Raw genomic sequence first — 56,690 nt, 5'->3', positions numbered from 1 at the left:
ATATCTTGTTTAAAACGGGAACGTTTTTCATCCAAAAATGAAATTGCGCCCCTAGAGTTTCAACAGGTTAATGGCTGTGATAGGAGAAAACTGAGGATGGATCAACAGCATTGTAGTTATTACACCATAACAATAACCTAAATGATAGAGTGAAAAGAAGGGAGCATGTACAGAATAAAAAATATTCCAAAAACGGAATCTTGTTTGCAACAAGGCACTAAAGTAAAACTTGCAAAATATGTGGAAAAGAAATTAACTTTATGTCCTGAATTCAAAGTGTTATGTTTGGGGCAAATACAACAACACATCACTCATTACCACTCTTCATATTTTCAAGCATGGTGGTGGCTGCATCATGTTATGTGTATGTTTGTCATCAGCAAAGACCAGGGAGTTTTTTTAGGATAAAAAGAAACTGAATAGAACTAAGCACAGGACAAATCCTAGAGGAAATCCTGGCTGTGTAATAGAGGCAACGTCACCATTGCATCTCCAACAGCTATCCTCTGGTATTAACTTCAGCTTATGTAACCTTTGTGGTGTCCAGTGCCATCTAGAGTGCCTTCAGAAAGTATTAATATCCCTTGACTTATTCCCCATTTTGCTGTGTTACAGCTGGCACATCAACAATACTGACTTCAGACGAGTCCCCTGACACTTGTTGGAGTGGTAGAGAAAAACACACCATTGTGTTTATGAAAGTCTCCCCTTTCCATAGAGTGGTCATAAAAGTTTGTAGGTCAAACCATTCGGACTCTACACTATTTTTTTGGGATGTCTCATTGTCTGACAAACACTGCTCTCGCTCTGCTAGTTGAGGTAATAAACTCAGCAAAAAAATAAAGGCCCCTTTTTCAGGACCCTGTCTTTCAAAGATAATTCGTAAAAATCCAAACAACTTCACAAATCTTCATTCTAAAAGGGTTTAAACACTGTTTCCCATGCTTGTTCAATGAACCATACACAAATAATGAACATGCACCTGTGGAATGGTCGTTAAGACGCTAATAGCTTACAGACAGCAGTTTATTAAGGTCACAGTTATGAAAACTTTGGACACTAAAGAGGCCTTCTACTGAATCTGAAAAACACCCAAAGACAGATGCCCAGGGTTCCTGCTCATCTGCGTAGGCATGCTGCAAGGAGGCATGAGGACTGCAGATGTGGCCAGGGCAATACATTGCAATGTCTGTACTGTGAGACGCCTAAGACAGAGCTACAGGGAGACAGGACGGACAGCTGACCGTCCTTGCAGTGGCACACCACGTGTAACAACACCTGCATACCCGTGGGAAAGGTACAGGATGGCAACAACAGCTGCCCGAGTTACACCAGGAACTCACAATCCCTCCATCAGTGCTCATACTGTCCATAGTAGGCTGAGAAAGGCTGGACTGAGGGCTTGTAGGCCTGTTGTAAGGCAGGTCCTCACCAAACATCACCAGCAACAACGTCGCCTATGGGCACAAACACACCGTCACTGGACCAGACAGAACTGGCAAAAAGTGCTTCACTGACGAGTCACGGTTCTGTCTCACCAGGGGTGATGGTTGGATTTGCGTTTATCTTCAAAGGAATAAGCGTTACACTGAGGCCTGTACTCTGGAGCGGGATCGATTTGGAGGTGGAGGGTCCGTCATGGTCTGGGGCGGTGAGTCACAGCCTCATCGGACTGAGCTCGTTGTCATTGCAGGCAATCTCAACGCTATGCGTTACAAGGAAGACATCCTCCTCCCTCATGTGGTACCCTTCCTGCGGGCTCATCCTGACATGACCCTCCAGCATGACAATGCCACCAGCCATACTGCTCGTTCTGTGTGTGATTTCCTGCAAGACAGAAATGTCAGTGTTCTGCAATGGCCAGCGAAGAGCCCGGATCTCAATCCCATTGAGCACATCTGGGACCTGTTGGATCGGAGAGTGAGGGCTAGGGCCATTCCCCCAGAAATGTCCGGGAACTTGCAGGTGCCTTGGTGGAAGAGTGGGGTAGCATCTCACAGCAAGAACTGGCACATCTGGTGCAGTCCATGAGGAGGAGATGTACTGCAGTACTTAATGCAGCTGGTGGCCACACCAGATAGTGACTGTTACTTTTGATATTGACCCCCCCCCCTTTGTTCAGGGACACATTATTCCATTTCTGTTAGTTACATGTTGTCATGCCCTGGCCATAGAGAGGCTTTTATTCTCTATTTTGGTTAGGCCAGTTATTTGATTATGCAGACAATCTGAAACTTTCATCACAGTAATATTTCTCATGAAAACTAGAAGAGAAGTCTCTAGTCAATCCTCAACCAGGAAAAACTGGCATACATCCTGGCGTCCACACAAAACATGAAACATCATGTAATACAGAATATTAATAGACAAGATCAGCTCAAAGACAGAACTACATGCCTTTTAAAAAAGGCAAACGTAGCCTACATATCAATGCATACACACAAACTATCTAGATCAAATAGGGGAGCGGCGTTGTGCGATGAGGTGTTGCTTTATCTGTTTTTTTATCTGTTTATTAGAGCAAACAGGTTTGCTGTTTATTTCTCGTCGAAATGAGTGGACCAAGGCGCAGCGTGGTAGGCGTACATCGTAATTTTATTGATGACACCAAAAATAAACAAAGACAAAAAACAAAAGCGCACAGTTCTGTCAGGCAGAAACAGTAAACAGAAAACAAGATCCCACTAAACCCAAAAGGAAAATGACAACTTATATGTGATCCCCAGTCAGAGACAACGATAGACAGATGCCTTCCCTGATTGGGACCCCCCCCACACACACACACACGGCCAAACACAAAGAAATAGAAAATAATAGACTTTCCCACCAGAGTCACACCCTGACCTAACCAAACATAGAGAATAAAAAGGATCTCTAAGGTCAGGGCGTGACAGGAACCGAGTTGCAATAATGCAATAATGGCTCTATATAATAATGGCTCTATATAAAATGCTTTCTTGAATTTGTTTTGGATTTGGGGACTGTAAAAAGACCCCTGGTGGCATGTCTGGTGCTTTAAGTGTGTGTGTCAGAGCTGTGTGTAAATTGATTATGCATACAATTTGGGATTTTCAACACATTAATGTTTCTTATAAAAAGAAGTGATGCAGTCAGTCTCTCCTCAACTCTTAGCCAAGAGAGACTGGCATGCATAGTATTTATATCAACCTTCTGACTACAACGAATAGCAAGACGTGCCTCTCTGTTCTGTGCCAGCTGCAGCTTAACTAGGTATTTCCTTGCAGCACTGAACCACATGACTGGAGAATAATCGAATTAGACAAAACTTGAACCTGCTGAACTTTTGGAGTGTGGTGTCAAAAAAGCAGAGCATTTATTTATTACGGACAGACCTCTCCCCATCTTTACAACCACTGAATCGATATGTTTTGACCATGACAGTTTACAATCTAAAGTAACGCCAAGTAATTTAGTCTCCTCAACTTACTCAGCAACCACACCATTCATTACCATATTCAGCTGAGGTCTAATACCAAATACAATCCTCAGAGATGTTCAGGACCAGTTTATTACTGGCCACCCATTCCAAAAGGCTACATATATTAATATGAGCTATTTTTAGCCCTTTCCTGGGTAGCTTATCAGAGATATACATAATACTGAAAGGAGCAAACAAAGCAAGAGAAAAAAAATACATTCAGCAGTCCATTAATCGATTGTTGTGTGTGTATGTGCTGCGGGGTGAAAGCTATGAACCCATAGGATTGGCTCTCTCATCCCCTCCAGGCTTCTGGGAGGGAGGATGGACAATGAGCCTGTCATAGCGGATGTAAGCAATGTCCTCACGTGCTCTGGCAGCTTCCATGGAAGGAATCAGTTCTTTCCTCCTCTGGTGCACAGCTCTTTCTTCCTCTGGCACACAGCTTCAGGATTGTCCTCATCAAGGATGATTACATTCCTCTCAAGTTCTCAGCTACCTTGTCCTTGAAAATCAGGAACTTGACCACTATCGGCCTGGGCCTGTCACCTGGGCTGGTGGTGGGTTTTCCAGTCCTGTGGGTGTGCTCCACCTCAAATCTTTTTATGGTCCATCTTCAGTTTATCAGAGATCATTTACTTCACTTTGTCCTCGGACTCCGTCCAGGTCTAATGTGGAAATTCTGCAATTTAGTCCACAGCCATGTTGCTCCAACCTTGATTGTCCCTCAATATTTATCCGTCATTGTCATCATGGATTCACACACAGAACTGATGTCTCTCAATGACTTACAGATTGCTGTCATCTTGCCATTCTCCTGTTTCAACTCATTGAGCTGACTCTGGGAGAACTTCTTCGTTCTTCAGGTCCTGTACCTCTCTGGTCAGGTCGTCCATTATTTTATTAGTTGAATCGACTAGTATTTGGACAAAACACTTGAAGCTATTTTCTTGTTGTTGTAACAACTGCTTGTAGAACAATTTTTGTTTCTTTTAAAAGATCTTTCATGTGTGATAGAGAGACACCACTGTCCTCAATGATACTCCGCCGGCTTTGGTCTTTGTCAAGGTAGCTAGCAACGTAGGTTACAGTGTTACTCCTTGCGGCTACAGACAGGGCAGGTCACATGGAAGATTGAAAACAACAAACTGCAGGGATCTAGTAGACAGCCACAATCCGCTGTCCCAGCCACAATGTCTAAGTGCGTTGCAGGCTGCTTTCAAGCCCTCAAGAAAACCCAGCTAGCTTGATAAGCAGCTAGCTAGCAGCTAGGCTAGCTGAAACAGCAAATACCTCCTCAGACCCATCTTTAGTCAGCAGGATCACTGGACAGACACTAGCAGTCCCAGCAACTGATGCCAACTGCATTGCGGGATCCAAACTAAAAAGTTAGCTAGCAACTAAGAAATTTCCAATACACTTTCAAAACAACAAACAACAAAGAAATTAAAAACAACAAAACCAAGCTCTTCCTCGTGCCACGTTCAACCGGAAGTGGTGATGTTAGTTCTGCATGTGCATTTAAGAGCAATGTGTGCTGCTCTGTTTTGAGCCACCTGCAGCTTTGCTAGGTCTTTCTTTGCTCCACTTGACCATATTACCAGACAGTAATAAGATGGGACAAGACCAGAGCCAACCTCTTAAGGATCTGCCCATTTTGTTCAATTTTCACCTAAAATGACAAACCCAAATCTAACTGCCTGTTGCTCAGGACCTGAAGCAAGGAAATGCATATTCTTGTTACCATTTGAAAGGAAACTTTGAAGTTTGTGGAAATTTGAAATTAATTTAGGAGAATATAACACATTAGATAAAAGAAAGAGCTGGCAGCAAGAGAAAGGCCATAATATATTACTCCAGACCAGTTGCAATTTAGATTTTGGCCACTAAATGGCAGCAGTGTATGTGCAAAGATGTAGACTGATCCAATGAACCATTGCATTTGTGTTAAAAAATGTTGTATCAAGACTGCCCAAATGTTCCTAATTTGTTTAATAACGTTTCATGTTCAAAACTGTGCACTCTCCTCAAACAATAGCATGGTATTCTTTAACTGTAATAACTACTGTAAATTGAACAGTGCAGTTAGAACAGGTATTTAAGCTTTCTGCCAATATCAGATATGTCTATGTCCTGAGGAATTTTCTTGTTACTTACAACCTCATGCTAATTGCATTAGCCTACGTTAGCTCAACCGTCCCTAACCCAGGGGACCCACCAATCCTAAAGAAGACCCCTTGAATTATGAAAAATGTGCAAATTGTTTACTGCTATTAGCCCACACAAATGTCCTAAATAAAATCTAAAGAAAGTTTGTTCTGAAGTGTCTGTCCTATATCTGAGAGATACTGTATAAGAAAGATCAGAAAACATTTGTCATTTTTTTGTACATGTATTTAACCCCTTATCTTTGGCACTAAACAATCTCTATATACAGTATGCTTCCATAAATGTTTTCAACTGGTTCCGGGGGACCTTCAGACGAGTCTTATGAGGCCTGCGGGCATCCAGAGCAAAACAATGTGTTTGTTGTGTTTGTGAGAGTCTCACGAACACTATTGGTGTGTAGCTCAAACCGTTCGGACACTACTTACAGAAGTTGTCAGATCGGCTGTATAGACATCAGATGAGTCCCAAGACACTTGTGGGGGTAGTAGAGCACCATCGTGTTCGGGTGAGTCTCATGTTTTTAATTAATATCTGAATTACATTTCTGCAGGGGTACGGACATCAACCTTATGGGTTAATTAAACAACAATCTTTGAAAGTTCTTTTTTGTTTTTTCTTGTGGCTTTTATGGAAAGTTTTCTTAATGTTCTGAGAACATGACTTTAAAATAGAACCATGAGGAAACCTGCAGAAAACATTATTCTAAAGTACTGAAATTCCCACAGAAGAATGTTGCTTCTTAAAGTTCTCTGAACTATTTGAGAATATTACCAATGTCAAACCAATTGGAGAACATTCCTAGACCATTGCCAAAATTTAAATTCAATGTAATCATGTTCGAACATTTAGGAAACATTCTGTTAAAGTGATAAAATACCAAGAAAATTGAGGTTTTTTTTGTCAAGTTACTTAAATGTGCTGAGAACGTTCCAAAGCCAAGCAACTATCCTGCACCATTTCCAGAAATGTGTGGGAAGGTTTGTATGCAAAATAACCATAGGACAACCACACTCTCATCAAGCTCTAAGAAACATATGGTTCTCGGAACGTTATGTGCTAGCTGGAAGATATTTCATCCCTAATAATCTTGATGAATATACTATCTTTCAACAGAGACATGCTTAAACTCCTTCTGCGGCTCTTATGAGTCTGCGAGAATTGGGAGAGGCAAATAGACACAGGTGCGTGGTCTGAAATCACTATGGTAGAACTAACAGTGATATCCACTGGTGACCGAGATAAGGAAGTAATCAATCCTAGTGTAAACAATATGAGGAGGGAAAAAAATAATAGTCCCTCCAATCTGTGTGCATTGAACTCCAGATGTCGTTTAAACCTAGGTCTTCAGCTAGTATTTTTATTGCAGCTGCAGACTTACCCTCCACACTATTTCTCAGCTGAGACTTGTCCATATCTTGGTCTGGGATCTGATTGAAATCGCTCCCCCCGATATTATTGAGATGTCTCCCAATTCTAAAACAGTTTGCGATAACCCATAACAAAAATCGAGCATGTTTGCAATAGGTGCATATATATTGCATAGAACAACTGATGTTCCCATCAAGAGCCCACACACTATTATATAGAGACCCTCTCAGAACATTAATTTCTGTAAAGTTGACAGACTTGTGTATGAGAGCAGATACCCCTTGTTTTATTTATGCTGCAGTAGTTTATGTGTCGGGGGGCTGGGGTCAGTTTGTTATATCTGGAGTACTTCTCCTGTCCAATTCGGTGTCCTGTGTGAATCTAAGTGTGCGTTCTCTAATTCTCACCTTCTCTCTCTCGGAGGACCATGCCCCAGGACTACCTGACATGATGACTCCTTGCTGTCCCCAGTCCACCTGGCCGTGCTGCTGCTTCAGTTTCAACTGTTCTGCCTTATTATTATTCGACCATGCTGGGCATTTATGAACATTTGAACATCTTGGCCATGTTCTGTTATAATCTCTACCCGGCACAGCCAGAAGAGGACTGGCCACCCCACATAGCCTGGTTCCTCTCTAGGTTTCTTCCTAGGTTTTGGCCTTTCTAGGGAGTTGTTCCTAACCACCGTGCTGCTACACCTGCATTGCTTGCTGTTTGGGGTTTTAGGCTGGGTTTCTGTACAGCTGATGTATGAAGGGCTATATAAATACATTTGATTTGATTTTACCTGTACCTGGGCTAGAGAAAGCCTTTTATTCAAATGTGTTTCCTGGACAAAAGCTATATCAACTTTAGATTAATTGAGATATGCTAACGTTTTCTATTTCTTGATTATATGATTATCCCATTTGAAAATTCCAGCTGGCTACTTTTAATTCAGCTGTCTGTAAATAACTAGGTTTCTATCAAATTGGCAACAGATTTTCATGCAGATATTTTAAAATCGTCATAAAAACAATGTGCACATTTTCCCACCAGATAAGAAGTTATGCGTGATGACGTAGTGCACATAAAAATACCTTTTGCGGTTAAATTCCCATTTACCAAATAAAAAATACTAGTTAAATGGGTTTCCTTCGCATTTTCAACTCTACTGATGGTTTTCTCACAAAAAATGTTGCGTTATATAGCGAGTGTGCCAACAGCCCGCAGTATGCTGTTGGTTACAGCGCACTTCTAGCCTACATGTTGACATTATTACGGAAAAAAGAGCAAAATCATTTTTATTTGCCAAACGCAAATGTGTCACCAGAATAAGACTCTCGATAATGACTAGAAAGCAGCATCAAGCTCATCACCATGCAGTTTCACCACCGTGTGAAGTTAATCATAATTGATTTAATCTGTAGTTTAACAAACTGCATGCTTTCCAGATGATTCGTAGTGGGAGGACCACACGACATGTCATCGCGTGACTCCAAATTTACTTCGATATTATGGTTATTATATCAATACCTGCGCATAAAAGCATTTCCACCGACATTTCGCAATTCATTTTACCGACACAAAATATCCCAGCATGTCTAGAGTATTGTATTCTGTTGACATTATGAAAAATTGACCTAAAAATGTTCTGTTTCCATCAACCCTGTCATGACATTTTTTACCCAACATGCCCTTTTGTCGCATGGATGGAAACCTGATTATTGAGATATAAAGAGGTCATATTAATCATATGTTATATCTGTACAGTATATGAGTACATCAGAAAATATAACAAAATACATATAAAAACGGTACACATATCCAACAGTAAAACTAAGTAAAATCCCAGCCAAACCTAAGGAGCTGGGGAGAAACAACACAAACCAAGACCTACAGTGCATTCTGAAAGTATTCAGACCCCTTGACTTTTCCCACATTTTGTTAAATTACAGCCTTATTCTAAAATGGAGTACATAAATTGTTTTCCTCATCAATCTATACACAATAGCCCATAATGACAAAGTGAAAACAGTTTTTTAGAATTGTTTTCTAATGTATTAAAAACAAAAACAGAATACCTTTATCTACATAAATATTCAGACACTTTTCTATGATACTCGAAATGGACCTATGTCTATTGATCATCCTTGAGATGTTTCTGCAACTATGATAAATTCAACTGATTGGACATGTCATGCCCTGGCCTTAGTTATCTTTGTTTTCTTTATTATTTTGGTTAGGTCAGGGTGTGACATGGGGGATTTATGTGTTTTCCTTGGTCTAGGGGTTTTGCATGTTTTTGGGGTGTTATCTATTCTAGGTGTTTTTGTAAGTCTATGGTTGCCTAGATTGGTTCTCAATTAGAGGCAGGTGTTTATCGTTGTCTCTGATTGGGCACCATATTTAGGCAGCCATGTTCTTTGGGTATTTTGTGGGTGATTGTTACCTGTGTCAGTGTTTGTGCCACACGGGATTGTTTCGTTGCCAGTTCACTTTGTTGTTTTGTATTTGTGTTCATGTTGAGTTTTCTTATTAAATACCATGGACACTGCATATTGGTTCGATCTTTGCTACACTCTTCAGAGGAAGAGGAGGAAATCTGTCATGACAGGACATGACTTGGAAAGGTACACACCTGTCTGTATAAGGTCCCACAGTTGACAGTGTATGTCAGAGCAAAAACCAAGCCAAGAGGTTAAAGGAATTGTCCGTAGAGCTCTGAGACAGGCTTGTGTCGATGCACAGATCTGGGGAAGGCTCACAAAAAATGTCTGCAACATTGAAGGTCCACCAGGATAACAGTGGCCTCTATCATTCTTAAATGGAAGAAGTTTGGAACCCCCAAGACACTTCCTAATGCTGGCCGCCCGGGCCAAACTGTACAATCGGTGGAGAAGGATCTTGGTCAGGGAGGTGACCAAGAACCCGATGGTCACTCTGACAGAGCTCCAGAGTTCATCTGTGGAGATGGGAGAACCTTCCAGAAGGACAACCATCTCAATCAGGCGTTTATGGTAGAGTGGGCAGACGGAAGCCATTGAAGATTGAACTCTTTGGCCTGAATGCCAAGCGTCACGTCTGGAGGAAACCTGGCACCATCCCTATGGTGAAGCATGGTGGTGTCAGAATCATGCTGTGTGGACGTTTTTGAGCGGCAGGGACTAGGAGACTAGTCAGGATCGGGCAAAAGATGAACGCGGCAAAGAACAGAGAGATCCTTGGTGAAAACCTGCTCCAGACCTCAAACTGGGGTGAAGGTTCATCTTCCAACAGGACAACGACCCTAAGCACACAGCCAAGACAATGCAGCAGTGGCTTCAGGACTTATCTCTGAATGTCCTTGAGTGGCCCAACCAGAGGCCGGACTTGAACCTTATCTAATATGTCTGGCGAGACCTGACAATAGCTGTGCAGCGATGCTCCCCATCCAACCTGACCGAGCTTGAGAGGATCTGCAGAGAAGAATGGGAGAAGCTCCCCAAATACACATGTGCCAGGCTTGTAGAGCCATACCTAAGAAGACTCGAGGCTGTAATCGCTGCCAAAAGTGCTTCAAAAAAGTACTGAAGAAAGTGTTTGAATACTTATGTAAATGTTATATTTCAGGTTGTTTTTTTAATACGTTTGTATAAAATTCTAGAAACCTGTTTTTACTTTGTCATTATGGGGTATTGTTTGATGAGGAGAAAAAAACTATAGAATCCATTTTAGAATAAGGCTGTAATGTAACAAAATGTGGAAAAAGTCAAGGGGTCTGAATACTTTCCGAATGCACTGTAAATGGAATTAATAAATTTAAGAGTCACCCAAATTTGACTCTCCAACAACCTGACACTCTATGCATCTGCAATACACATTTCAGTTATAGTAGGCTTTTTGAAGACTTTCTGTCACATATACAGTGGGGAGAACAAGTATTTGATACGCTGCCGATTTTGCAGGTTTCCCTACTTACAAAGCATGTAGAGGTCTGTAATTGTTTATCATAGGTACACTTCAACATCAGAAAAGCAGAACTTAATATTTGGTACAGAAACCTCTGTTTAGACCAAAAAGCTCTATTTTTGTCTCATCAGACCACATGACCTTCACCCATTCCTCCTCTGGATCATTGTAAAGGCCGTTGGTGTTGGAAGAAGTTGAGAAACAAGGTGCAGCGTGGTATGTGTCCATATTTATTAGAATGAACACGGAAATAACCAAAATAACAAAGAGAAACGACCGAAAACCGTTCTGGCTGGTGCAGACACACAACAGACAACAGAAAATAATCACCCACGAAACACAATAGAATACAGGCTACCTAAATATGGTTCTCAATCAGGGTCAAACGATTGACAGCTGCCTCTGATTGAGGACCATACCAGGCCAAACACAGAAATAGCAAATCATAGATAAACTAACACAGACAACCCACCCAACTCACACCCTGACCATACTAAAACAAAGACATACTAAAGGAACTAAGGTCAGAACGTGACAATCCTCCAGATGGTCATTGGCAAACTTCAGACGGGCCTGGACATGCGCTGGCTTGAGCAGGGGGACCTTGCGTGCGCTGCAGGATTTTAATCCATGACGGCGTAGTGTGTTTCTAATGGTTTTCTTTGAGACTGTGGTCCCAGCTCTCTTCAGGTCATTGACCAGGTCCTGCCGTGTAGTTCTGGGTTGATCCCTCACCTTCCTCATGATCATTGATGCCCCACGAGGTGAGATCTTGCATAGAGCCCCAGACCGAGGGTGATTGACCTTCATCTTGAACCTCTTCCATTTTCTAATAATTGCGTCAACAGTTGTTGCCTTCTCACCAAGCTGCTTGCCTATTGTCCTGTAGCCCATCCCAACCTTGTGCAGGTCTACAATTTAACCCTCATGTCCTTACACAGCTGTCTGGTCTTGGCCATTGTGGAGAGGATGGAGTCTGTTTGATTGAGGGTGTGGACAGGTGTCTTTTATTCGGGTAATGAGTTCAAACAGGTGCAGTTAATACAGGTAATGAGTGGAGAACAGGAGGGGTTCTTAAAGAAAAACTAACTGGTCTGTGAGAGCCTGAATTCTTACTGGTTGGTGATCAAATACTTATGTCATGCAATAAAATGCTAAATAATTACTTAAAAATCATACAATGTGATTTTCTGGTGTACCTATGATACAAATTACAGACCTCTACATGCTTTGTAAGTAGGAAAACCTGCAAAATCGGCAGTGTATCAAATACTTGTTCTCCCCACTGTATGTAAATAAGGTATTTCTGTTTTTACTGTTAATACATTTGCAAAAAAATCTACAAACCTATTTTTGCTTTGTCATTACGTGTATATTGATGAGAATATATACTATTCTATCCTATGTATTCTTCAGATATACTACATATTCTATCCATATACTGTCCATAATATATATACATTCCATCTTGTTTATTCTTGTATATTGTTAGATATTACTGCACTGTTGGCGCTAGGATCACAAGCATTTCGCTACACCCTGTTTTTGCTTTGTCATTATGTGTGTAAATTGATGAGGACAAAACATGTATTTAAGCAATTTTAGAATAAGGCTGTAACGTAACAGAATGTCCAAAAAGGGAAGGGGTCTGAATACTTTCGAATGCACTGTAGTGTATATAGGGCATGTTGGGTCTGTCATGGCACAATTCTCAATACTATTCTCAACCATGTTTATTTTCATATTGGACCGCCATCTAGTGGCATACGGTCTGCTCCATCTCTGCTACAGAGACACAGGCAGTAACCTCAGCTCCCTCAGCAATTACAGAAGCGTATTGGTTTGATCCACAGTGAAGGTGTGCTCCTCTTCTCTAGTGTCAGACTGCATTGTCACAGTACTGGAGCCCTGAGGCATGGGCCCCAGGGACGAGAACAAAACACATGACCTGGTCACAAAAGTTTGATGTTCCAAAGAGAGATGAATGATTCTATAATAACTTCCTCCAAATTCTGAAATGAATGTATACTGTACCAACACCAGACTTGCCAATAGCATATATACAGTAGATTGTCTGTGAACATAATGGAAATAAATTGAATATGCTGAAATGTTAGCAAGACAAAAAATACAATTTTTACTGTTATACCTTTATTTCTTGCTATTGCATTTTGTACACATTCAGTGACAAGAAAGAAAGGAGAGAAAACACTGGTTTGGCAAACTAATGTGTACATATCACATTCACAAATCCCACTTTGCAAAGCAGTCAAACTACAATGAGATTTCAGTGCGTGGTGACAAAAACAAAAAGGTACAGCACACAGGATATGTGCTAAGTAAGGTGTGCCGTGTAAGAGAAGCAGAATTGTCTGCAAGGACACAGTTACTGATATGAACAATAAAGCAGCATTCAAAAAGCCTAGGCACTTGAAGCATGTGCAAATAGCTAGTGCAGTGCCAGTGTGAGCTGTGCGTGGGTGCAATAAGAGCATTAGAATGAAAAAGGAAGATAATGGAAAGCAGCTAATGACATCATCAACTAGACATATTTAACCCATCTACATGTTCTTTCATTCTGCACATACTAAAAACTAACATCAACAAACTATCAACTTACTAACTACTATCAGGACACGTGATGGTAGTGTGTATCAGAGACCCTGGTCCATTTCAAGTGCTAATTTCAGTTAATCATTTTTTTGTCCAGAAACATTTAGTTAGTTATGGTAGTAAATCAAATTAACTATGTCATTCATTCACCATCTGATCATATTATCTAAATAGCTTTTCTATAATTTGGGCTTGTCCTAAAACAGCCTCAATTTCAGCATGGTCTTCTAGACTCTGATCTCATTCACAGTGATTGGAGGTTTTTGAGGACAAAGATCTCGAATGACCTCCATGATGAGTCCTAAAAAAAATTGCTACAATAATTTTTTAATCTTCAAAGCAAAGCAAAGCATATGAAATACTTTTACTTGTAATAACCTATATAATGGTGCAGTGAAAGTGCAATTTGATCAATCATTTTTGGCAAGATACATCTGTAAGCAATTCCACTTAATCATTTTCTAAAAAATAACATTACAAAATGTTGAATATAATTGTTGCCTATGGATTTAATACATTATTACAATAACTAATAATGTGCTATGTGAAGCTGAGTATCAAAACATTTAACACAGTCATGACATGTCTTGAACATTCAATGGCTAATCAGCAATCGATAATTATGCAATACAGGTGATATCACTAAGAGTAATGTTTCCTTTGATATACAATTTAGCTAAGCTCAAGCTTCTACTGTATGAAATCTACAAGAACATGTGGGAATGACAAAATGTAAACAAAACTTTCAAACTAGAGAGATCATCAGATGTCTTTGCGTCTATGAAAGGTTTCTTAATACTTTGAGATTGAAATAAAAGGCAAGAGTTGATCATTAACCAATAATTGAATAGTTACACCATACCACCTGACACGTAAATATTTTAGCCAATCAATAGCATGGGATTGACAACTTCCAACTTTAATTTCCATTTCATCCATTATCTTAATGGTAATTCAGAGGAAATCCTTAAAGGTGCAATAGGCAGAAATCACTCTGCCATTTCCTGGTTACTAAAATTATAATAGTTGCCCTAATTTCAGTTTATGTGCCAAAACAAGTATTGATAATCATTGTACCATCTGAAAAAAATAATGTATAATCAGCTCTTTATAGCTGGTGTACATAACCAAACGTAAAAGATACAAAAATGAGCACGGGAAGCATAGAAATCGTTTCTATGTGAATTTGGTTGGGTCCCCCAAAAAGTTACATACAATATTGCAGCTTTAAGTGCCCCAGAATCAGGGGCTGTGAACCAAATACACACTCTGATACGGTAGTGTTGGCCTCACTTTTCACCCCCCACTATCTCGTCAATCCTACAGGGATGCTACAATGGGAATGGGTGATCATGTCCTAAAGAGATTCACAAAGGCTGCGTTTGCAAACTTGTCTGTCGACCCTTCATTAAAGACCAAAATTGGTTAATGAAAATTGTGATTGAATAAAAAATGTAGACCAGTTTCATTTACGGAGCAAAAAATATACAGCTGTGCAATATACACTGGACAAAAATATAAAAGCTACATGTAAAATGTTTGTACCGTGTTTCATTATCTGAAATAAAAGATCTAATATGTTCCATATGCACAAAAAGCTTATTTCTCTCAAATGTTGTGCATAAATTTGTTTACATTCCTATTAGTGAGCATTTCTCCTTTGCTAAGATAATCCATCCAATTGACAGGCGTGTATTATCAAGAAGCTGATTAAACAGCATGATCATTACACAAGTGCACCTTGTGCTGGGGACAATAAAAGGCCACCTGGACAGCTGATGAAACTGAGGAGTATTTCTGTCTGTAATAAAGCCCTTTTGTGGAGAAAAACATACTCTGATTGGTTGGGCGGGGCTCCCCAGTGAGTGGGCTTGGCTCCCAAGTGGGTGGGCCTATGCCCTCGCAGGCCCACCCATGGCTGTGCACCTGCCCAGACATGTAAAATCCATAGGCCTAATGAATTCATGATTCATGAACTGATACATAAAATTACGCTGGATTCAAAACTTAGTTAAATAATTTAAATTATTATACAACCATCCCAGCTCTGCAGATTTTGCTGTGAAGAGACAGAAACATTAGATAATTTGTTTTGGTACTGAAGAATGAAACTTGAGGGTGTTCAGAGATAGATGGGAGGGGTTGAATGAAGCTGAAGGGTAGTACTAAAAATAACAAGATAACTATTGTAAAATATACTGTGTCCGTACAATGTATATAGGTTCAGAACTTTTGTGAAACAGCACAGTTTAAAATTATATGGCAAATAAAAAATCTAAACTGGATGGTCTTCAGAGATAGATGGGAGGAGTTGAGGGTAGCAGAAGGATGGGACAGAAATAAACAAAATATAACTATTATAAAATATACTGTGTCCGTAAAATGTATATAGTATGTATAAACTGGAAGTAGAAGCCTAAGTGTTGTTGAACACTAGTTTACTCAAATTAGGGGAGGGGTGGTAGTGTTAGGGTAAAATAATAAAGGATAATATTTTTTTTAAAGATATATAATTATATATATATTTTACACAAAGGCTGCTTTTAACTAATCTGATTGTTTAAAAAAACAATTAGTGGAAAAATATCACTATTGGTCTGCCTGTGTAAACATAGCCATTGTGAATCTCTTTAGGATATGATCATCCATTCCAGTACTAGCATCCCTGAGCCAAAGGGCTGATATGAGCGTGAAAGTCTGGAAGTCCTGAAAGTTTGACTGATATAAAGAAATTGTTTGATAGGATTCTCACCTGATACTCCAAAAGCAAAGCCTAAAGTATAGAGAATAGATAGTACAGAATAAGAACTAGTCTGATGGATCAGTTTTTGAAGTGATCATTGAAGTGGTCAGAAAACAGTGTTTCACACTCATTACACATTGTCTATGATCTCAGTAAATTGTAGTTATTATTGTGAACTATAATAATGATATGAAAATCTGTTTAAAAACATTTAATAACATCTGGCTATCTATACATTGAAAGGAGGTCAGGGAGAGAGGAGACCCGTAGTTACAGGAAGTGACATCACAAGGGACAGAAGAAATAGCCCGGTATTGAACATCACGCCGAGGGCTGAACAGATTGGAAGAATTCCTAGACAGACAAAAACAGACCATCAGATTTAAACACTTATACACAGACACAACAAACAAACCCTTGCAACAAAGAAAATTGTGTTTAGAAAAATGCTAATATTATCTACCACATCAAGAGTCATTACTGAAAGATCATGTCATCACACTTCTCTTTCAATTATACTTCGCTACTAGTTTTTGATTTCATACTCATTTTCCAGACAAAAATGATTCAAATGCCTTTCGAAATGCACACTTCATCTGTATGGATGTGCAACAACACAAGAACAAATAGGTCTACATGTACACAAAGAGATCCACAAAGAGAATTTCTTGGAAATACTTTCATAATTCTTGTCTACCCTACTACATATTTGATTGAGTAAATTCATATCTTTGGGCAACCCACCGAACAACTCCAATGCTGTATATGTTTGCATTTTTTTGCAATAATTTATGTTTGTAAGTGTATATGTTTGCACCATCAACTACATTGACTCCCCTCTCCTTCCCACTCCTATCTCAGTTGTCCTTCCTCCTGCTCATCCCTGTACCCATGATGACTCACGCTGGTGTACAGCCATGCTGTTCTCCTTCCAGGTAGACCCCTGGTACACCCTGCAGGTGTAGGTGTAGGGCTTATCATCCGCCATCGGAGCCCAGGTGAGGCGACACACGGTGGGGTTGACCAGGCTCACGTTGGCCCTCCTCCGGTTGTCTGTGGACACCAGGGACACAGCGTTGGGGTAGGTGCTGCCCACCTATTGTGAATGAGATTTTTTCTTAATTTATTTGCTTCAGTGTTCCACTGTGATTATTTTCAGCAACAGTGGCAAAGTTAGCGTGGTAGTGGGCATTTTAAAGCTAATTTCTTGCAATTCTACACATTTTGTTATGGGGCGTAGAGAACATTTGATAGTTTCAAAACGAATTACCTGTAATTCTACACATTTTGCCAATTAGCAGATGCTATTCTTGTGCTATCTGAGTGACTCAAACATTGTAACAAAATCAATAGGGGCACTCATGACATTTTTGGTATTTTAGATTCTCACTGTCTGTCTAGTTTTTCCCTTTGGTGATTGCTAGTTCTCAAAAATGATCTTATTTTTAAATATATTGCTCCATTTCTCACATCCTGATCAGTTTCACCTGTTCTCGTTATTGTCCACTCCCTCCAGGTGTCGCTTGTTTTCCCCAGTGGATTTATCCCTGTGTTTCCTGTCTCTCTGTGCCAGTTCATCTTGTATGTTTAGTCAAGTCAACCAGCATGTTTTTCCCGTACTCCTTTTGCTATTCTCCCTTTTCTAGTCCTCCCGGTTTTGACTCTGTCCTGTTTCTGGACTCTGTACCCACCTGCCTGATCATTCTGCCTGCCTTGACCACGAGTCTGTCTGCCACTCTGTACCTCCTGGACTCTGATCTGGTTTTGACCTTTTTGCCTGTCCACGACCATTCTATTGCCTACTCCTTTGGATTAATAAACATTGTAAGACTCCAGCCATCTGCCTCCTGTGTCTGTATTTGGGTCTCGCCTTGTGCCTTGATACCATTATATTTTCTACATACTTTATATCTGCTTTAGTCACACTTAAACATCTAAAATCAACAGTGTGCCGCTGCTAAATGCATATAGGGGAAGATTAAGGTTAAATGCAATAAAATAAATAATTTAATTAATTAATTAATAAATATACACTGAGTGTACAAAATATTAGGAACACCTTCCTAATATTGAGTTGCACTCCTTTTCCCCCTCAGACCAGCCTCAATTCGTTGGGGCATGGACTCTACAAAGGGTCGAAAGCATTCCATTTTGACTCCAATGCTTCCCACAGTTGGCTGGATGGTGGACCATTCCTGATACACACGGGAAACTGTTGAGCGTGAAAGATCCAGCAACATTGCAGTTCTTGACACACTCAAACCAGTACTACCATACCCCGTTCAAAGGCACTTAAATCTTTTGTCTTGCCCATTCACCCTCTGAATTGCACACATACACAATCTATCACCTCAATTCTCTCAAGGCTTAAAAATCCTTCTTTAACCTGCCTCCCCCCCTTCATCTACACTGATTTAAAGTGGATTTAACATCTATAAGGGAAAATAGCTTTCACCTAGATTCAACTGGTCAGTCTATGATATGGAAATAGCAGGTGTTCCTCATGTTTTTACACTCAGTGTAAATAAAGAAAGAGAAAAATAAGAGAACGAAAATCTATCAAAAACAATCAAATCCCACCAGTCGGCTGTCCTGCTTGTACTCGCAGTAGGGGCCTAGGTGTACAGGGTTGTCTTCCACAGGGAACTCACAGTCCACCCGCAGGTTGCGCTCCATGTAGGTGAGGCAGGGGTACATCTGAGGACCCCGGGGAGTCCAGAAGAACCCAGAGGTTGTGGAGACCAATGCTAGGACACACAGAATAAGAGGCAATAAGAAACATCCTTGAGAATCACACCACAATTTGTAGACCCCCGACCCCCCCCCCCCCCCCAAAAAAAAACCCGGATGATTGCCATGCAGAGTGAGTGCATTACCTAGGACGAGATATGCGGTGGCAGAGGGATGCGACTCCATGGCACCTGCTGGCTCGTGCGTGCTCGGCCCGGTAAACTGAAGTACGTTCAGATGCTCTGCGTTCCAAATTTCAACAAAGACCACTGTGAATAGTGGTATAGACTTACATCCCTACTAAGAACCAGAAGTGAAATTTAAAAAAAATAACTTCACATTGCATGACTTATCAAGCGCACACTTCTTCCATGATGATCCCAACAGGAGAAAAAAATATTTTGGCTGTTAAAACTCTGCATTGTAGCCAAAATGACAGTGGACATCTATTTTGTAGAGTAGGGTAAAGAGCCCACACAGCCAGCACAATCTACATAATATTTTCGTCTAAACCGGACCAACATAAATCCTAAGAGCCTGCGGGGAGACAAGCCTACGCCCATGCGGGCTCGTCTTCAATAACACTGCACCAAACCGGCTTCTATGAAATAGCACGTTTACAGCATAGCATTATAGAGAGCTTAAATAGAGGACACCTTGAAAGCGTCTAGAAAAGGGCGATTTGCTAGAGCCTACTATTTCCGATGGTGCATTATACCCAATTGTAGAATTACAGCATATAACATTATCAAATAGTCAATCAAATAAATCTGTCGCATTTACCTGATGGAAGTGGGTAACTCGTGCTTCTTTGCCCTAGGTCAAAGCCGTGACGTCCTGTCCTGATACAGCAAAGGCTATCCCGCAAGGAGATGCGAAGTCGCCTAGCGTGCTGATACCTTCGTATATACAGTCATTTGCTGATACAGTCCCAGAGTATGGAGGGCGTGGGCGATTATATGGCTGCTGTGCAGTCAAGCCTGGTCTCATAGATTAGAGGTAACAGTAAACATAAATACACGACACTCAAATTAGTATAATCAAATCAATTTGTATTTCTCGCATGCGCCTAATACACCTGCTTTCGACTTTACCATGAAATACTTGCTCAGAGCCCTTCCCAACGATGCAGAGCTTAAAAACAATAACACAAGGAATAAAATAAAATACAAAAGAAGGGAGCTATATACAGAGAGCACCAGTACAAGACCAACGTGCAGAGAGAGGTACAAGGTATGAAGTAGATACAGTGCATTCGGGAAAGAATTCAGCCTTATTCTAAAATTAAATGAATTGTTATTTTCCCCCTTATCAATCTACACAATACTTCAGAATCACAAAGCAAAAACAGGTGACGACATTTCTGCTAATGTATATATATATATATATATATATATATATATATCAGTGGGGAGAACAAGTATTTGATGCACTGCCGATTTTGCAGGTTTCCCTACCTAGAAAGCATGTAGAGGTCTGTAATTTTTTAGCATAGGTACACTTCAACTGTGAGACGGAATCTAAAACAAAAATCCATTCACATTGTATGATTTTTAAGTAATTAATTTGCATTTTATTGCATGCAATAAGTATTTGATACATCAGAAAAGCATAACTTAATATTTGGTACAGAAACCTTTGTTTGCAATTAAAGAGATCATACGTTTCCTATAGTTCTTGACCAGGTTTGCACACACTGCAGCAGGGATTTTGGCCCACTCCTCCATACAGACCTTCTCCAGATCCTTCAGGTTTCGGGGCTGTCACTGGGCAATACGGACTTTCAGCTCCCTCCAAAAATATTCTATTGGGTTCAGGTCTGGAGACTGGCTAGGCCACTCCAGGACCTTGAGATGCTTCTTACGGAGCCACACCTTAGTTGCCATGGCTGTGTGTTTCGGGTCGTTGTCATGCTGGAAGACCCAGCCACGACCCATCTTCAATGCTCTTACTGAGGGAAGGAGGTTGTTGGCCAAGATCTCGCGATACACGGCCCCATCCATCCTCCCCTCAATACGGTGCAGTCGCCCTCTCCCCTTTACAGAAAAGCATTCCCTAAGAATGATGTTTCCACCTCCATGCTTCATGGTTGGGATGGTGTTCTTGGGGTTGTATTCATCCTTCTTCTTCTTCCAAACACGGCGAGTGGAGTTTAGACCAAAAAGCTCTATTTTGGTCTCATCAGACCACATGACCTTCTCCCATTCCTCCTCTGGATCACCCAGATGGTCATTGGCAAACTTCAGACGGGCCTGGACATGTGCTGGCTTGAGCAGGGGGAGCTTGCGTGCGCTGCAGGATTTTAATCCATGACGGCATAGTGTGTTACTAATGGTTTTCTTAGAGACTGTGGTGCCAGCTCTCTTCAGGCCATTGACCAGGTCCTGCCGTGTAGGGCTGAGCTCTCACCTTCCTCATGATCATTGATGCCCCACGAGGTGAGATCTTGAATGGAGCCCCAGACCGAGGGTGATTGACCGTCATCTTGAACTTCTTCCATTTTCGAATAATTGCGCCAACAGTTGTTGCCTTCTCACCAAGCTGCTTGCCTATTGTCCTGTAGCCCATCCCATCATTGTGCAGGTCTACAATTTTATCCCTGATGTCCTTACACAGCTCTCTGTTCTTGGCCATTGTGGAGAGGTTGGAGTCTGTTTGATTGAGTGTGTGGACAGGTGTCTTTTATACAGGTAACGAGTACAGACAGGTGCAGTTAATACAGGTAATGAGTGGAGAGCAGGAGGGCTTCTGAAAGAAAAACTAACAGGTCTGTGAGAGCCAGAATTCTTACTGGTTGGTAGGTGATCAAATCCTTATTGCATGCAATAAAATGCAAATTAATGACTTAAAAATCATACAATGTGATTTTCTGTATTTTTGTTTTAGATTCAGTCTCTCACAGTTGAAGTGTACCTATGATAACAATTACAGTCCTCTACATGCTTTGTAGGTGGGAAACCTGCAAAATTGTCAGTGTATCAAATACTTGTTCTTCCCACTGGAAATATATATTTATATATAAAACAGTAATATCACATTTACATAAGTATTCAGACTTAAGTATTCAGATTTAAGAGGGCACCGACGGAGAAGGTCGCTTCGCTTCAGGTCCTTAACTTCTTCGATATAGGGGGTGCTCTTTTAATTTTTGGATAAAAAAATGTTCCCGTTTTAAACAAGATATTTTGTCACGAAAAGATGCTCGACTATGCATATAATTGACACGAAGAAAACACTCTGACGTTTCCAAAACTGCAAAGATATTGTCTGTGAGTGCCCCAGAACTAATGCTACAGGTGAAAACAAGATGAAATTTCATACAGGAAATGCCCCAGATTTTGAATGCGCTGTGTTCCAATGTCTCCTTATATGGCTGTGAATGCGCCAGGAATGAGCCTACACTTTCTGTCGTTTCCCCAAGGTGTCTGCAGCATTGTGACATATTTGTAGGCATATCATTGGAAGATTGACCATAAGAGACTACATTTACCAGGTGTCCGCTTGGGGTCCTTCGTCGAAATTATTGCGCAATCACCAGCTGCGTCCACTTTTCCATTAGGTTCAGAGGAGAAAGGCAACTGCCACGAATGATTTATCATCGAATAGATATATGAAAAACACCTTGAGGATTGATTCTAAACAACGTTTGCCATGTTTCTGTCGATATTATAGAGTTACTTTGGAGAAAAGAATTGGCGTTGTAATGACAGAATTTTCGGGGGGTTTCTTAGCCAAACGATGAACAAAACGAAGTGATTTCTCCTACACAAATAATCTTTTTGGAAAAACTGAACATTTGCTATCTAACGGAGAGTCTCCTCATTGAAAACATCCAAAGTTCTTCAAAGGTAAATTATTTTATTTGAATGCTTTTCTTGTTTTTGTGAAAATGTTGCCTGCTGAATGCTAGGCTTAATGCTATGCTAGCTATCAATACTCTTACACAAATGCTTGTGTAGCTAAGGTTGAAAAGCATATTTTCATGAATAGTTAACGTTGCGTTATGCTAATGAGCTTGAGGCTATGATTACGCTCCCGGATACGGGATTGCTCGACGCTCGAGGTTACCTCTTAGAGCAAGCTGAGACGCTAGCGTCTCACCTAGCCAACAGGAAATGGAAATGCGCAACGCCAAATGCTAATAGCACTCGTTAAAACTCAAACTTTCATTAACACACATGCATGGTACTCAATTAAAGCTACACTCGTTGTGAATCTAGCCAACAAGTCAGATTTTTAAAATGCTTTTCGGCGAAAGCATGAGAAGCTATTTTCTGATAGCATGCAACACCCCGAAATACCTGAAGGGGACGTAAACAAAAGAATTAGCGTAGCCGGCGCTAAACAAAACGCAGAAAAAAAATATAAAACATTCTTTACCTTTGATGAGCTTCTTTGTTGGCACTCCTTTATGTCCCATAAACATCACAATTGGGTCTTTTTTTCCCAATTAAATCGGTCCATGTATACCCAAAATGTCCATTTATGAAGACTGTTCCAGGAAAAAACACAGTTTCAAAACACAACGTCATTTTTTAAAATTAATAACGTTGCCTATAAACTTTGACAAAACACTTCAAACTACTTTTGTAATCCAACTTTAGGTATTAGTAAACGTTAATAATCGATCGAATTCATCACGGGTCGATCTGTATTCAATAGCAGCAGATGGTCGGTATTCTCTGTACCAAAACTTCCTTTGTTGTGCCCTGATGACAGGAAGTGCCTTTTCTTCATTTCACCAAGGAATAACTTCAACACAATTACCAAGACTGGTGACATTGTGTGGAAGCTGTAGGAATTGCCAACTGGGAGCTATCTATTTTCCCTTGCCATAGACAATACAGGCAACTGGCGGATTGATATTTTTTGGGGGGGGTGATCAGTTTTCCTTGGGGTTTTGCCCACAACACACGTTCTGTTATAGTCACAGCCATGATTTAACCAGTTTTAGAAACTTCAGAGTGTTTTCTATCCACACATACTAATCATATGCATATACTATATTCCTTGCATGAGTAGCAGGACGTTGAAATGTTGCGCGATTTTTAACAAAAAGTTGAAAATAGTAGCCCGTTCTTTAAGAGGTTTTAAGAAACTATGCAGTTATTTGTTCTTATGTATTATTTTAAGTATTATTTCTTACATTGTTTAGCCCAGGAAATCTCAAGTGTTATTACATACAACCAGGAAGAAATATTGGATATTAAATTGATGACAACTTACCAACATTCAACCAGGAATACGTATTTCCCGAAACGGATCCTTTGTTCGGACCTCCACCATGGACATGGGATCTTATCCCAGAGGCTGACCCAAAACAACGCAGCCGCCGCAGGAGATGCAGATGGAGCGGCCTACTGGTCAGACTCAGAAGGTGAGCACACCATCCGTCGCTCCAGAGCATATTACTCACCCATGTCCAATCTCTAGATAACAAGGAGGGCAAAATTAGGGCACGAGTGGCCTTCCAGAGAGACAGAGATTGTTACAAACTATAACAGGAAACGCCCGTGCTCAGGTCCGTCCAACACTGGTCTGACCAATCGGATACCACGCTTCAGGATTGCTTCGATCATGTGAACTGGGATATGTTCTGGATAGCCTCAGACAACAACATTAATGTATACGCTGACTCGGTAGGCGAGTTTAATAGCAAGTGAATCGGAGATGTTATACCCACTGACTATTAAAACATTTCCTGAACCAGAAACCGTGGATTGATGGCAGCATTCACGCAAAACAAAACACAAACCACTGCTTTTAATCATGGCAAAGGGACTGGAAACATGACCGAATACAAACAGTGCAGCTATTCCCTCCGTAAGGCAATCAAATAAGCAAAGCGTCAGTATAGAGATAAAGTAGCCGCAATTCAATGGCTCAAACACGAGACGTATGTGGCAGGGTCTACAGTCAATCACACATTACAAAAAGAAAACCAACTCCATCGCAGACATCGACGTCTTGCTCCCAGACAAAATAAACAACTTCTTTGCTCGCTTTGAGGACAATACAGTGCCACTGACATGGCCCGCTACCAATGCCTGTGGGCTCTCATTCTCCATGGCCAACGTGAGTAAAACATTTAAACGTGTTAACCCTCACAAGGCAAGGCCCATCCCTAGCCGCATCCTCAGAGTATGCGCAGACCTAGCTGGCTGGTGTGTTTATGAACATATTAAATCATTCCCTATCCCTGTCTGTTGTCCCCACATGCTTCAAGTTGGCCACCACTGTTCCTGTTCCCAAGGAAGCTAAGGTAATTGAACTAATAGACTATCGCCCCGTTGCAGTCACTTCCGTCATCATGAAGTGCTTTGAGAGACTAGTCAAGGAGCATATCACCCCCACCCTACCTGATACCCTAGACCCACCTAATTTGCATACCACCCCAGTAGGTCCACTGACGATGTAATCGCCATCACACTGCACACTGCCCTATCCCATCTGGACAAGAGGATTACCTATGTAAGAATGTTGTTCACTGACTACAGCTCAGCATTTAATACCATAGTACCCTCCAAACTCGTCATTAAGCTTGAGACCCTGGGTCTCGACCCCGCCCTGTGTAACTGGGTCCTGGACTTTCTGACGGGCCGACCCCGGGTGGTGAAGGTAGGAAACAACATCTACACTTCGCTGATCCTCAACACTGGGGCCCCATAAGGGTGCGTTCTCAGCCCTCTCCTGTACTCCCTGTTCACCCATGACTGCGTGGCCATGCACGTTTCCAACTCAATCATCAAGTTTGCAGACGACACTACAGTGATAGGCTTGATTACCAACAACAACGAGACGGCCTACAGGGAGGAGGTGAGTGCCCTCGGAGTGTGGTGTCAGGAAAATAACCTTGCACTCAATGTCAGCAAAACAAAGGAGATGATTGTGGACTTCAGGAAACAGCAGAGGGAGCACACACCCCATCCACATCGATGGAACAGTAGTGGAGAAGGTGGAAAGTTTTAAGTTCCTCTGAGTACACATCACGGACAAACTGAAATGGTCCACCCACACAGACAGCATGGTGAAGAAGGCGCAAGAGACTGAAAAAATTTGACTTGTCACTTAAAAACTCACAAACTTTTACAGATGCACAATCGAGAGCATCCTGTCGGGCTGTATGTCCTGGTATGGCAACTGCACCGCCTCAACCGCAAGGCTCTCCAGAAGAGGGTAGTGCGGTCTGCACAACGCATCACCGTGGGCAAACTACCTTCCCCTCAGGACACCTACAGCACCCGATGTCACAGGAACGACCACCCGAGTCACTACCTGTTCACCCTGCTATCATCCAGAAGGCATGGTCAGTACAGGTGTATGCTGGGACTGAGAGACTGAAAAACAGGTTCTATCTCAAGGGCATCAGACTGTTAAACAGCCATCACTAACATAGAGAGGCTGCTGTCAACATACAGACTCAAATCTCTGGCCACTAATAAATGGACTTAATAAAGATGACACTAGTCACCTTAAATAACGGCACTTTAATAATGTTTACATATCCTACATTACTCATATCATATGTATATACTGTTCTATACCATTGACTGCATCTTGCCTATGCCTATCATTAGTCACTTTAACCTGTTAAATCTATGGGGGCGCTATTTCATTTTTGGATAAAAAGACATGCTCGTTTTAAGCGCAATATTTTGTCACAAAAAGATGCTCGACTATGCATATAATTGATAGCTTTGGAAAGAAAACACTCTGAGGTTTCCAGAACTGCAAAGATATTGTCTGTGAGTGCAGGCAAAACCAAGATGAAACTGCAACCAGGAAATGAGCAGGATTTTTTAGGCTCTGTTTTTCATTGTCTCCTTATATGGCTGTGAATGCGACAGGAATGAGCCTGCCCTATCTATCGTTTCCCCAAGGTGTCTGCAGCATTGTGACGTATTTGTAGGCATATCATTGGAAGATTGACCATAAGAGACTACATTTGCCAGGTGTCCGCCCGGTGTCCTCCGTCGAAATTGTTGCGTCATTTTCAGCTGCTGGTATTTTTCCATGGGATTCTGAGACGAAAGCAGGCTTCCACGAACGGCATATCAATGAAGAGATATGTGAAAAAACACCTTGAGGATTGATTCGTTTGCCATGTTTTGGTCAATATTATGGAGTTAATTTGGAAAAAGTTTGACGTTTTGGTGACTGAATTTTCAGTTCGTTTCGGTAGCCAAATGTGATGTACAAAACGGAGCGATTTCTCCTACACAAAGATTCTTTCAGGAAAAACTGAACATTTGCTATGTAACTGAGAGTCTCCTTTTTGAAAACATCCGAAGTTCTTCAAAGTTAAATGATTTTATTTATTTGGTTTTCTGGTTTTTGTGAAAATGTTGCGTGCTAAATGATACGCTAAATGCTAAGCTAGCTATCAATACTCTTACACAAATGCTTGATTTGTTATGGTTCAAAAGCATATTTTGAAAATCTGAGATGACAGTGTTGTTAAGAAAAGGCTAAGCTTGAGAGCAGGCATATTTATTTCATTTCATTTGCGATTTTCAGAAATCGTTAACGTTGCGTTATGGTAATGAGCCTGAGGCTGTATTCACGATCTCGGATCCGGGATGGGTAGTATCAAGAGGAGAACACCACTTTAATAATGTTTATATATCCTACATTACTCATCTCATATGTATATACTGCTCTATAACATTGACTGCATCTTGCCTATGCCGCACGGCCATCGCTCATCCATATACAGTTGAAGTCGGATGTTTACATACAGCTTAGCCAAATACATTTAATCTCAGTTTTTTACAATTCCTGACATTTAATCATAGTAAAGATTCCCTATCTTAGGTCAGTTAGGATCACCACTCTATTTTAAGAATGTGAAATGTCAGAATAATAGTAGAGAGAACAAATTATTTCTTTCATCACATTCCCACTGGGTCAGAATTTTACATACACGCAATGCTATTTGGAGCATTGCCTTTAAATAGTTTAACTTGGGTCAAACGTTTCGAGTAGCCTTCCACAAGCTTCCCACAATAAGTTGGGTGAATTTTGGTCCATTCCTCCTGTGTAACTGAGTCAGGTTTGTAGGCCTCCTTGCTCGCACACGCTTTTTCAGTTGTGCCCACACATTTTCTATGGGATTGAGGTCAGGGCTTTGTGATGGCCACTCCAATACCTTGACTTTGTTGTCCTTAAGCCATTTTGCCACAACTGTGGAAGTATGCTTGAGGTCATTGTCCATTTGGAAGACCCATTTGCAACCAAGCTGTAACTTCCTGACTGATGTGATGTCTTGAGATGTTGCTTCAATATATCCACATCATTTTCCTAACTCATGATGCCATCTATTTTGTGAAGTGCACAGTCCCTCCTGCAGCAAAGTACCCCCACAACATGATACTGCCACACCCCTTGCCTCATGGTTGGGATTGTGTTCTTTGGCTTGCGTGGTCCCATGATTTTTATACTTACTATTGTTTGTACAGATGAACGTGGTACCTTCAGGTGTTTGGAAATTACTCCCAAGGATGAACCAGACTTCTGGTGGTCTACAATTTTCTTTCTGAGGTCTTGGCTGATTTCTTTTGATTTTCCCATGATGTCAAGCAAAGAGGAACTGAGTTTGAAGGTAGGCCTTGAAATACATCCATGGGTACACCTCCAATTGTCTCAAATTATGTCAATTAGCCAGAAGCTTTTAAAGCCATGACATCATTTTATGGAATTTTCCAAGCTGTTTAAAGGCACAGTCAACTTACTGTATGTAAACTTCTGTCCACCTGGAATTGTGATACAGTAAATTCTAAGTGAAATAATCTGTCTGTAAACAATTGTTGGAAAAATTACTTTTGTCATGCACAAAGTAGATGTCCTAGCCGACTTGCCAAAACTATAGTTTGTTCACAAGAAATTTGTGGAGTGGTTGAAAAACAAGTTTTAATGACTCCAAGCTCAGTGTATGTGAACTTTTGACTTCAAATGTACGTACATATTCTTATTCATCCCTTACATTTGTGTGCATAAGGTAGTTGTTGTGAATTTGTTCGATTATTTGTTAGATATTACTGCATTGTCGGAACTAGAAGCACACGCATTTCGCTACACTCACATTTTAACATCTGCTAACCATGTGTATGTGACCAATAACATTTTATTTGATTTGACCCTTTACTCAGTACTTTTTTGAAGCACCTTTGCCAGCGATTACAGACTCCATTCTTCATGGGTATGATGTTACAAGCTTGGCACACCTGTATTTGGGGAATTTCTCACATTTTTCTCTGCAGATCCTCTCAAGGTCTGTCAGGTTGGAAGGGGAGCGTTGCTGCACAGGTGTTTTGAGGTTCGATCGAGTTCAAGTCCAGGCTCTGGTTGGGCCACTCAAGGACATTCAGAGACTTGTCCAGAAGCCACTCCTGCGTTGTTTTGGCTGTGTGCTTAGGGTCGTTGTCGTGTTGGAAGGTGAACCTTCGCCCCAGTCCTTCGCCCCCAGTCTGAGCTCCTGGGAACTCAGTCCACCCCCAGGTTGTGCTCCATGTAGGTGAGGCAGGGGAACATCTGAGGACCCCGGGGAGTCCAGAAGAACCCAGATGTTGTGTAGACCAATGTTAGGACGCACAGAATAAGTGGCAATAAGAGACATCCTTGAGAATCACATCACAGGATGTAATGATACGAAACGTAAACAATAATACACAATCCTGTCTCGGAGCTCTACGGACAATTCCTTCGACCTCATGGCTTGGGTTTTGCTCTGACATGCACTGGTGGGAACTCATATAGACAGGTTTGTGCCTTTCTAAATCATGTCCAATCAATTTAATTTACCGCAGGTGGACTCCAATCAAGAAAAACTTGAAGGATGATAATTGGAAACAGGATGCACCTTAGCTCAATTTCGAGTCTCATTGCAAAGGGTTTGAATTCTTAAGTAAATTATGTATTTTATTTACAAAAATGTCTAAAAATCCTGTTTTCGCTTTTTCATTGTACCGGCTTTCTTCTGTGGACGAAGGATCGGACCAAAGCGCTGCGTGGTTAGTGTTCAACATGTTTAATAAAGACAAATAAACGTGAACACTACAAAATACCAAAACAACAAATGTGAAAAACCGAAACAGTCCTACCTGGTGCATAGACACAAAGACAGAAGACAACCACCCACAAAACCCAACACAAAACAGGCTACCTAAATATGTTTCCCAATCAGAGACAATGACTAACACCTGCCTCTGATTGAGAACCACATCAGGCCAAACATAGAAATGGGAAAACTAGAGACACAACATAGAATGCCCATTCAGCTCACGTCCTGACCAACACTAAAACAAAGAAAACACTAAAGAACTATGGTCAGAACGTGACAGTATCCCCCCCCCCCCCACCAAAGGTGCGGACTCCAGCCGCAAAACCTGAACCTATAGGGGAGGGTCTGGGTGGGCATCTGTCTGCGGTGGCGCAGGACGTGGACCCCACTCCACCATAGACTTTGTCCACTTTAGTCTCCTCCTAGGAACGGCGACCCTCGCCGCCAACCTAGGACCGGCAACCCTACTAAAGGGTCCCACTGGACTAAACAAACTCCTCTGGACTGAGTGGCAGCTCCGGACTGAGGGGTAGCTCAGGACTGAGAAGTAGCTCAGGACTGAGGGGCAGCTCAGGACTGAGGGGCAGCTCAGGACTGAGGGGCAGCTCAGGACTGAGGGGTAGCTCAGGACTGAGAGGTAGCTCAGGACTGAGAGGTAGCTCAGGACTGAGGGGTAGCTCAGGACTCAGGGATAGCTCAGGACTGAGAGGTAGCTCAGGCTTGTTGATGGCTCTGGCAGCTTCTGGCTGACTGACGGCTCTGGCCGCTCCTGGCTGACTGACGGCTCTGGCGGCTCCTGGCTGGCTGACGGCTCTGGCGGCTCATGACAGACTGGGGGCTCTGGCGGCTCATGACAGACTGGGGGCTGAGAGGTAACTCAGGACTGAGAGGTAGCTCAGGCTGGTTGACGGCTCTGGCAGCTTCTGGCTGACTGACGGTTCTGGCGGCTCCTGGCTGACTGACGGCTCTGGTGGCTCCTGGCTGGCTGACGGCTCTGGCGGCTCCTGCCTGACTGACAGCTGGTTGACGGCTCTGGCAGCTTCTGGCTGACTGACGGCTCTGGCGGCTCCATGCTGACTGGCGGCTCTGGCGGCTCATGACAGACTGGGGGCTGAGAGGTAGCTCAGGACTGAGAGGTAGCTCAGGCTGGTTGACGGCTCTGGCAGCTTCTGGCTGACTGACGGCTCTGGCGGCTCCTGGCTGACTGACGGCTCTGGTGGCTCCTGGCTGGCTGACGGCTCTGGCGGCTCCTGCCTGACTGACGGCTGGTTGACGGCTCTAGCAGCTTCTGGCTGACTGACGGCTCTGGCGGCTCCTGGATGACTGACGGCTGGTTGACGGCTCTGGCAGCTTCTGGCTGACTGATGGCTCTGGCGGTTCCTGGCTGGCTGACGGCTCTGGCGGCTCCTGGCTGACTGGCGGCTCTGGCGGCTCCTGGCTGACTGGCAGCTCTGGCAGCTCCATGCTGACTGGCGGCTTTGGAAGCTCCATGCAAACTGGCGGCTCTGGTGGCTCAGGACAGACTGGCTGCTAGGCTATAGAAATGGGAAAACTAGACACACAACATAGAATGCCCACTCAGCTCACGTCCTGACCAACACTAAAACAAAGAAAACACAAAAAAACTATGGTCAGAACTTGACAGTCATTAAAATGTAATTTAATTCATTTTAGAATAAGGCTGTAAAGTTTAAAAAAATGGAAAAAGTCAAGGGGTCTGAATACATTGTATGTACATGAGTCCAGAGACCATGGTGTTGAACGCTGAGCTTTAGTCTATGAACAGCATTCTCCATAGTAATTTCCCCTCTTGTCCAAGTGGGAGAGGGCGGTGTGTAATTAACATTGTGCCATCTGTGGATCTGTTGGGGCAGTATGCCCATTGCACTGGATCAAGGGTAACTGGGATGATAGTGTTTCTGTGTGTCATGACCAGCCTTTCAAAGCACTTCATAATTACAGATGTGAGTGCTACAGGGCGATAGTCATTTAGGCTCTTGGGAAAAGGGACAATGGTGGTCAGCTTGAAACATGTTGGGATTACAGACTGGGACAAGGAGAGATTGAAAATGTCCAAGAAGACACTTGCCAGCTGGTTTGCTCATTCTTTGGGAACGTACCCTGGTATTGCTTCTGGCCTGGCAACCTTGTGGTTGTAAACCTGTTTAAACACTTTGCTCACATCAGATCACTCAGTCATACAGAAAAACAGTGGCTTTTACACAAGGCACAGTGAGCATAAAAGGCATTTAGCTCATTTGGGAGCTCTGCATCGCTGGGCAAATGACGACTGGGTTTCATCATCTGCCAGCACTACCACATACGACTAGCTTTGGAGCCAGGGTAAAAGGATTCCACCTTCCTCTTATATTGTTCTTTTGCATGTTTTATATATTGTCGGAGGTCGTAGCTGGCTTTATTGTATGTGTCCATGTCCGTGTCCGTGTCCCGTTCCTTGTAAGCGGTAGCGCTAGCCTGGGATATTGTCTGTAATCCATGGTTTTCTTATAGTCACTGTGGGGATGGCATCGTCTATGCACTTATTGATGAAGCCTGCGACTGTTGTGGTAAACTCCTCAATACTATCGGAGGAACCATGGAACATATTCCAGTCTGTACTAGCAAAATAATCTTGTAGCCTCGTGTCTGCTTTATCCAACCACTTCTGTATTGAGCTCATCACTGGTACTTCCTGTTTGAGCTTTTATCTGTAAAGAGGAAGCAGAAGAATGGAGTCATGGTCAGATTCGCCAAAGGGAGGACGAGGGTAGAATAAAAGTGGTTTAGTGCACCTAGTGGCACAGGAGACGTGTGGGTAAAAGTGAGGTAGGACGGTTTTAAGTCTACCCGCGTTTCTTGTTTGTTTTTGGCCCTATACATTTTGTTGAGTTCCAGAGAGGTGTTGGCTTGTGGAGGGATGTACACAGCCATGATAATTATGGATGAGAACTCTCTTGGTTGATAAAATCATCTGCAGCTTTCCATGAGATATCCAATATCCAGGTGAGCAAAAGCTTTAGATTTCATTCACACTTGAAGCAGCACACCAGTTTTTATTTATGATAAAAGGACTCCTCACTTCATATTCCTCGAAGCCGTTGTCCAATCCTGCCGCTGCATGGAGAATCCACTGAGTACTACGTGCATAGCATCATGATCCATCTACGTTTCAGTAAGACATACAGTCCCTTAAGAAAGTATTCACACCCCTTGACCTTTTCCACATTTTGTTGTGTTACAGCCTGAATTTGAGATTTTTTTGTCACTGGCCTACACACAATACACCATAATGTCAACGGGGTCATGGCCAACCTAAATCAATTCAGGAGAAAGAAAATTGCTTAACAAGTCACATAATAGGTTGCATGGACTCTGTGTGGAAAATTAGGGTTTAACATGATTTTTGAGTACCTCATCTCTGTACCCTACACATGCAATTATCTGTGAGTTCCTTCTGTCGAGGTACAGTTTCTGTAGCTGTAGCGTTAAGATTACCCTTCGCTGGAACTAAGGGGACTAGCCCGAACCATGAAAAACACCTCCAGACCATTATTCCTCATACAGTTGGCACTATGCATTTGGGCAGGGATCGTTCTCCTGGCAGCCACCAAACCCAGATTCATCCGTCAGACTGCCAGATGGTCAGGCGTAATTCCTCACTCCAGAGAACGTGTTTCCACTGCTCCAGAGTCCAATGGCGGCGAGCTTTACACTACTCCAACCGATGCTTGAGTGTGACTGCTCGGCCATGGAAACCCATATCATGAAGCTCCCGATGAACAGTCCTTGTGCAGACATTGCTTGGAACTCGGGAGTGAGTGTTGCAACCGAGGACGGTCCCGTTCTGCGAGCTTGTGTGACCTACCACTTAGCGGCTGAGCCGTTGTTGCACCTAGATGGTTCCACTTCACAATAACAGCACTTACGGTTGACCAGGGCAGCTCTAGAAGGGCAGAAATTTGACACACTGATTTGTTTGGTAAGCGGCATCATATGACGGTATCATTGAGTTCTTCAGTAAGGCCATACTACTGCCAGTGTTTGTCTATGGAGATTGCATGGCGGCATGGTTGATTTTATATACCTGTCAGCAACGGGTGTGACTGAAATAGCCGAATCCTCTAATTTGAAGGGGTGTCCACATGCTTTTTTATATATAGTGTATATTTGTCAACGAATGTAAGAATTTACATTTTATTGCAAAATATACAATAATATGAATGTTTTAAATGGTTTTTGTACTGACTACAGTGTCATGATGTGCCCTGGGGGGAGGCTCTATTTCTACCTTTGAGAATGTGGGAATGTTCCGTGGACACTAGGACACAGTTATGATGAGTGTTTCATTTGGTGATCTCATGGAGGACAGGAAACACACAAAGTTATCTAACAAAGTGTACATTTCCCAGCTGTCAGGTTTCCATCTAAATATTGTGAAACTTATGTCATTTAACAATTTGTGAAAAGATGTAATGTGATGTTAACCTTCTAAATGAGAAAATAATATAAATAAAAACTAGTCAGTGGCCACGCCCACGTGAGCATAGGATTTACGTCGACGTCATAGAACTGCCCTTTTCTACTGAAACGTATAAAACCACCCGTGACAAAATGTACATTTCATGCCAAAGAGACCCACGGTAAGCAGGATGTCTCGAATGGTTAAGACCAAACCACGGTATAAGCTAAGGTTGCAAATGGTTAAACTCTGAGACTATCAATTCACTACAAAAGGAGCAAATTCTAGAGTACACGTATTACGAGTCTGCAGCTAGAAAATTACGTAAACCTATAATGAGAATACCGACAACTGCCAAAGCAATTTTTCTATGAGAACATTTCTGAATGGTACTCTGAAGTATCTGTTCTAACCACCTACAACCACGAAAGACTGTGATTTCAATTAAAGTTAACCAGAGACTCTGATGAACCCTACAGGATGATCAAGGATTCCAACAGAGAAGACAACAACAACATACGGGCGTAAATATATATACAGTGCCTTGCGAAAGTATTCGGCCCCCTTGAACTTTGCGACCTTTTGCCACATTTCAGGCTTCAAACATAAAGATATAAAACTGTATTTTTTTGTGAAGAATCAACAAATGGGACACAATCATGAAGTGGAACGACATTTATTGGATATTTCAAACATTTTTAACAAATCAAAAACTGAAAAATTGGGCGTGCAAAATTATTCAGCCCTTTTACTTTCAGTGCAGCAAACTCTCTCCAGACGTTCAGTGAGGATCTCTGAATGATCCAATGTTGACCTAAATGACTAATGATGATAAATACAATCCACCTGTGTGTAATCATGTATCCGTATAAATGCACCTGCACTGTGATAGTCTCAGAGGTCCGTTAAAAGCGCAGAGAGCATCATGAAGAACAAGGAACACACCAGGCAGGTCCGAGATACTGTTGTGAAGAAGTTTAAAAGCCGGATTTGGATACAAAAAGATTTCCCAAGCTTTAAACATCCCAAGGAGCACTGTGCAAGCGATAATATTGAAATGGAAGGAGTATCAGACCACAGCAAATCTACCAAGACCTGGCCGTCCCTCTAAACTTTCAGCTCATACAAGGAGAAGACTGATCAGAGATGCAGCCAAGAGGCCCATGATCACTCTGGATGAACTGCAGAGATCTACAGCTGAGGTGGGAGACTCTGTCCATAGGACAACAATCAGTCGTATATTGCGCAAATCTGGCCTTTATGGAAGAGTGGCAAGAAGAAAGCCATTTCTTAAAGATATCCATAAAAGTGTCGTTTAAAGTTTGCCACAAGCCACCTGGGAGACACACCAAACATGTGGAAGAAGGTGCTCTGGTCAGATGAAACCAAAATTGAACTTTTTGGCAACAATGCAAAACGTTATGTTTGGCGTAAAAGCAACACAGCCCATCACCCTGAATACACCATCCCCACTGTCAAACATGGTGGTGGCAGCATCATGGTTTGGGCCTGCTTTTCTTCAGCAGGGACAGGGAAGATAGTTACAATTGATGGGAAGATGGATGGAGCCAAATACAGGACCATTCTGGAAGAAAACCTGATGGAGTCTGCAAAAGACCTGAGACTGGGACGGAGATTTGTCTTCCAACAAGACAATGATCCAAAACATAAAGCAAAATCTACAATGGAATGGTTCAAAAATAAACATATCCAGGTGTTAGAATGGCCAAGTCAAAGTCCAGACCTGAATCCAATCCAGAATCTGTGGAAAGAACTGAAAACTGCTGTTCACAAATGCTCTCCATCCAATCTCACTGAGCTCGAGCTGTTTTGCAAGGAGGAATGGGAAACAATTTCAGTCTCTCGATGTGCAAATCTGATAGAGACATACTCCAAGTGACTTACAGCTGTAATCGCAGCAAAAGCTGGCGCTACAAAGTATTAACTTAAGGGGGCTGAATAATTTTGCACGCCCAATTTTTCAGTTTTTGATTTGTTAAAAAAGTTTGAAATATCCAATAAATGTTGTTCCACTTCATGATTGTGTCCCACTTGTTGTTGATTCTTCACAAAAAAATCCAGTTTTATATCTTTATGTTTGAAGGGCCGAATACTTTCGCAAGGCACTGTTTATATATACATTGCAATTATTCGGAAATGAGCGGCCGTTCATGTGCAAAGGATTAGCATTTCAATTAATATATTTACAGACTAATTATTTAGTTAGTTAGTAAATAAATTATTAAGCCAATTTGTATATCGCTGATTCATAATTTATGCTAGCGATCGTGCAGATAAACAAGAATTTTACAAGGTAATAATAACATTTTATTGAGAATGATGAATCGATGATGAATCGATCAGATATTAAAATATCTGAAGAGTTATATTCGGAATATCATTGCTCTGTAAATCAACATTTTCCATGGTGCCCCGACTTCCTAGTTAATTAAGATTACATTATTAGTTTAATCACGTAATAACAATTACACATACAGAATAGATTTGATCAAATAACAGTCTTCATATTTAATGATAGTAAACAGCAACAGATAGCATACATTTATGGAGAGAGCTTTTGGTGGATGCTGGAGACACCTGTCAACGACCGGCCGAGCTCCACAAGCCCAGGGCACTATCCATGGCAGTGTAGTGCTGAAATCATATTGTGTGTCCCTGGAACATTAAATTCATTTACATTAACTTTTGTTACACTTTTCACCATGTTAAATGAAACAATCTGATCTAGTGATGGAGCTTTCAGATTTGAAAAGGAAAAGAGTCTATTAAGGCAACATTGCATCTTGTATGTTTAAAACTAATCATTAAAGCCTACCATAGGCTGAAAACGTCTATATTGGTTGTCACTAAACTATACACTTGAACTACCCCATTAGATTCAGGATATTGATTCCAGGAACTATGTGGTGTCTGATAACTGGAGTTGAGTCCCTGTGGGCATACATCATTTCAGAAATGGCCTCTGCAACCACATTATGGAAAAGTAGAAGGCCTTATAATGACTGTTTACTTCAATAATTGCCAAGTGAGGAAGGACAGAGAGCTGAAGAGACGTCCAGGGAATTAAGATATAATATTTGACAAATTATTATAAAAATTGTATTACACAATTCAGGAAATACAGCACAGTCATGGGCTGAATATTTATCACAATGCATGCTGTGGCCAACTGGCCATCTAAAATAGATAAATAGACCTTGGTAGACCTGCAGCCTACCAGTGTTCTCCCACAATCCCTCTAGTGTGCAGTCTAAACTCTGCAATGTCATTTTGATAAACAACATCGACACACCCCGTCCCTCCTTTTTTCTCTGGCTCTCCCAACCCTCTCTCTGCATCTCATTGAGAGCCGACATTATCCACCCCTAACATCACACAACCGAGCAAAGCTTCAACTCCTTCAGCGTTAAGGTAAGAGACATTACTTGTATTATCATCGATTAATAACATAAGTAACTCACATCGGCTAAACCATAATCTGTATGTTATAGGCTCGAGCACATTATTGATGTCTGCATTGTATAAAGCAATGAATTAACAATAATACATTTTTAAAACACATTTATGAAATGAACAATACATCTTGGCATTACGTTTTTTTCACCTATTACAGTTACTGTAGCTACGAACCTATGACTTTATACAAGGTTAGAGATGTAATCGAGACCGGGGACAGGCAGAGACTTGTCCATTTTAGGGATGCGGAGAAGATTTTATTGGCTGGTTTTTCCCTACGAATGTAACATTTTACAATTTCTAAAGTTGCATACTGAGATCACAATAATAATAGATGGTGAACATATTTCTAAAATGGCACATTTGCTCATGTAAATGAGTGATGCACGTACAAATGGGTGTAATCTTTTGATCTTCCATATTCTGCTTTGTTTTGTATTTATAGTCTTTTTGCTTTAGAGAAGATCATGTACATCCTAGCCACAGCTGTCTGCCTGTTGGGTAAGATAACCTTTGGTGTTTTCATCACGAGAGCACAATGCTTTGTCACAAGAGATAGTAATGTCACATTGGTGATATTGCGTCCTCATGGATATGATCAATGCTAATATAGGTTATAGCTTTTCTGTGCAATTCTGAGGAAGGTAATCTATGGAAAACAATAGTCCAATTAATATGTTGTTGACATATGATTGAGGGAGAGTTGGAGTGGGAAAGTACAGTATCTGTATGCCGTCTCTGGGATTTAGGTTTTGCCTCAGCCCAGAAGGTGACTAAGCTGACCTCCTGCCTGACGAAGGAGAAAAACCTGAGGATGGATTGTGAATACGAGCTGACAGCTGCGACACCAGTTCCTACCTGCACATACACCCAGGAGAACAATGTGGTGGGCAGCACAGACCCTGCTAAGATTCAGGACCCCACCTTCAAGAACCGTGGTGCTGTCGCCATCATGGAAGGCATCTCCACCTGCCGTCTCAACCTCACTGGCTTTTCCGACGACAAGCCCAAAAACTTCACCTGCACCATCAAGCAGAAAGAGACGGTGTCAAAAACTTCCACTGTGGAAAAGAGTAAGTATTTTTTCAAACTTGTATTAGTTTCATTTCTGCATTCATGAAACTGTGCGTCAACATTGTTATTTGAGAGTAACTGTAAGTTCAGTTCCCTAGGTACCCTAATATGAAAACAGAACAGTTGATCTATGTAAATAGAATTCATGTTTGTGTGGTTATCATTTGCTTTTCAGTGAAAATGGTGAAGTGATAGGGAAGTAAAACGTTCCTCACGTTCCTAATAGACCAAAGATTTGTGTGAGAAAGGCTGCCCCTGTCGGGTCCTTCACTTCAACTTGTGTTTGCTTCTCTCTCTCTTAGAGCTACTCCTCCAGTGTTCAGCGTGGAGTGAGCATGGCAGCATGTTGATGTTGACTGTGACATCACTTGTTTTGCTGCTGGAAGCCAAGTGGCTGTGAAGAACCATTATAAAACCATTATAGCTGCTGTTTCCTTTTCCAAAGCTGTTCAACATAATCATGAAAAATATAGCTTATCATTATCTCGTTAATGTCGCCTAATTGCACTCACACAGAATTGTGTCTTTTAAATCTATACTATTTAGAATGCTTAGAATATGGTCTTAGAATATGGTCTGCTAGTATAGATAAGGTAAAGAGGTCAATGGAACTCGACCCAAAAATGGAAATGCCATGGAAACGTGTGGTGGAAAGATCCTGAATCTCCTCATTGCCCCCCCCCAGCTAAATGTACCTACATTTAGGCATTTAGTTCATATGTGTATTTGACACTATGTTAATGGAAAAATCTGAGAATAATGCTTGTATGGATGTCGACCCGAATACATGTCTTCGTCACCAATCAACGGTATTGCAGTTAAAAACAACCTTGACTACCACCACCGATTTTTGTATGCTAGCTATGCTACCAGCTCATATGAATGGGGGTTAGCGTTTAGCAGCCACTTATTCTAAACCTTCTAAATGTTATGCAGTGTTATTATCATCGTTAATTGTATTATCATCGATTAATAACATAATTACTTTGCATTGGCTAAACCATAATCTGTTTAGTTATAGACTCGAGCACCTTTTTCATGTGTGCATTGTGTCAAGCAATATTTAACTGAATTAACAATAATAAATAGTTTTATGTAAAACACATTTATGAAATTAACAATATAACTTGGCATGAAAGAAGAATGTAGAAACATTTGACGTTGTATTCCCCTACAGTTACTGTAGCTACAAACCTATGACTTTATACAAGGTTGGAGATGTAATCGAGACTGGGGACAGGCAGAGACTTGTCCATTTTAGGGATGGGGAGAAGATATCATTGACTGGCTTTTCCTCAGGAATGTAAAATTTCACAATTTATAAAGTTGCATACTTAGATCACAATAATAATAGTCTGGTGAACATATTTGTAAAATGGAACGTTTGCGCATGTGAATGAATAAACAGATCTTGGAACATGCAGGTACCTGTTTTTTGTTTTCATCTGTCCTGACCCCAGCCTTTGAGGTTTGTGCTACATTCTTAACAGATTTGCTCACACAGATCTCAGTTGATCATAACTTGTCGACGTAGAGTAGTGAATAGTGGATTAACCTATTGTATTAGGGGAATTTATGCATTTAGATGCAAATGTAACTAAACTGAACATATTTTGATCTTCCATATTCTGCTTTGTTTTGTATTTATAGTCTTTTTGCTTTAGAGAAGATCATGTACATCCTAGCCACAGCTGTCTGCCTGTTGGGTAAGATAACATTTGGTGTTTTTGTCATGAGAGCACAATACAAGAGATAATAGTTTATCCTGAATGTCACACTGCTGATATTGAGTCATCATGGATAAGATCAATGCTAATATAGTTTATAGATTTTCTGTGCAGTTCTGAGGAAGGTAATCTACGGAAAACAATTAACATGTTGTTGACATATGATTGAGGGAGAGTTGGAGTGGGAAAGTACAGTATCTGTATGCCGTCTCTGTAATTTTGTATTCTAAATAGTATAGATTGCAGTTCAAAACGACGATTACCACCACCTATCTCTGTATGCTAGCTATGCTACCAGCTTATATGAACAGGAGTTAGCATTTAGCAGCCACTTCTTTTAAACCTTCTAAATGTTACGCAGTGAAAACAGCCAAATATATCAAAATCTGACTTTAGTAACCCCATTGTGGGCCTGTTACAATAACATCAATCATGACGGATTTCACAAATATCCACTTTGTTAGATCAGATTTGTTGAATGTAGGCCAATCCGGCATCCATCTTCTATCCCCACGGTCTACATTCCATTGACTTCTTTACCGCATCTCTGGTCTGCAGATATAGGCTACACTCTTAGAAAAAAGGGTTCCAAAACCCTTATGCGGTCCCCATGAGAACCCAACAACAGAACTACTAGCATGACAGACTGAGCCTGGTCCCTTAACTCAGTAGTTCTCTCCATTTTTTGGTTACCCCTTATTACATGAATTTACCCTTGGGGATGAATAAAGTACTACTATATACTGCCTTATGTTCATTTTACTATTAGTCCTGTTATTTTTTACCCACTACACAATTGTATCTTCTATTTTCGACCAATGTTGAATTAAGTAAGCATGTTTACAGAAGTTTAATGCTCCAAAATGTACATTATTTTCATTGTTTAACAGTATGCTAAATTCAATGAACAGTAATTAATAGCCACATTCACAATGCTTTTAATGTAGCGCAAATTTAAGTGAATAATAAAAAAAAAATTACATACAACTTCAGCTAGTTTAGTCCAGTTTAGCCTAGTGACGAGACTGTTGCTGGTGTCTTTTGTCCGTTTATGGCCTGGACAAACTTTCCAAATACAGCTTTGAAGCTGTTAAACGAGGCTGTCTGGGCCATCTCAGTCACCCTGGCTGCTGCCTCATTTTCACACATCTGATTGAAGTGCTGATCCTGCTGCTGATGCTGGGCCTCACAGTGAATGGCAATAATGCACCATAACGTTGGATGGCAACCACCAAAAAAAAACACTGAATAATTATTTAAACATTTTTATTTGACCTTTATTTAACTAGGCAAGTCAGTTAAGAACAAATAATTATTTTATAATGACGGTCTAAGAAGAAGAAGAAGACACTGGGCCTCAAGTGTCTCCAGGTATGAGGCCTCGGTCACCCTCATGAAGTTCAGGTATTCGCTGGTTGTGCTCCAAGTGTGTTCTCTTCCCTGGGAAAATATACAGTACCAGTCAAAAGTTTGGATACACGTACTCATTCAAGGCTTTTTCTTTATTTTTGCTATTTTCTACATTGTAAAATAATAGTGAAGACATCAAAATTATTAAATAACACAGAATCATGTAGTAATCAAAAAAGTGTTACACAAATCAATATATATTTTATATTTGAGATTCTTCAAAGTAGCCACCCTCGATGACAGCTTTGCACACTCTTGGCATTCTCTCAACCAGCAGATGATATGAGATTTACAGTACAGGAATTATAAGGTACAAACTACATAGCAAACCTGAGGGCAGCCAGTGTGAGTGCAGTTTTGTTCGCCAACCATGGATTGTCTCAGCAAATGTATTAAATCTTGTCCACCAAAGGCCAGTGTGGGACCAACCAGATACGCCAATGATGCAAATAATACAAGTCTTGGCTCAGAATATGATGAATTTAATCTGTAATCCAGTTTTATATAAACACTCCTAGATTCATAATGTCTCCTTAAATAATGTTTCAGAACATAACCCTGCCATGACAAAAGCCCTCTGTTGATAAGCCCTGTTGAAGAAATTGTGTAATTTGAGCTACAAGTGAACATGACAATTAACATTGAACTGTTCACCAACCGAGAATGGACCCTTGGGGTGCTGAGTTCATGGGTTTCAGCAGCATTGATTGTGTCGATGGACCCTAGGTGTCGGGATGCAGGGCTCTGAGGTTGTGGCTTCACCATTCGAGCATGTTGCAGCTTCTTCTGAGTCCATAAATTCAGGAATGACCTCTGAAAGTATACAAACAGTATAACGTAAATTGGATACTCTGGCAAACATCCAACATGTAGCTAAGTCTTCCATGTATGTTTGTATGACAAGTTACTTACCCTGGTTCACATCGCATCGCAAACTCTCACACGCTACAGCTATAGTAGCTAGCTGCACTAAAGACATTGCTAGCCATCTAGAATTTGGTTAAAAACAATGGATTACTGTGTTGATCATCGCTGCTTGCTGACATCATGGCTTCAAATATCGCTGTTGGTTGTGTCGAGTCCAGCATCCACGGAGTAGACATCACAGGTTTGCATCGGTCAAAATGGAGACTGGAAAAATGGAAAACGACTCGTTTTCTAATTTATAGTCAAAATTGGACATGGAATAATGGAAAACAAATACCATTGATCAAACAACTGTCAAAGTTTGCTTGCAAGCTAGTACTAACTGGCTGGCTATTGACTAGCTGGTTGCTATTGACTAGCTAGCACTAACATTAGCTGGCTATTGACTAGCTGGCTGGCTAGCCCTACCTGGTTACTGGCTATAGTCATGCTAGCTAGTGAAAGTAAGTTAATCCCTCAACCTGCTACAAGATGAAGCTGACCGGTCAGAGCTACCTGCTGCAGAAAGGTCTGATATCTCCACTACTTTCTGTAGCTAACGTAAACTCACCCCATTCCGTACAAATGTGAGCAACCGTGACATTCAAACGAGGCTGCAAAGAAAACTAATGGGACTGTAGCGACTGTGTTGAATTCAAAATCTGGGGTGTGAACTACGTTTCTATTCAAGCATTGATCGACATGGTAATGGTTCTATAGTATTGGAGAAAAGTTGAAAAAAAACAGACCCTCCGTTACATCGTGATGTGTCATGCCGTAACGTACAGCACGCATAAAGCAACTATTTCTGTCTTACAATCTCTCCACCATGTGTAGCACTTCTCATTGTTTAAAAACAGTGACGGGGGTAAGGGGGATACCTTGTCATTTTTTGCGTCATTACTGTAAGTGATCATGACTCTCAAAGCCGCTGTTTACTTCTGAAGATCACTTTAGCACCGCCCTAAAAACCCAATTCAAATTCGACACAAACCTTCAAATGGGTATGTAATGACACATTATATAAACTCTTTATAGTGTTTTATTTACATTTTAGAGGCGATAAGGTGATAAGTTGGACAGATCGAGTGAAAAACGTTTTCCCACACATCTCCACTCCTTCTCACTACCACGCATTAGTTTCACTTCCCCACCCGCCATTTTTAAAAAGACCAGACGGATCTTATTGCTTTCTTGAATTATGCAGAAACAGGCAGCTTGGAGGTCATGTCATTCATTTTGTTGGAAATGGGTGAAATTGTGCATTACAATGGTATTGACATTACAGTCGATCTGGAAGTATTACGTTTTTGGAGCGCTAAAATAAGGTCAATTGTACAGACCAAGGCGATGTACAAAAGTGAGTGAGTTTACGTTCTATTTTTTGTCGGCTGATGGTGTTAATTGACTGAGAAATTATTCTTCTTTGATGAGGTTTAACGGCGGTTGGAATCCAATAATTGTTGCATTACCGCCACCTACTAGACTGGAGTACAACTCCCTTAAACTTTGCTTGAATTATTTTAAATGAATAAATCAATACCATAATACGACACTCACAAAATAATAATTATAATAACACCACCCTACTCCACTATTTAAATCTATTTAGTCCTACCTCATGCCAACAACCTGAAAGGATGGGACACCACCACTCAACACACCCTGTATCTCTTCTGATGTCAAGTCTCGGACACCCAAATACCTCTCTGCAGCTGCCACCACAACCTCAATTTTCTGCAACCTACGTTCTATCCCTGCAGTACAGTTGATAACCATTACTATAAATTCACAAAATCCAATCTTACTGAAATATATATCACTTGTTGGCCTTTCACTCTGTACTGGTAAAGATATACTACTCACACCACTCCTCTCAGGATCCCTCCCCTTTGATCCATCTTCCTCTACATTCTTCACTGCCTCAGCATATGACAACTTCTGCACTACTCTGACCCTGGAAACCTCAACCTGCCTCTCTCACACAGGACATTTCTGATCCCCAGTCCCATGGGCACCCCTACAATTAACACATACCACTACTTTCCCCAATATTACACATTCCTTTGTCTCATGCCCTTCTGCACACTTTTCACACCTAGGAACCTCCCTCCTACACACTGCTGCCACATGACCATAAGCTGTAACAATGCAGGATAACTTATATCCTAACATCACTTGGTCAGGAGACGACTAAATATCAAAACTCAAAAGAACAGACAATGACTTCTGTTTCACCACTCATGCCACCCTGTCTGTGTCGCACCAAGCGACGAGCATCACACCAAACACCAGGAACCTTCTCCTTCAGTTGGTCAGCTTTGACATTTACTGCTACCCTATTAATAACTCCTTTCAATGGCACCCTTTTCTTGAGAGCAATACAATTCACATTTATTTTTTCAATTTAAAGTTTAAAGTTTTCTTGTTTTTCAATCAAACAACAAAACATAGTCCACTTTCACAGATGTGACAGACTTTAAAAAAAATCAAAAACAAATAAATAAATAAATAAAATAATATATAATTATTAAAAAATTGAAAATAAATATATATATAAATATAACTTGCAGCAGCACTATCAAGGTTCTTATTAGCTATTTCCAGCCTTAGCTGAGACGACACATTTTAAATGTAGGAGGGGTATTAGAGGCCCACAATAGAAGAATACATTTCTTAGCAAAGTATGTAATAGTCATAAGCAAATTTTCTCTGTCAGGATCAAGAACAGTCCTGCTGGGCATTAAGAAGATAGATACACGGGGTCATATCAAACTGTACATCTAGTATTTTCTGTGCAGCAGTATGTATAGATTGCCAAAATCTGGCAATCTCTCTACAGTTCCAAAATACATGCATATAGATTCCACTTTCAGAGGTAAATATTTTACAGTTAGGAGAGATGTCCGTTTTCATTCTATGGAGTCTCAAAGGAGTGTAATACAATTTGTACAAAAATGTGTAATTAGATTCTTTCATTTTTACATTAGTAGAGGAACAGTATACCCTGTCGCAAACCTCCGCCCATAACTCATCACTGATAGTCAAACCAAGGTCCTTTTCCCAATTTATTTTCAATGGAGTAAAGGAGGAGCCTCCTTTCTCAGAAAGGAGTCTATAGATATAAGATATTTTGCCTTTAATGGATTGTGCTGTGACAAGAAGGGTTTCATCTTCATTCAAACCTCCTCTAAACCCCCTCTTGGAAGTAAATGAGGAAATGGCATGTCTAATTTGAAGATATATAAAATAAAATAAATGGGATCTTGGCACATTGAATTCACTCCAGAGCTCTTGAAAATATTTCAGTGTAGTGGTTTTCTGATGAAATAGGTCTGAAAAGGTCCTGATTCCTAGAGTATGCCAAAGATTAAAGTTGGCATCCTTCAGGACTTTTGGCAAGTCTGGGTTGCCTACTATGGGCGAGTGGGAACATATTTGGGAGGAAATGCCCAGGTATTTCTTACAGTCCCTCCAAGCTAGTAAGGTGCTGTAAATCACAAAGGTTTTGGCTATGTTGCCCCCTTCACTTAAGTTATTAATTAATATAATTGAGCTTAGTGGCAATGAACCACAGGATTGGGCTTCTATCTGAATCCACGTTGACTCTTGTCTGTTTGTGATCCATGTTAGCATGTTGCGGATTTGGTCATACAAATAGGCGCGCGACTCCGGCATCGCCGGCTTGAACGGCGACTCCTGCAGCGCCGGCGTGAAGGGCGACTCTGAAAGCGCCGAAGTGACGGGCGGCTCTGGCAGCTCCTGACTGATGGGCGGCTCTGGTAGCTCCGGAAAGGAGGGAGGCTCTAGAAGCGCTGGACATGAGGGAGCACCTGGAGGGAGGAGACGGAGAGACAGCCTGGTGCGCGGGGCTGCCACAGGAGGCCTGGTGCGTGGAGGAGGCACCGGATGGACCGGACCGTGGAGGCACACTGGAGGTCTCAAGCACCAAGCCTGCACAACCTGTCCTGGCTGGATACTCCCCGTAGCCCGACAAGTGCGGCGGGGTGGAACAGACCGCATTGGGCTGTGCTGGCAAACCGGGGACACCGTGCGTAGGGCTGGTGCCATATAACCCGGGCCGAGGAGACGCAATGGAGACCAGATGCTCTGAGCCGGCTTCATTGCTCCTGGCTCGATGCTCTCTCGCCATGGTAAGCACGGGGAGTTGGCTCAGGTCTCCTACCTGACTTAGCCACACTCCCTGTGTGCCACCCCCAATAAATTTTTGGGGCTGCCTCTCGTCCCTGTTGCGCTGCTGTGATAACTCCTCATAACGCCTCCACTCGGCTTTAGCTGCCTTCAGCTCCTCCCTGGGGCGGCGATATGCCTGTGCCCAGGGTCTCTTACCGTCCAAAATCTCCTCCCATGTCAAGGAGTCCAGAACCCTCTGCTCCTGGTTACCACACTGCTTGGTCTGGTTGTGGTGGGTAGTTCTGTAACGAATCTCTTCTTCGTCTGAGGAGGAGTAGGAAGGATCGGACCAATATGCAGCGCGGTAAGTGTCCATGTTGATTTATTTAAACTGAACAGACAAAACAAAATAACAAAGTGAATGAAAGAAACGAAACAGTTCCGTCAGATGATACACACAAAACAGAAAACATTGAATGCCCACCCCAACTCATGCCCTGACCAAACTAAAACAGAGACATAAAAAGGTACTAAGGTCAGGACGTGACAGGTTAAGGGTACAATTAAACTCTCCGGCCACCACGCCAAAGGAAACACAATGCTCATTGAACAGGGTTATCATTTTTGACATGAAAGCAGGAGTATCTGTGTTAGGGGCATATATGTTTAAGATAGTAATTGGTTGTCCGTACAGTGACCCAGTTATCCAAATAAATCTCCTCTCCGGATCAGATATGTTTTTGTCAATTATGAATGGAACATTCTTATGGATAAGTATGGTTGTACCTCTACTGTTTGATTTGAAAGATGAGAAACAGACCTGTCCCACCCAAGCTCTGTGGAGTTTGGCATGTTCAGCATAACAGAGGTGTGTCTCTTGTAATAGCGCGATGTATCTTTTTCCGTTTTATTGCATGACCTAGACCATGGCAGTTCCATGTCAATAGATTTAAGGTGCTAGTCATCGAACAGTAATCCAACTTTAGTGCAAGTCATCTCTGGCTAAAGGTGGATAATAGTTACTGCTGCGTTCACATAAAAGGAAAATAAATGGTATACATAACATAATAATCTCTGAACACCCCAGCTGAGTTCCCAAACAACTCAAAATATCCCGAGTAAGTGACAACGTAGCCCCCGTCCAAACCACATTAAAAGAGGAATAAAATAAAATCAATAGCCCAGCCTACATATGGTTCAGGCATGTTCAAAACATTCTTTCTGAGAGCTCTTCATTGTTGTTTTTTATGTCTGATGCATAGGAGGTTAATTTAATGTACTGTTAGGTTCTTATTTTTCAGCATAAATAACTCACGGACACTAGAGAAGCTTAAACAAGTTAAATTATTCCCAAAGGGTCGACACAGCTGTATTCAGACAACAAAACATTTCTCTCCGTCACAGTTACAGTGGGGAGAACAAGTATTTGAAACACTGCCGATTTTGAAGGTTTTCCTACTTACAAAGCATGTAGAGGTGTCACGCCCTGGCCATAGTTTACTTTGTATGTTTCTATGTTTTGGTTGGTCAGGGTGTGATCTGAGTGGGCATTCTATGTTGGATGTCTTGTTTGTCTATTTCTGTGTTTGGCCTGATATGGTTCTCAATCAGCGGCAGGTGTTAGTCATTGTCTCTGATTGGGAACCATATTTAGGTAGCCTGGGTTTCACTGTGTGTTTGTGGGTGATTGTTCCTGTCTCTGTGTTTTGCACCAGATAGGGCTGTTTTCGGTTTTTCGTACATTTGTTATTTTGTTAGTTTCATGGTGTATAGTTTCCTTATTAAATAAAATGAATCACAACTACGCTGCATTTTGGTCCGCTCCTCCTTCACCAGACGAAAGCCGTGACAAGTGGTCTGTAATTTTTATCATAGGTACACTTCAACTGTGAGAGTCGGAATCTAAAACAAAAATCCAGAAAATCACATTGTATGATTAAGTAATTAATTAACATTTTATTGCATGACATAAGTATTTCATACATCAGAAAAGCAGAACTTAATATTTGGTACAGAAACCTTTATTTGCAATTACAGAGATCATATGTTTCCTGTAGTTCTTGACCAGGTTTGCACACACTGCAGCAGGGATTTTGGCCCACTCCTCTATACAGACCTTCACCAGATCTTTCAGGTTTCGGGGCTGTCACTGGGCAATACGGACTTTCAGCTCCCTCCAAAGATATTCTATTGGGTTCAGGTCTGGAGACTGGCTAGGCCACTCCAGGACCTTGAGATGCTTCTTACGGAGCCACTCCTTAGTTGCCCTGGCTGTGTGTTTCGGGTCGTTGTCATGCTGGAAGACCAAGCCACGACCCATCTTCAATGCTCTTACTGAGGGAAGGAGGTTGTTGGCCAAGATCTCGCGATACATGGCCCCATCCATCCCCTCTCAATACGGTGCAGTCGTCCTGTCCCCTTTGCAGAAAAGCATCCCCAAGGAATTATGTTTCCACCTCCATGCTTCACGGTTGGGAGGGTGTTCTTGGGGTTGTACACATCCTTCTTCCTCCAAACACGGCGAGTGGAGTTTAGACCAAAAAGCTCTATTTTTGTCTCATCAGACCACATGACCTTCTCCCATTCCTCATCTGGATCATCCAGATGGTCATTGGCAAACTTCAGACGGGCCTGGACATGCGCTGGCTTGAGCAGGGGGACCTTGCGTGCGCTGCAGGATTTTAATCCATGACGGCATAGTGTGTTACTAATGGTTTTCTTTGAGACTGTGGTCCCAGCTCTCTTCAGGTCATTGACCAGTTCCTGCCGTGTAGTTCTGGGCTGATCCCTCACCTTCCCCATGATCATTGATGCCCCACGAGGTGAGATCTTGCATGGAACCCCAGACCGAGGGTGATTGACCGTCATCTTGAACTTCTTCCATTTTCTAATAATTGCGCCAACAATTGTTGCCTTATCACCAAGCTGCTTGCCTATTGTCCTGTAGCCCATCCCAGCCTTGTGCAGGTATACAATTTTATCCCTGATGTCCTTACACAGCTCTCTAGTCTTGGCCATTGTGGAGAGGTTGGAGTCTGTTTGATTGAGTGTGTGGACAGGTGTCTTTTATACAGGTAACGAGTTCAAACAGGTGCAGATAATACAGGTAATGAGTGGAGAACAGGAGGGCTTCTTAAAGAAAAACTAACAGGTCTGTGAGAGACGGAATTCTTACTGGTTGGTAGGTGATCAAATACTTATGTCATGAAATAAAATGCAAATGAATTACTTAAATCATACAATGTGATTTTCTGGATTTTTGTTTTAGATTCCGTCTCTCACAGTTGAAGTGTACCTATGATAAGAATTACAGACCTCCACGTGCTTTGTAAGTAGGAAACCCTGCACAATCGTCAGTGTATCAAATACTTGTTCTCCCCACTGTATATACATCCTACTTAAAACACTCCTTCTCACCAATCATTACATTTGATGGTTCTACAGGAAGAAAAGAGGGTAACAGGATACCAAACCTTTATTACTCTCAAGAGAATCTGTCCTCACCTCCTGACCTCAACCCCTCCTTCATCTAATCCACAGATGTCCATCTGTCTCACCTGTTTCACACGTTGCTCTCCTCTCGTCCACCCAACACATTCCGAAGCCATTTGTCTTTCTTCAGAGAACCATTAACTTCAGTCATAAAACCCAGTCTCTTTCACTTTCTATCATTCATTTAATATCTCAATGATCAAAGTTTAGCCGATTCCAACAGTCCTTCCTCTTGAACAATAGCATCCTAATGTTCAATTTACATAAACTTGGAAATGACTAAAATGGATAAACAATTATAAATGATTTTAGAAACACTAACAAAAGATTATAAAACATGAATTAAAACAAACAAACCAAACATTCCAACGACACAAGGGTTACAAATTCAGAGACTTATTGCCTCTGTGATCACACAATTTTATTTCCATCTATTATCACAACAAACTGCTATTCCAGCTGAATCTGCTGTCTCGTTCTATGGCAGATGGAGCAGCTTTTAGTTTCTCCATTTTCCCCTTTTGGTTCCTAAGAGCACAAGACTTGGAAAGCAACATAAAGACATACAAACATAACAGCATTAATACTGTGTTACGATGTACCCAATTATACATGAATGACAACTCAAAGTTTGATAACATGACAATTCCCACTCTCTCTTAGCCTGACTATGCCTTCAGGATACTTTTCTGCCGAGTTTGGCAAAAATGGAAATGCTAAAAAGCTTCCTTCCCTTTACACCCTTTCTTCCCCGTCAGACTACAGGATCCAAGAGGTGTTCCCAAGCCATGTCATTCTCACTTTGCTCCCCATCATCTACCTCCATAGCCACCTGACATATACGTGCGGTAGCCTTAATCAATTTTACCTCATCAGCGCACGATATCCTAACAATATCACCAAAGTAACCCCTGCTATTACTAACACTGCTCCTGACGCATATTTCACTATTCCCCTCATTTGCGCTGTAGTCCAGTTCCATGCAGTCAATATAGCTTCCTGCGCTACTACCACTGCTCCTTCTGTTACTGTCCCTACAGCGACTGCTGTGAGAATAGCTATTGCTCGGAATCCGTCTCCTGCTCTCCTATTACCTTCATGGTTTACTGATAGGTCTAGGACTGGACCTTTCAGATACCCCCTACCTGTTTCCCAGTTTATTCCTTGGTCCTTAGCCACCAATATCTCTAATGACCTGTGTTCTGCTACAGTTGGTACCTGCGTATAATTACATCCCTGTGCCCAAGTTAAGTACACATCTCTCATCCCAAGGCCGATCTACACCCCACCCGTTTGTAAACACCCTTGTTACAGAGTAGACTTTGGACCCCAATGTCTGATAAGCAACCACCTTCTGACACCTTCCGTTTACTATGGTCTACTGGGAGATATGTCAAGTGTTTTCTAGCTGTCAGAAATGGGGGGAGATTAGTGGCGTTGGAAGAGTATCCAATCGTACAAAACTCTGAGTCTATGGTTGAATCTCGAATAAACATAACATTTTTTTTTATCCAGAGTGCATCAAACATTATTTTGAGCTTGTTTATGGAAAAAGGGTTTTCTGTATTTCAATGTTGCAACTTGCTGAAAACAAATTGGACATCGAGTGCATTACACATTAATTAAAGCTTGTTTATGGAAAAGTGCTTATTTCTGCATTTCAATGTTGCAACTTGCTGTAAACAGTCTACAGTGTTCATAACATCTCGAATAAACATAACAACAAAAAATTCTATCCAGAGTGCATCAAACATGATTTAGAGCTTGTTTATGGAAAAGTGTTTATTTTTGCATTTCAATGTTGCAACTTGCTGAAAACAGTCTGTGTTCATAACATCTCGAATAAACATAATTTTTGGATGTCCAATTTTTGCTGTGCTCTCTATTTGAGATGAAATTAACATTGTGGACAGTTTTCAGCAAGTTGCAACATTGAAATGCAGGAATAAGCACTTTTCCATAAACAAGCTCTAAATCATGTTTGATGCACTCTGGATGTCCAATTTTGCTGTGCTATCTATTTGAGATGAAATTAACATTGTGGACAGTTTTCAGCAAGTTGCAACATTGAAATAGATTTTTTTTTCCATAAACAAGCTCTAAATCATGCACTCTGAATGTCAAATCTTTTGCTGTGCTGTCTATTCGAGTTGAAATGAACACTGTGGACAGTTTTCAGCAACTTGTAACATTGAAATGCAGAATTGTTTTTCTTCCATAAACAAGCTCTAAATCATGTTTGATGCACTCTGGATGTCCAATTTTTGCTGTGCTGTCTATTTGAGATGAAATGAACACGGTGGACAGTTTTCAGCAACTTGCAACATTGAAATACAGAAATAACTTTTTTTCCATTTAACATAAACAAGCTCTAAATCATGTTTGATGCACTCTGGATGTCCAATTTTTGCTGTGTTGTTTTGAAATCACTGCCTACAGTTAGAGCAAAACACTGTATTCAACCCTCTGTAAATCAATCATTTTTTAAACATAAAGGCTTGAAACTCAGGATTATCTAAAATGGTGTCCCAGTGAGGAAATGTGTTGATTTTCAGCTTCCTGGAGCAACCGGATGTGGTTAAATTGGCCTGCCTATCTGTAAGATATATTGTGCAACAAACACTTCTATTTGAAGAGGAGAGAGAACATTTAGAGGGAATGATTTAAGAGAGAATTAATTATTTCAGCTAATTTCTTTAATCACATTCCCAGTGGGTCAGAAGTTTACATACACCCAACTAGAATAGGGTTGTAACAAAGGGTGGTTGTTAGACTAAGGGCAGATTAGTGGATTCAAAAACTGGGTTCTTTTGATAACACTAGCCTAAACTATTTAACAGAGTGCAATGACAGAGACACTGGAATTTGTCAAAAACATATATACACACATATACACACATACATACATACGTTATGAAAACGTGAAAATTATCCAAATAAAGTTCCAACAGTACATGAGATGAACAGACTGAACCAACTGCTATCTTGAAATGTTTATAAAGTTAGCAGGCAGCCATTTTCTTCCAAGACCAAAAAGTAGTCCCAGAATTAATCCTGACCTAAATTTAAGGTGCTTTTGGGTTACAGCGGCCAAACCGTTGAGGCTAGAAAAACAATTCAGCCACAGGAATGTTTTTGAGGTCCTCCTTATCTACTCCAGGCCAATGTGAAATGAATGTATGTATATAGGCAACTAGGTCGGACCGACAGAGACGGAATATCTATCTGGTTCAGACAGAAACAGAATGTCTATCTGGTTCCTTTCCGGCCAACTTCCGGAAAATCACAAATAAAATAAAATATTTAAAAAATATATATATAAAAAAAATATGAAAAATAAAATAAAAAATGAAAATATGCTAAATAAAATAAATTTTAAAAAAAATGGGGGGGATTTCCATTTTTTGAAAAAAATATTTTTCCATAAAATGTTCCAATTGTTTTTTGTCTTAACCTTCACAGGCGACCCTCACCTTGCTGGGTCTGGGTCTGGGCTGTAATATGGGGTAAACCGTCTCCGAAAGGGGCTCCCCCGATAGAGGGGGGCGGGAGGAACTGTCCATCAGAACACATGCCAAAGGCCGGCCGACAGGGGCCCTCCCAGGTGGGAATAAAATTGCAAATTGTTCAGAGGAAACCCTGCCTGGACAACAGAGGAGAACCATGTACATGTGAACCAAGAGGGGGACTGGGCTGGAGAGCTGGCCCTCACCGGGGCAAAACAACAACAACCACTTGAAAAAGGGAATCATCTCCTGAGATGAGGTCGACAGCCTTCAAACATAGTGCAAAAAAAGTGCAAAAAAAGTGTGTGTGGACTATTTTTTGATCAAAAAGAATGTGAAAATTAATAAAGTTGCAGCTGTCTTTATTAAGATCAAACTGAACTAACTGCTATCTTGAAATGTTGAAAAAGTGTTTTTAAATAGTTTAGGCTGATCCCTTACCTAGATCACTTTTTTAGCACTTCCAGGAGGACTCATTTTGTCAAAAATGCAAAAATGCTAAAAATTTAAACTCACAGGCACTTTATTAAATCAAACACAAACATCTGTCATCTCGAAATGTCCCAAAAAGATCTTTAAAAAGGCCCCCCATGGTCATCATCTTGAGAGGTGAAAAATCGTCAAATTTCACCTCTGAAGGTGTCGGAGTTATCTTTAACAGGGTCTTCTTTCCCCGCTGATTCCGCCAAGCCCGTTCCCTTGGCTGTGGTTTCGCTAGATAGTAGGTAGGGACAGTGGAAATCTCGTTCATCCATTCATGCGCGTCACTAATTAGATGACGAGGCATTTGGCTATTTTAAGAGAGTCATATTTCATCCCGCCTTCAACACACCACCTTTGTCGAGCACCCTCACTTTCGTGAGGGAACACAGCCGGTTTCCGACACGACCCAGGGGCGTATGCACGCTACGGTCAGCCCCATACTTTCCGTATTCCAGGACCGACCACTCCCTCTCGTTAGAGGTCAGTAGCCGCCACCCTCTTCAAAACTCTTTACCATAGACCGGTACCGAGGTAACTCTTGTTTTCATTATCGACACCTGAGATAGGTGACCTACAGGTAGGGTTTGAAAGAGCCCTCCCAGGACTCCTCCCTTACCTCCCTCCACTAACGTTTCAGAGACGGTTCACACTGCCTTAGCCAGACCTCATCCAAGGAGGAAAAAAAAGAGACCCACACAGCCAATGCAAGCCCCCCCCTCGCACTCCCCATATCAGCCTGCCCTTAACAGCACGATTTTTGTCCCTGTCGGACGCCCTGCTTATAGGGGCTGAAGAGGTCCTTCTAGAGGTCCCCTCCCTTACCTCCTCGCATTAGCCTGCAGGAACTGAATGCCTTGCACTGAGCTGTGCCCATCCCTGCTGAGCCCATGGGCCGTCTCAGCTTCGAGTCTCCACTCGTGCTACGGGGAGCGTGGAGAGAGCTCCCACCATGACGTGTAGAGTCTTGTACTCAGGCGAACCTGAGACCTGATATTGGACTGCTGAACGCCCATCTCTATGTAATGTTCACTCTCAGCGAGCCGAATCCCACTCAACCCTAACAGTTAGTTCCCAGCAAAAATGACAAAGTCATTCACCCACCCCTGTCGGGTGTAGCACGGGTAGGGGCTGAAGAGGCCCTACTAGAGGGCCCCTCCCTTACCTAACCGCACTAGCCCGCCAAAGATGGCTTGTTTGGTTCATCAACCTCAAAACTTACCTCCCCACCCATCCAATGATTTCCGCTCTTCCCTTTGCTACCATCCTGTGGACAGGGTTGATGCAAGGAGGTGTTGGGATGGCTCATGCCTCCCCTTGCCTCCCCATACCGCCCTGCCCCGGAAACACCTTTTGTCCCCCTCCAGACATCATGCTAGTAGGGGCTGCAGAGATCCTACTAGAGGACCCCTCCTTTACCTCCTCGCACTATTCTGTTGAGGACTGAATGTCAGTACTGTGCAGTGTCCCATCTCCACGGGGCCCGCGGGTCCATCCAACCTCGAGTCTCTGAACGCAGAGGGTCGCGCCGTGTGTCGCCCCGCACTCAGGCGAGCCTGAGGCCTGGTAACGTCAGCTAATCCACATAACCCCCACCTACGGCGAGGTGCAGAGAAGTTGACTGGGTTCCCAGTGCCGCGCGAGGATACTGGGCGATACTCAAGCCGCTTATAAGATGTTAGATCATTTTGGGAAGTCCCAGTTCACCGGACACCCCCAATCCCCTTCAGTAGCGGCCTCTCCACCCACCCATAGGTGAGTCATGCAACCGTGGCTAATGGGGAAAGAGGATGGAGCCAGTCGGGCACATTCCAGGGGGATGCGGGGAAGCGGGCTAGGACCGATGGCACCCGCGCCGGGAGAAGGGAGAGGGGGAGGTGTGAGCTCCCTACCCTACCCAACCCGCAGCAGAGCTGGATTTTCGGAGCTCAGCCCCATGCCGGCGGCTGGCAACACGTTAATGACCCTTCCGCA

General features: G+C 41.8%; 1 protein-coding gene across 4 annotated transcripts; it reads right to left on the bottom strand.

The window, feature by feature from the left end:
- Positions 1-13,040: 13,040 nt before the first annotated feature.
- si:ch211-215c18.3 (uncharacterized) lies at positions 13,041-20,291 on the bottom strand. 4 transcript variants are annotated; one of them, XM_064980797.1, is made up of 5 exons: positions 19,776-20,291; positions 19,139-19,292; positions 18,843-19,009; positions 17,166-17,358; positions 13,041-16,616 (listed from the first exon to the last, which is right to left on the bottom strand). In XM_064980797.1, the coding sequence occupies exons 2-5, from the start codon at positions 19,176-19,178 to the stop codon at positions 16,510-16,512; spliced, it is 507 nt and encodes a 168-aa protein (XP_064836869.1). In that variant the 5' UTR covers positions 19,179-19,292; positions 19,776-20,291; the 3' UTR covers positions 13,041-16,509. The 4 variants fall into 4 exon arrangements, with proteins under 4 accessions (XP_064836869.1, XP_064836873.1, XP_064836872.1 ...); XM_064980801.1 differs by having other exon boundaries at positions 19,139-19,289; XM_064980800.1 differs by having other exon boundaries at positions 19,139-19,261.
- Between the last annotated feature and the right edge of the window lie 36,399 nt (positions 20,292-56,690).

This window comes from Oncorhynchus masou, chromosome 12 (assembly GCF_036934945.1).
Source record: "Oncorhynchus masou masou isolate Uvic2021 chromosome 12, UVic_Omas_1.1, whole genome shotgun sequence".
Lineage (NCBI taxonomy): Eukaryota > Metazoa > Chordata > Actinopteri > Salmoniformes > Salmonidae > Oncorhynchus > Oncorhynchus masou.
Note: the sequence above shows the minus strand (reverse complement) of the source record. Positions and strands in the feature narration are given on the sequence as shown.

Excerpts from the sequence above, each read along its gene's own strand:
- si:ch211-215c18.3 (XM_064980797.1), bottom strand. The coding sequence starts at position 19,178 with ATGGAGTCGCATCCCTCTGCCACCGCATATCTCGTCCTAG. Across the intron at positions 17,359-18,842 it reads ACAAGCAGGACAGCCGACTG|GTGGGCAGCACCTACCCCAA; the intron begins GTGGGATTTGAT and ends CATTCACAATAG. Across the intron at positions 16,617-17,165 it reads CAGCATGGCTGTACACCAGC|GAATTCTTCCAATCTGTTCA; the intron begins GTGAGTCATCAT and ends TTGTCTGTCTAG.